The sequence below is a fragment of the Pelophylax lessonae genome (assembly GCF_965119305.1).
Source record: "Pelophylax lessonae genome assembly, chromosome: 5".
Taxonomy (NCBI): Eukaryota; Metazoa; Chordata; class Amphibia; order Anura; family Ranidae; genus Pelophylax; species Pelophylax lessonae.
Window position 1 is genome coordinate 147,939,551 of NC_138772.1, and position 72,089 is coordinate 148,011,639.

Sequence of the window (72,089 nt, forward strand, 5' to 3'; positions counted from 1 at the left end):
AGTGGTTGATGCTCGATCTAATGTCCTGAATACCGGTGAAAACGTCCCCCCACCCTGAAACCGGGTGGGGGCGCACCTTCAGGCTGTGTACTCCTTTACTTCGGGTTTGGCTGGGTTGGTCCTCTGCTTGTCCGACCAGCCCTTCTTGAACCCTCCTGGAGGAGTCTTGCCTTTCCCGCTAGTACCAGCCGGGCGCCCTTTATGGGCGGTAAAGAAAGGTCCTCGCTTGTTGCGAGGTCCCTTAGCTTTTGCAGCCTGTGGCAAAAAAGTGCTCTTGCCCCCAGTGGCATCCTTAATGATTTCATCTAGGTTGGCTCCAAATAGACGATTCCCCTGAAAAGGGAGATAGGTCAAGGTCTTTTTGGAACCTAGGTCAGCTGACCAGCATTTTAACCACAGCACACGTCTGAGGATCACTGCTAACTTAGATGCATGCCCTAATAGGGGAGTAGTGTCCAAGGCTGCGTCACAGATAAACCGTAGCCCTTGTATGATCTGTTCCATCAAATCAGATGTCTCCTGGGGAATATCTTTTCCCCCAAGATCTTGGCGTACCATTTTCGCCCATTCCGTAAGTGTCTGGGAAACTAGACCAATAACGATTACTGGTCTAAATGCTGACCCTATCAGAGAAAAGATAGTGCGGGACTCTGCTTCTATCTTTCGATCCACCGGATCCTTAAAGGACGAAGTGTCCTCCACTGGAATAACCGTGGCTTTATTCAGCCTGGAAATAGGCGGATCCACGATTGGTGGTACCGTCCATTTCTTAATGATGGATTCCTCAAACGGATAGCGTCTAGCAATACGCTTGGAAATAGTAAAGGTACGCTTAGAATGTTCCCATTCTCCTTTAATCTGATTACCAAAACATTTAGGTACAGGAAAAGCCTTCGCCGTCTTGATGGGCTTATTAGTACCAAAAGGCATCTCTGTTTCAGTTGCCTCTGCCGGTAAAGCCTCAAGTTTTAAGGTTTCTTGCACTGCCACAACTAGTGCGTCCACCAATGCTTCTTCCTGAATAATAGCAAGAGAAGAAGCGTCCTCCTCACTTTCTGAGGGGGCTTTACCTGGGATAGCAACCCTTGCAGAGGAACCTGCAACTGCCGTGACCATCTCTGAATCTGAGTCAGAGGTGTCAGATAGTATAGGGGTAGGCGGGGGTCGCTTCCTTGACCCCCGTCCCTGACAGGCCGCCTCCACCCGAGCCACCATAGACTCCAAAATTGCTGTAAATGACTCTATACTCTGTGCACCGGCGGGTCCCGAGGCCCCCTCGAGGGAAACAGGTGGGGGAATATGTGTGGCAGGGTCCATGATAACTCCAGTTACTTCCTGGATAATATAATTCAAAAGTAAAGAAAAAAAACTTTTTTTTTTTTTCTTTTCTGACCCCCAGCGCCACAAAAAAGCCCCTTAGTGTTACCTGCTAGCTATCGATCGAGAGAGAGAGAGATAGACCCCCAGGCTTACCACTTGATGCTCAGAGTTAAACTGCAACAGCTTACAGCGCTGTCTTGACAAACAGGAAGTCTTTTGGCTGGCTGCCCAGGAAGAAAGGAGGCGGCTCCGCCCCTCTGCACGCCTTCCGGCGCCTCCCCCAAGCTCCACGAGGTGTAGGATCACCTCAAACATGGCCGCCCCCATGCTGGAGACACGAGGCTACGCCAAAATGGCGGCTCGTGCGATCCTGCAAGAAAAAATGGCGGCGGCCTGCTGAATGGCGGTGTGCTGCAGGGCACACAACACTGTCTCTGCCTGGGGATATGGCTTGGTTGGCGGTATCGGCCCCTGGCGGACCGCATGGCCGTTCGGGAGGCCTGCTAATAGCTGGAGATCTGATTTGGAAGGCAGTCTACATGTCCATGGCTTCTGACTGGTAGGTAGCTTATACTTAACCCATAAGATTCCCAGAATGCCACAGATTACATCTTTAAACATGTATACAATAGATTGTTAGCTCCCAAACCAAGCCTCCTGGCTTTTTGTACACAAAAAATCACACTCAAAGTAGGAGGATCTGTGACATGTTATAGGATAGAAAGGACTCTTTCTTACCATACAGAGAGGGGCCCGCGTTCACCACAAAACCCGTCAGGGGGAAAGGGGGAACATACTACTCACCATACCGGAACCAGGCGGGCACCAACTCCTGACAGTACCCCTCTCCACCGGGGCGGGAGGGCTGTCGACCGATACGAACGCCGTGACTCATGGTCTTTGGCGTTTCAGCGAGACGTTTAACTCGCGGGTTCAGTCCTTTTAATGGGACTTTGTCGCGGCCGACCCAGCGCGGAGCTATGGCCTGCACGCGCTCGTAGGCTGAACTGGGGTGACCACCGGATCTCAACATCCAGCCCGTCGCCCAGTTCAGCTTTCTTGCTTGAAGATCTCACAGGAACACTGGAGAAAAAGCTGTCTAAAAAAAAATCCTTTAAGAAAAAATTCTTGCCAGGACCTAAGATCCCAGCAAGGTGTCTAGGTCCTTACTCCTAACTAGACAGAAAATAACTGATTTGCTGAGGCAGAGAGAGAGAGGATATACCCTCTGGGACTGCCCCTAGGGTGTGGCCAGAGCTTTTTAATTTCCTGTCTAGTCCTGCTCCTGCGGAGGTAACATAACCCGAAGGTGGTGTATCACCGAGGACTACGTCTGTCGATGAGCGCTAGAGAAAAGCAATTACAATGTAAAAAAAAAAAAGCATTTTGGGGCCACAATAAACCTTCCTGGTCTCTATGAAGGGGGGGGGGGGGGTGTACCAGCGGGGCAACCTCTGAGCACTTGCCATTCCTACTAAAAATTTCCTTGCTAAAAAGAGCTCAATTTGCACTAGGTAGGTACAGGAGCCTGGTACCGACTTAAAAAAACCCTCCCACTTTAATAAATGGTTGGGCTTTAGTCCATCTAAAACCATCCACAAAATCAAAGGAAAAAAAAACCACTAAAGTTTACTAAACAATACACAAATGCACAATTCCCAAAAAAAAAATCAAATGTTTATTTAAATACTTGGATAAGATATCATTTACAGGACATTTTCACAAAGCATAAGCAATAAAAGGTTTAAAGCAGACCTAAAATCTGAGAACAGACCTGGATATTTTAACACCTAATGCTGTCCTAACACTTCAAAGGAACACTCTCACAAAAAGATTGTATTTCGATAACTGCAAGTGGTTAACTTAATATATGCAACTATATTTTTTACTTCACATGCCAACTTTAATTTATAACTTCTATGCGGATATGCAGGTTAAGCGGTCTAGTAGAAGGAAAAGGGGCTTGTGTACACAAACTGCTTTTTTCGCCAAACAAGTCGATGGAAATGCAAAAGCAGTTTGATATAGTTTATAATGTCAAAAGCATGTTTAATGCACCCGAGAAAGAATTCGGATTCCTCTGAAACAGATTTCAAAGGCTAATGACAGAACGAGCAGCTGCAGTAACTCATTTGGTCTGAACAACTTGGCCACATGTAAAATGCAGAGGAAAAGTTATGAGCAATATAAAAAGAAACAAAAATACATGTATTCATGTTACTGCTAATAATGGCTGAAGACCTACAAATTTCATGAGCCTGGGACAGGTGTTAATAGTATGAGCACTGTTTTATTTGCAGGTGAAATGTTAGGACAGCAATGACAGTTTAATTAAACAAAAAGATATTGGAGATTTAAAAAAAAAGTGTGGAAAAGGGCCACTGGCTTTTTTTTTTTTTTTTTTTTTTTTTTACATTGTTTGTGCTCATTTATACAGCTACAAATTAAAAAAAAGCCAACTAAAAAAAATATTTTATCCCAGACAAGTATATTACAGATAAAGAGCAAAATTTGGTGGTTATTTTACAGATAAAAAAAAGTGTTTCAGCTGAGGAGTTCCATTTTTCACTGCAAAAAAATACATAATCCAGAACATTTAAATAGCTTAAAAAAAAAAAAAAAAAAAAAAAAAAAAAAAAGGTATTCCCTGCAACAGTGCCATCTGAACCTCACAGCTTTAGGCCTTGTATATACTAACTTCAGCTTGTCTAAGAACAATGTGTAACAGAAGCTTTTTGCAAATGCTTTCCAAAAGTGTTGGCCTGTTTCAAGCAGCTGTGATGCAGAATAAAAAAAAAAAAAAAAAAAAAAAAAAGCACCATTCTGCCAGTCTTTAGCACAAACTGACGTTTTTAAAAGATTGCAAGAGACTTGTTTTAAAGTGACATTCAGCACTGCTCTTAAATCCTGTTAAACATTCCTATATTAGAAAGTAATTTTGCATTAAAAAGGTTTCAGAATAGCTGCTAAAAGCTAGTTGAAAGTTTTGTAACAATTGCTTGCTGTACACACTTCTCCTGAAGATTGTAAGTACAGAGCATGAAGACCCGATAGAATGCGTTACCACTGCTAAACACTTGAAAATGCTAGTTGCCTGGATGTTCTACTAATCCAGTGGCCTCAATACTTTTAGGTAAGGACCTACCAAGTATGCAAATCAGGAGTCCTGACTCTGCTCTGGTTTTACTACCTACAGGCTTGCTATAGTATCTCCATAGTCATTAAATCCAAAGATAGTATATAGCATTTTTACAGACTCCTTAGCAATGGCAGCTTCCCTTAAAGTAAAACTAGAGGCAAAAAACTTTTTTTTTTTTTTTTTTTTTTTTTTAGATGGAGTGGTAAGGGACCAGAACCCCGTCAGGTTTTATTTTAGTATGTGTCCCCGTTAGGGAGATTCACCCTCTCCATTTGTCCTGTTTACTATTATCACTGAAGGTGAAAGTAAAAGAAAATCCCCTAATACTGGGTCATCCCCAGGGAAGAGGGGAATTTTTCTAATGGGGACCTGGGGGTCCCCAAGAGTTTCATTTAATTTTCAGGGATTTCCTCTCCCTTCCTGTTTTGGCTAAGGGACAGGCAGTAAAGATACATCTCCCTAATGGGACAAAGAGCAAAACTAAATTTTACAGGGGTTATAGCCCTCCTTTACTCAATCGAAAAATAAAAGGAAAAGGAGAAAAAAAGTTTGGCCTATAGTTTTACTTTTAAAGGGTGTGCGTTTGTTATACTAAACAAAAAACCCTAATTTTGCAGACAAAAAAAAAATGTTAAGCCACTTGAGAGCCTAAACAATTTGAGGTTGCATTACTCCAATCTCATTTTAGCAAGTAAGCGGATGTTGCTGTATAGTACATGCAAACAAATTCAATATAATGGTGCACCATCAGCATGGACTTCAGCTGATCAATGTAAACAGCAGGATGAGTCTAGGGAGAATTCTACACAGATCGTTAGGAAATGGTTTTTAATCAAGATAACTATATTTCTGGGAAACCATGAAATTCAAAGCCAATGACCACATCAATCTACCCAAAAGTGGAACTAAACCCTCCTGTCCTTTACAGCCAATGAAGCTGCCATCTTAGCTTCTGTTCCATATGCCATTGCCATGGTGCTACAATGTACTCAACTATGACAGTTAGGTTGTGAGCTAACATAAGTACACTGGTAACTGATAAACATGCCCTAAATTTTTTTGGAAACTTAATCTGTGGGTTTAGTTCAGCTTTAATGGCCAATATCACGTGACACTGGATCCTTGTGGATAACACCCCTATGATATCTAGGAACCTCTGTAACCTATTCAAGTTTTTACCTTCTCATGGTTCCTTTTTAAGAAGTGCATGGCAAAATCATATATAATAAAAAAATTGTACAAATAGACCAAATGTGGAAAGTGAGAAGAGAAAAAAACAGTAGGCCTGTAAAAAGACTCAACCTGAACATTTACATATTTACAAAATGTATATTTAAATATTTACAAAAAAAATAATCTTGTCCAAAAAGAAAATATATACAAGATCAACTTGTGCTCGTCAGTTTTCAGATCATTAGCTGTTATCTACGGCAGCCAACAAAGGCCTCATTGTATCTTGATAGAGATGTTCTGCTCAGTGATTTCCGGCTCTTAAAAATTGGAGAGCTTAAAAATTTAGTATCTGTAAAGGGATCACCTCTTCGGAGTTTCCTAAAAAAGAGAAGAAAAACAAAAACGTGTAAACCTCATATTACTTTAGGGGGATTAAATACATCACCTGAAATGCTGCCTTGGCCTCTTTATAACACCAGTTGGAATGGGATGAAAATAGCATTTTTTTTTCTTTGCTTTTTAACCACTTCCTTACCATTGGACATCATAGGGCATCCTGGACTTTGAGTGGAGAGATCTGAACAATGCCTGCAGCTACAGGCATTCCCCCTGTCCGGTGCTTCTACCGGCCCGCCGGTGTGATCAGCAAGCCGGAGAAGGAATTTGCCGCCGGCGGAAGTACACCATAGAGAATACCGAGGACCAGACAGTCCCTAGCAGTCTCTACGACTCTCGAAGTCCCAGGCGTGACGGCCTGACAGTTGTAAATACTGCCGTGATCTCGGCTAGACAGCCGAGGTTGTTTTTTTGATCTCAGGCTTTCCAGCCAGATCTCTCCATAAAGAGGTCCTGTCATGCCCTATTCCTATTAAAAGGGATGTTTACTTTTTTTTTTTTTTTTTTTAATCACTTTTATTCCTATTACAAGGAATGTAAAGTGCCCCCATCCCGGCACACAGAAGTGAACGCATATGTCACGCCCACATATGTAAACGGCGTTCAATCCACATGTGAGGTATCATCGCAATCGTTTGTGCGAAAGCAACAATTCTAGCCCAAGACCTCCTCTGTAATTCTAAGTTTTAAAGCATTGCCTATGGAGATTTTTGAAGTACCGAAGTTTTGCACCATTCCACTATTGTGCACAATTTTAAAGAGTGACGTTCGGTATCTATTTACTCAGCGTAACATCTTTCACATTCTACAAGAAAACTAGGCTAACTTCAGTGTTTTTTTTATTCATTAAACTTTTTTTTTTTGGGAAAAAAATAAAAAAACGCTTTTGAAAAAATGCTGCTCAAATACCGTGTGCAATGGCCACCATTTTATTCCCCAGGGTCTCTGCTAAAAAAAACAAAAAAAAAAAAAAACAAACAATGTTTGTGGGTTCTGAGTAATTTTCTAGCAAAACCTGGATTTTTGTCTTACCCTAAAATCATTTTCTCGGATGTTCATTGACGGACACAGCTTCATAGCTTCCTTGACCGATGGGCTATGCTGACCCCCTACAGAAGTAGAACACTAGGCGGGAAAAAAATTGACAACACCTATAGGGCAGTCCCAGGGGGTATACTCCCACTTCCTGCTATAGGATCTCAGTTTTGTAACAAGCAATGTCAGAAGAATACATTACCCAGCTCCACAGAGGGGTGGGTACTGTGTCTGTCAACGAACAGCAGAGAAAAGGATTTTACGGTAGGACAAAAATCCAGTTTTCTTTTTCGTTCATTGACAGACACAGCTTCATAGCTTCCTTGACCGATGGGACGTCCCAAAGTAGTGTCAGCATGAGGGGTGGTAAAAAACACAGCAAAAAACATAAATTCCCCACAGGGCTTAACTAAGCAAACCAGGTAACCAAAGAGCTCAACTAGGAACAACTGGAGCTCACCTACCAAGAAAATGACACCCACAAGAGGCAGAAGCCTCTGCAACAGCGGCCTGCAAAACTTTGCGGCTAAAAGCAGCATCTGCAGATGCAAAAACATCCACCTTGTAAAACTTGGTGAACGTGTGTACAGACGACCAGGTGGTCGCTTTTCAGACCTGGACCAGTGACGCCTGACGGAAGGCCCAAGAGGCACTAAGCGCCCTTGTAGAAAGTGCCTCAACAGAGAAAGGAGGAACCCGACCCTTGATGAAATAAGCCTGCACCACAGTCTGCCTTCCACCTTCTTTCCTGGGCACAGTGAACAGGTTTGAATAGAACCCCTGAAAGCATTCCCGAGAAGGTGCCGTCACAATCAGCACTGCGACAGCAGATCTTGTACCGCCTCTCATAGATCCTTTAACCGGTCTGGAGATAGGCGTAGATTGGACAGGAAGAACCTGTCTGACGATCGAGACTGGAATTCAATCTTGTAACCCAATCGGATCAGTTTGTGGACCCATTTGTCCTGAATCAAGGAAGTCCATGGTCCTGAAAAGAAGTGAAGACGCCCCCCCCACCCCAGAAACGGGTGAGGGTGTCCCTTCATGCAGACTCCGATTTGTCCACAGATCCAGATTGGCCTGTTCTCGGCTTACCCGACCATGTCTTCTTGGAACCCTTGTTAGACCTGAATGGCTTAGCTCCTTTCTTCTGCGACACAAAAGGTACGAAAGGGCCGCCTATGTGCAGTAAATGAAGGCCTCTGTATTACACGGTGCCTTGCCCTTGGGTGGATTGGGGTGAAAGAGTACTATTCCCACCCGTAAGGCCTTTGATCAACTCATCCAGGGAGGATCCAAACAACCTGTCCCCCATAAAGAGAAGGTCGGAAAGAGCCTTTTTAGAAGCCTGATCCGCAGACCAGCTTTTCAGCCACACCATGCGTCTAATAGCAATCCCCACTGCAGACACTCTGGCTACCAGTGGAGCCGCATCACATATATACAGTAGGGCTTGGACCATTTAGTCCACTAGCTCCATCAAGCCTACTCCATTTCCAAGTCACCTTTCAGCAACTTTGCCCATTCTGTGATGGTCTGTGACACCAGAGTGATCACAAAGACTGGTTTTAGTATTAAGCCCGCTAACACATGCAAATGGTGGGACAGAGGCTCAATCTGTCTATCCACGGGGTTTGTAAATACCGGGTACTCTTCCACCGGGTGCACAGTAGACTTGTTTAGCCTAGACACTGGATGCTCCCCCTTTGGTGGCACGGTCCACCTAGAGGAAACTGCATCCGTGAATGGGGTAGCACCTTTTAAAAGCACTTCGGCACCACTAACATTTGTTTGATGCACCCATTATTCATTGACAATGTTGTCAAAAAGTTCCGGACAGGAAAAAACCTTGCCTGACTCCTGGGATATGTGGGTGCCAAAAGACATCTGCGTCCCCGACGCTGTAGAATCATCCGCCATTCTTAAGGTTTCCTGCACCAACACACAATGGGTACCTCCACCAGCACGTTTTCCCCACGCGGCACCTGACAAGGATATATCCTCCTCGCCGTCAGAATGCGAAGATGCAGATCCACCAGGATGGTATGCGACCACATCTACCTCAGAATCAGAGGATAATAGGGAGAGAGACAGGGGAAGGCATAGGGCACTTTCTGCTAGTGGTATTTTTTAAAACTAAACCCACTTTTGAAACCAGGTTTTTAAAACTGCTGTAAAAGCAGACAGAGGCTGCAACCCGGAGGATCCTGCAACCGCACTGAGTGGGTCTGTAGGTGAGATTTGGTCCATAAACTCCATAAATCACTTAATACAAAAAAAAAAAAAGCAGTGTCCCTTTAAGAAAAGGTGCAAAAACGTGATCCGCACCACTGCACCAGCGGTACCACAAGTCACAGCCATAACACAGCTTGCACCAGGGTGAGTGAGGAATACCCACAGGGACCCCAGGAACATACCACCAAAACAGTCTGGAGGCTACAGGAACGTTCTATGCAGAGATGAGAAACTATTTGACACAGAAAAAAAAAACCTGGGTCATGCCTAGAGTCACCCTAGCTTCTCCCTTGCTTTCCAGCAATTGTGGACTCCAAGAAAATGGCTGCCACATGCATTCCTATGGGGAACTACCAAAACATGGCCGCCTATGCATTCCAATAAGAAACGTTTACATTGATGAAGGGCAAAAAAACTACAGCAAAATGGGGGCCCCCACAGTGCGCCATGCGGTCTCCAGAACCCCCCTGGGGGGGTCATCAGACAGTGGCATCAGGGGTCCCCACCAGGACCTAACCCCCCCCCCGCTTGTAGGGGGAGAACAGGTCTAAGGGAGGCCTGGTATCACTGAGGCGCCAGGGGAACCGAGGGTCAGACTTTTCCAGGGAGGGGGCCCACTTCCACCCCAAGACCGCCAGAGAAATGAGGGGGGGGGGGGGGGGGGACACTTACTCAACATACCACAGCATCAGGAGGGAACCACTCCGAACAGACTACCTCTTCACCCCGGGTGGGGGGTGCTGACAGCCAGGGGGTATGCAGAGACTCAGGGCATCCCAGGTCGTGTGCGTCCCGGCGTGATGTTTCACTCGTGGGCCAGCCCCCGTCCATGGGGCTCTGTCATAGCGAGGCCTAGTGCTGGACTATAACCTGCTCACACTCGCTGGCCAGGCTGGGAGACCTATAGCAGAGTGTGTGGGTGTATTCCTGCAGGGACAGCCCCATAGGCGTGGTAAAGCTTTTTTCCTGCCTAGTATCCTACTTCTGTAGCGGGCAGCATAACCCAATGGTCAAGATTATATGGAGCTGCATCTGTCAATGAACGATAGAGAAATTATGATTTTTACATGTAGGAGCGGAGTGCCAAAACTGGCTCGGTATGGAAGTGGTTAAACCACTTGCTGACCCGCTCGCAGTAGATGTACTGCGAGCGGGTGGCACAGCCATGCACTGCTACGTACCAGTACATCCAGGTTAACTTCCTGGTTTGGCGGCATGCATGTGCACACCCTCTGCTGACCCATGCCCTTATTGGACACGGCATGAGTTCTGCAGCAGACTTCAGCCAATGATTTTGGCTGAAAAATGCTGACTGGCTGTGTACAATCACAGCACAGAGTTCTGTGTTTACACAAACAGAACTTTATGTACAGAGAACAGCGATCTGGCTGTTTCTTCTCCTTGACAAGCAGGGGAAAAAAAAACACACAACCAGATCTGTAGGTAAAAGCAGCACACAACACTTGTTAGGCACAGTTAACCTCTTAATGTTAACCCCTTCCCACTCAGTGTCATTAGTAGTGTGTTCATTATTATCACTGAATTCGTGTCACCAGCGATGTCAATATCAGTGACCCTCCCAGCCAGATCGTCCGCTACACTATCACAGTCACACTATAAGCCACTGATCACCAAATTACAACGTCTAAAGCTCTGTAAATTCTGGTATATGTACCATAGTTTGTAGACGCTACAACTTTTGCACAAACCAGTATACACTTATCTGAATTTATTTTTTTTTATTAATCCAAAAACATAGCACAATGCATTTTGTATTGTGCTACAAGTCTTAAATTTAGGAAGAAATTTTACTTATTAGATGTGTTTTATAACCAGAAGTAGAAAGTTACATGATCCCAAACCTGTAATTTGGGAAGAGGCCATTTTAAGTTGGTCCGACCAAGACAGTCTAAACTAGAGATCGACCGATTATAGGCAACACGATAAATCGGGGGCTGATCTGAAATTTCCCCGATATATCAGAATCGGCCCTTGAGGTTACCGATATAGCCGATATTTCGGGAAAGTGCTGTAGAGGCATCACCCCGGTACCGGTGCCATAGCCGACGGTCGGCTGTCTTGTAATGACAACCGATGCGGCTGAGAACCCGCTCGGCTGTAATTACGAGTGGGAGGGGAGTACCCCCCCTGGCTCACCCGGGTCTCCCTACCTACCTCCAAAGAGAAGACCCGGTGTAGCATGAAGATGTGTCCTCGTGAAAGCCAGTATCCCTGCCGCAAGTACGCATGCGCCAGTCTCCATGTAAAAAAACCCGAAGTGATGTCATGACATCACTTCCGGGTACTCAGTGCCCGAATTAGAAAAACTGACAGCATTCAAAACAGCCAAACTTGACGTTTTGAATGCTTTTCAGCACCGAGGAGGGGTTTGGGGTCTTTTAGACTCCCAGATCCCTCCACAAGGAGTACCTATAGAAAAAGAAAAAAAAAAGTTTTTTACATGTCCGAAAATATCGGTATTAAAATGATATCGGTCGATCACTAGTCTAAACCGGAAAAGATTTTGTGTGTTAACCAAATAGCAGAAGAGAACTCCTCCCTTGATACAAAACAGGGAAAGGAGCTCCAGAGGTAGTGGAAAGACGAGAGAACAGAATCAGAGCCACATGGAACTAACTGACTGCCAGGGAATACAGTGCAAGGCGAGCTACGTTCAGGTTCCTCTCTACCTAAAGGAATTTGTAAACTCTGTACTGCTGAGACATGGCCTGCCAACAATAATGTGCTAATGCTAAATAGCAGTCCCAAGTCAGGTGAGATGAATGGGTGTCTTAGGAATTAAGACACCGGTGCTGGTTGCACAAAAAGGTAAAGACTGTCAATTAGGTACTGCCTTTGATCACCAATGGTCCACCCGCTCGTAGAAAAGCAGTTCTTAAGAAGAACCAATACCGCCGCAATTTTCAGAAATAACCAGCAGTGCTGGCTGCAAAAGAACGCTATTCAGTTACCAGTCTGGTTTCCATGTGGAAGCTTCCTACATGGCGGCCTTCCAGCTCCTGTGAGGTCACCAGTCTGTATTGTGCCTGTGCTCGCATTGCAAGTCCTTGTAAAGAAGCAGAGAGTAGGCACTATTCCCTGTAGTGGTGCCAAGAGCCTCCCAGAAGTTTCTCAAACTTCACCACAGCATTATGGTGATCGGGGAGGTTGTAAGAGGCAGTTTAAAACATCAAACAAAGTTGTAACCCTGAGCCACAGGGAGGGTAAAGCACAGGAGCCAAGGTAGAAACTGAGGAGCCAGGAGATATGGGAAACTCCACAGCCCTCCCCCAACTGAGTACTAGCAAAATGAGGGGCGTTGGAGGCTGCACTTTTAAAAGTAGTAACAGGTTCTAAGTATGGAGACATCAAGGGGTTCATTAGACCGATGAGCACTTCTGCGTGCACTTGTAGTCCCGACCCACCGGTGAAATCTGCAGAACCCCAGCCGAAGCTGCACAGACTGGGAAATGCCTCACTGCCTAGGATTGGCGGTGTACAGTATCCGCTTCCTTGCAGGATTGCTCAGGTGAGTTGGGATTACGATCCTGAACACGCCTGAGCCCATCACTACTCAGAACTTACTTCTACAGTGAAAGACTGATAACCTGCAAGTGTCAATTTAAATCTTCCAGCCTCCCCCCCAAAGCAATCTTGAGACAATGATGCAGCCGCATGCATATATTACTATCTTCTGAACAAGTAATTGTGCGGGTAAATATACACTACTAAATACATTTCCTACTATTAATGTACAAACTCTAAAAAACTGGCAAGTAATTGTACTGGAAAAACTAGAGACAAAAAAAAAAATCAAACTTTGATTAAAAAGCATATCATGAAAAGAAAGCAAGCAAAAAAGGAGTGTGTTTTTTTCTTAAACGATGGAAAGCATATTAATTCTGTAGGAGAGCAGAAGGTAGAAAGGTATGCCAATAGTGCAAATCTGCTAATCTTTTTTTAGCTTGTCCCTAGGAATATAGGAGTATCAGATAGATGATCACGAACTGCAAGGAAACCTCCCTCATTCAAAATAACTTAACTGGCCAATTACTGTGGTACGGTGTCTTGCTTCCAAGCCATTCGTTGGAAAACGAATTATAAAAGAAAAGAAAAAGCAAATAGGTGTTTATGTACACTTAAGACTGAGTTCACACTGATGCGAATAGGATGCAGGTTTCACCGCATCCAATTCGCATGACAGGAGGAGACTGACCGGCTCTCAAAGAAGCTGGTTCACTCATCTCGGGGGTGGCCTCGGAGTGCATTTCACAACGGTCCTGTGCATCTTTGGTTGCGTTTCAAGTCTGAATCCAGACTAAAATTTGGGCCCGATTCATCCCTGAAACGAAGAACAGGAACGCACCGGACCCCTGTGGTGAGCTGCGCCCGCACACAGTGTGATCCCAGCCTAAAAGATGGAAAGCATATACATTCTGGAAAATATACAGGCTGATCTCACAGCTTCAGTATCCAGCTCTGCAAACCTTGATAAGCGGTGCTGAAACAGTTAGGAGTCTCTACCTCAAGGTGTAATCTCCTCTAACAAAAATCAGTGGTCATCCAACAAAAGATGCAATGTCCATGGCAGGTAAATGCAGCTGGGAAATAAGACGAAGGTCTTACCTCTGGATTCCCCAAATGAACAAGAATACACAATGTAGTCAGTCTAGTGGCACTGTAAACAAACTTTAACCTTAAAGATGCCATTGCAAACATTCAAAAACGTCAAACAAAAAAAAGGTTTCACTCACTTGCTGAGATTTGGCTCTGCATAATTAACTGTAACTGTACACCGCCTTTTCCTCATGGAGGTTCCCGACAGCTTCCGGTCAGTGTCATTTGCAAATGGAAAAGAATATTTCTTGGTTTCATTCCTTCCTGAACACAAAGAGTTAGTGACATCAGAAAGGCTGATCCGGTGACCTGGTAATAATCCTTCAGGTTCATCTGAAAATATATAAAAATTAAAACAGAAACCGATAGCCATATAAAATATGCCAGGAAAATAAAATGAATTAAGGACGACGTACCTAAACTTTTGTCCGCAGGGAAAAGAAGATGATCTTGTTCCACGTTAATGTCTATGCTACGTTCCACTTCTACATCCTTATATGCACATTTTAATAAGGAGTTCTCTTTGTTTCCTTCTACTGACTCAGTGATTTTGTTAAATGGGGTTTGAGGATTCTCGCCTTGACCATTCATGCTAATTCTTCTATTTTTCTTTGCGTTACAGATATCTGTAAAGATGTAATGCAACAGTGAAAGCTGTAATTAAAACAAAAGAATTATCCACAAAAAAAAAGTCACTACATAAAGTGTGGTGCTACTTATACTAAAGTGCTAATGCAAAACTCAAGGGAGATGCATATACCTTTAACCACTTCAGTACTAGACACTTTTACCCCCTTCCTGCCCAAGTCAATTTTCAGCACTCAGCGCTGTCACACTTTAAATGGCAATTGTTTAGTCATGCAACACTGTACCCAAAATAATTTCATTTTTTTTTTCCACACAAGAGCTTTCTTTTGGTGGCATTTAATCATCATTGGGGTCTTTATTTTTTGCTAAACTAAAAAGAATTTGAAGGAAAAAAAAAAAAAAAAAAAAAAAACATTTTTGACTTACTGTAAAATCCATTTCTCTGATGTTTACTGACTGACACAGCTACTGATCTTCTTAACCATTGGTTTACACTGCTCCCTACAGTAGAAGGACAATAGGCAGAAGAAAAAAAAAAAAAAGTCTGGCTACGCCTATGGGCAGTCCCAAGGGGTATACACATCCTTTCTGCTATAGCTACTTTCTGGTTTACTTTTTTTGTTACAAGCAGTGTCAGAAGGATTATAACTCCACAGAGGCATGGGTGCTTTTACGTTTAAGTCAAAAATCCAATATTCTCTTTCGTTGACGGACACAGCTCCTGATCTTTTTAAACATTGGGACGTCCCAAAGCAGTGTTAAATATGAGGGATGGGAACAATGGGAACAACGAAAAAAAAACTCCCAAGGCTAACTATAGCCAACTAGGTAAACAGAAACTTACCCAAAACTGGAGTTCATCTGAACAAAAAAAAAAAAAAAAAAACCACACACACACACACACACACACACACACACACCCCAAATAGGACCAGGTCCTCTAAACCACAGCCTGCAAAAACCTTGCGGCCAAAGGAAGCATCTGCAGATGCCAACACATTCACTTTATAGAACTTTGTGAAAGTGTGCACCGATGACCAGGAGGGCCACCTTGCAAACCTGCGTCACTGATGCCTGATGACGGAAAGCCCAAGAGGCACTGAGCACCTGGAAATGGTCGCAGAGGAAGAAGACAACCCTTTCAGAAGGCCCATCCATGAGCACAAATAGTGAGTCTGACTTCCTAAAAAGTCTCCATAGCTGCCAGGTACACCCCAATTGCCCGAACCACAGCCAAGACATGAAAAGCAATTTCCTTTAGATGTTTTGGCCTAGGACACAGGGAAGGCAACACAATGTCTTCACTCAAATGAGAATCAGAGACAACTTGAGGAAGGGACGACGGACAGAGGCAAAAAACCACCCTCTCTCTGTGAACCACCAAGTAAAGTGAATGAGATAACGCAGCCAATACCAACACTGTGCGCAGAGGTGATAGCCATCAAAAAGGGCACCTTCTGAGATGGTGTAGGCAGGGGAATCTCCCGAAGTCTCAAAAAAGGAGGCTTCTGGAAGACAGAGCACCAAAGTGAGGTCTCAAGGCAGCAACAAAGACCAAAAGACCACGCTGGAGGGGTCAAGTGCCTAACTCCCTGATAGAAAGTATGTACCAGGGGGTGTGTGGCCAAGGGTCGTCGAAAAAAGACCACTAAGGCTGACACCTGACCCATGATGGTACTCAAGGCCAGTTTCTGCTCAACCCCCGTTGCTCTTTCAGTGGTTCGGATCTTAGCCTTCAAGGATGAGACCCAAGAGGCTCACACCGCGCAATATACATCTTACTACAAGTAGATTTCCTAGCTTTAAACAGCATTGGAATCACTGACTCAGATAAAAAACACCCTATCTGCACCTGCCATTCAACAGGCAAGCCGCCAAAGGCAGCGACTAAAGCAGGATGGAAGACTGGCCCTTGGGAGAGCAGATCCTCCCCGAGAGGAAGCTTCCAAAGAACATCTGCGACCAGCCACACCAGATCAGTCCGGGACTACCAAGATGACAGGAATCCCTTCTGCCTCGATCCTGCATAGAAGTCTTGGCAGAAGCTTAAACCAGATGATTCTGACCCCACGGGGCCACCCGCGCATCTGTGGCGTTCGCCAGAAGATCCTGTGACCGAGCCACAAACCTCTAAACCTTTGTTGAGCCGAGACGCCAACAGATCAACCTCGGGGATGCCTCTCCAGAGACACAACTGATGAAACACCTCCAGATTAAGTGACCACTCCCCTTGGTCCAACACCTGCTGACTGAGATAATCCGCCTGCCAGTTTCCACCCCTGGAATGTGTACAGCGTAGAGAGCTGGAGCGAATCGTTCTGCCCACCTTAGAATGCTGGCTACCTCCAGATCCGCCAGGATACTTCTTGAGCCCCTTGGGGATTCACATAAGCCACGGCCATGGCATTGTCGGATTGAATGCGCACAGGAAACCCCTGAAGACGATCCGTCCAATGTTTCAGGCACAGTCTAATCGCTCAGAGTTCCAAGACACTGATCGGTAGTCTGGACTCTTCCAGTGTCCAGATCCCTGCACATAATTTCTGCAGAGTATGCCTCCCCAGCTGGAAAGGCTGGCATCCGTGGTGACCACTGTCCAATACAAGGGGAGAAAGGTTTCTGCCCAGCTGAAGCGCTGGAGAACGAAGCCCCCATCCATATCAGGGACTCTTTTGTTCCCCGGCTCAGCCGGATCGGATTGTCCAGAGACTGCAGATTCTTGTCCCATTTGGCTAGAATCTCCCTTGCAGGGACCTAGTATGGAACTGTGCAAACCGAACCGCGTCGAAGGAAGACACCATCAGGCCCAGCACCCGCATGCCAGTCTGGAGGGATGACCACCCGCTGGAAAACCAGAGACGAATTGCAGCCTGCAGTTTCTGGAGTTTGTCCAGAGGAAGGAGCAATCTGGCTAAGGCTGAGTCCAGAGTAAGACCCAGATAGTCCAGCTTTGTGGACAGAACCAGAGTAAACTTCTGAAAGTTCAGAACACAGCCGAACTCCCTCAAAAGGTTGTATAGTGATTTCCAAGTTTTTCACCAGAGCAGTAGGAGACTCCGCTCGCAGAAGGTCGTCGTCCAACTAGCCCAGTATCACGATCCCCTAATGGCATAACAATGCTAGCACTGGGGCAAACACTTTCGTGAAGACCCGAGGAGGGACCAAAGGGTAACGCCACAAACTGATAATGCTCCTCTCCCACGGCAAAGCTGAGGAAGAGCTGGTGACTGACATAATGGAATGTTACGGTAAGCGTACTTGATGTCGTTGGAGGCAAGAAACTCCCCCTAATGCAGGGAAGCTACCACGGTGCGAATGGACTCCATTCTGAGCGACTGCACCCACACAAAGCAGTTCAACGCCTCAAGGTACAGAATTGGATGTACCGTGCCATCCTTCCTGGGGACTGTAAAAAGGTTTGAATAAAAACCCCTGGAAAATGTTCTGATGTCAGAACTGGGAAATCACCCATTGAAGTAAAAGGTCCTGCACTGCCCCAAAAAGAGCCTGTAAACGGACCGGGGACAGTCGCACATTGGAAGAACCTTACCGGAGGGTAAGCACGAAACTTGTAGCCGGACCGAATTACCTCACCGACCTACTCGTCTTGTATTAGGGAAATAAACGGGTCCAGAAACCAGCGAAGTAGTCCCAACCCCAGATACGGGTGAAGGCGCACTTTCCTACGGAAGGGGCCTTTGTCCCTGGGTCTGGAGAAGCTCGCTCTTGACTTTCCAGACCAAGTTTGCTTGGACCCTCCAGAGAAGGCCCCAAAGGGCTTTGATCCCTTATCAGTCGACCCCGAGGGACGAAAAAAAACTTCTTATGAGCCAAGAAGGAGGACCCATGTCTACAACGAGGGTCCTTGCCCTTTGTAGCCTGCGGATGAAAGGTACTCCCCCCCCCCCCCCCGTGAGACCTTTAATGTCATCCAGGGTAGCACCAAACAGGTGATCTCCTTGAAAGGGAAGATCAGTCAGACCTTTTTAGAAGACCAGCATTTGAGCCAAAAGACGAAGGACCACTGCCGAAAGAGCGAGCCACTAGGGGAGCCGCATCCAAAAAGGAGGCATCACAGATAACCTGCAGCCCCTGGACCATCTGGTCCACCAGCTCAGCGAAGGCGGGGGGAGCTACTTCCCTTTTAGGTCACGGCGCAAAAGCTTAGCCCATTCGGTCAGAATCTGCGACACCAGGGCAATGGTGAATATCGGCCTCAATGCCGAAGCAGCAAAGGTGTACAAATTGTGGGCCACAGCCTCCGCCTTCCTGTCTGCTGGGTCCTTAAGGGCTAGGGACTCTTCAACCGGAATCATGGTTGCCTTGTTTAACACTCCACTTCTTGAGGGACTCCTCATAGAGGTATTGCCTAGCAACTCGCTTAGGGACTCCAAGGGGACGCTTTGGTTGTCCCCACTCTGTAGTGACAATTCTGTCAAAATAGGAGGGGAAAGGGAAAACCTTTGCTGCTCTGGATGGGTTGGGAGTGCCAAAAAGAACCTGCGCCTCCGTCAACTTTAAGTCTCCAGCACAGATACAATCAGTGCGTCCACCAGGGGCTTTTCGTGCGCAGTTGCAGAAGCAGAGGAATCATCTTAACTATCTGAGGATTCAGGGCACGTGGTCGCAGACCCAGCACGGTGACCCACGTCTGCAGCAGGCAAATCAGATTCAGGATTTGAGGAGACCGATGAGGGGGAAGGCGCTTTATGAAAGCCCGTCACCCAGAAGCTACCTCCACCCGGGACTCAAAGGACTCCAGGACCGCCCTCAGTGCATCGATGGATGGGACCCGGAGGGCCCCACAGCCCCAGAGGGGATCAGGTGGGGAGATGTGCTCCAAAGACTCCATGAGTCACCAGGGGGATCCCACAAAAAAGTAACACACTGCTAAGGGACAACCCCCACCGCTCTGGCAGCACCACCTGGTTGCCAGTCAGAGCACCAATCTATCCTCAGAAGAGAGGGAAAGGACCCCACATGACTCGCCACCCCGCAGAAACAGGCACCGCAGCCACTAGGAGAATCTGCACAAGCAGCGATCAGGAAACGAAAGGATCCAGAAGTCAGCACCAGGGGATGAAGAGGGGCTGCCACCGCCGAAATCTCCGCCCAGAGGGCTCCACTGTCATGGCCACTGCTATTGTTAATGGCAAACTGCAAAATGGCTGCCGGACTACACAAACATGGCCACCGTGCATTGAGCACACAGGCTACAAGAAATTGGTGGCCCCACGCAGGACCAGGAGATATCCCTAGGCTTCAGGGCCTGGCTGGAGCCCCTCCCCCAGGTACAGCCCCCTGCACGGCAGATCATCCATTCGCCGATGGCAAACACCGCCCCATAGCGCCCTGCCCCCACACAAGGTGGTAGACTAGACCACCCACAAAGCCTCAGCATAAGAGCAGGGGGTGCAGATTAAAAGGGGTGTCTGACGGGAAGGAGGGGAACATGGGGGGGCCCCACGTCCACCTTAAAACCACTCCAGCCAGAACCCCCCTCCATCGAAATGGGGGGCTTTCGGCCAGGAGTATTAAAATCACATCAAAAAGGTATGACAGGAACATAAAAGGTAACACGTTTCGCGCTAAAGTCAGCGCTTACTCAAACCTGAGGATCCTGTCATACCGGTGATGTGATTTTAATACTTCAAGTTACCAAGGGGTGCAGCAATATTCCGGATTTTTGCAGGTCTCCAGACCGTCTAAGCTATTTAGCAAAAAGCATGGTGCATTTTTTGAACTGTCACTTTTTTTTTTTTTCAATATGGTTTTATTTCACACACACACACACACACACACACACACACACACACACACACTCCGATTGCTTATAGTAGTGAATTTCACTGCTATAAGCAAACATTTTTACTGAATGAAAAAGTGTATTCACTGTATACGGTTGTGATTAGCTGTGGCTTGCCCTGATTAGTTGTGATTGGCCCTGTCTGTACAATGTGATTACTGACCAACAGCTAGCAACACAACTGTACACAATGGATGGCATGAATCAAAACCATCCATTGTCTACAATGGTCACGTAAATCTGCTGTGATTTGTCACAACAATCACATGGTACTGACAGCAGGCCAGTACACTGATCAGTCATCCACTGTATCCGGTGGAAATAGCGGGTGACAGATGTCAAATGGCATCCACCCAGAATAGGGTTTCTGCATTACATTTTACAATGGCCCAGGAAGGAGGCAGTTAACCACTTGCCGACCGCCGCACGACTATCTACGTGGGCGGTCAGCCCCTCACAGGCAAAGTGACGTAGGTCTACGTCGCTCGCCTGTGAGGGTTTAGGGAGCGAGCGCGCGCCGCCGGAGGCGCGCTCCCGCTCCCGCGTGGTCACGGACCCCCCCGCGCGCGTGACCGGCGGACCCGTTCGCCGCCGGCCACTCTGCGATCGGCGGGGGAGAGGGAGATAGTCAGGCAGCTTGTGTAAACAAGCTGCCTGTCATTCTCCTCTCTGTATGAGAGCTGATCACATGGATCTACTATGTAGATCCATTGATCACTCTGCATACAGTTGAAGCCACAGCCAATCACAGTTAGAATCACGCCCCTAGGGACACACACAGCCCCTCCCTCTCAAATAAAGTTAACCCCTTCACTACCAGTGCATTTTTACAGTAACAGTGCATATGTATAGCACTGATTACTGTAGAAATGTCACTGGTAACCCCAAAAGTGTCAAAAATGTCAGTCAAGGGTCCGATCTGTCCGCCGCAATGTCGCAGTACCGCAAAAAAAATCGCAGATCGCCGCCATTACGCGTTAAAAAAAAAACAACAAAAATGACAAAAATCTTTCCCTTTGTTAGTAAACGCGATAACTTTTGCGCAAACCAATCAAAATACGCTTTTTGCGATTTTTTTTACCAAACATAGGTAGCATAAAACAAATTGGCCGAAAATATTAAAAAATTTTGATTTTTACATTTTTTTTTGGGGGAATTTCATATAAAAAAAAGGGAAAAATATTGCTATTTTTGCAAAATTTACGCTCTTTTTTTGTTTATAGCGCGTGATCAAAAAATCGCACAGGTGATCAAATACCACCAAAAGAAAGCTGTTTGTGGGAAAAAAAGGACGCCAAATTCGTTTCGGTACAGCGTCGCACGACCGCGCAATTGTCCGTTAAAGTCACGCAGTGCCGAATCGCAAAATGCCCTCTGGTCGTTTAGCAGCCAAATCCTCCGGGGCTTAAGTGGTTAAGGTGTTGTAAAGGTTTGTTTTTTTTTCTTAATAAAAATACCAAACATGTTACACTTACCTGCTCTGTGCAAGGGTTTTGCACAGAGCAGCCCTGTTTTTCCTCTTCTGAGGTGCCCCGCCGGCGCTCCTGGCTCCTCCCTTTCATTTGGTGCCACCACTGAAAGTCGCTTTCCATGGGGGCACCCATGCAGGCACACTCCATTGAAAAAAAAAAAAAAAAAAAAAAGACAATGGGACTAAGCCCTGTCCCCCACTCCCGTGTCTCTGGATTTGATTGACAGCAGCGGGAGCCAATGACTTCAGCTGCTATCAATCTGTCCAATGAGGAGACAGACCGCAGCTGTAGCCGTTGGGCTCGTGCACATCACTGGATCGGATTGGGCTCAGGTAAGAGAAAGGGGTTGTCTGGGGGCAGCTGCAGCAAAGAAAGTTTTTCACCTTAATATATAAGGTTTTTCATCTTAAATCATTCTAACACTTTACAATCACTTTAAACACAGATGTGCCCAAAACTACAGATGGCATGAATACATTTTAAACAAACAAATGGAGAAAAACCCTAGAAAAATTAAAACACCAATACATGAAAAACACATCAAAATGTCAAAAACTCAAAAAGGAACTTTTTTTTTTTTTTAAAGGGGGAGAGGGACTTGACAGGATGAGTCGATTCTGAGGCTTTGGATTCTGCACAGTTCGGACAAATGATCAATCATTTTGCCAAGGTGCTAAAAAGTCACTTTTTCAGCCACCATTTGTTCCAAGAGGAGTTCAGTTTTAAAGTGGAAAAGCCCAACAACCAACCATTCTAAAAAGCATTTTCTTCCCCCATCCTACCCATCATGCATGTGATGTGACATTTAAAAAAAAAAAAAAAAAGTTGTATACTTGGCCATTTGGAATCTGCTTCGGCCAGGTGATCCTGCAGCTCCAGCTTCCTTGTATCAGTGAGCAGCTGCTACAGGGAAAGGAGTGTCAAAACAGCAGATCCCAGAATGCACAGCCGTTTGAGCATCCCCGTACACAGGGGAGGTAAAGCGGACATGACCGATTAAAAGAGTTCAGATTTTTATTTTTTTAAACACAGGTTATGCAAGATGGGTAGGAGGAGGGGAGAGAATGTTAAGAAAAGTGTTAAGCTTTCCTTTCAAATCAGGTGCTTTGGCATGAAGAAACACCTTCCATATTTTAATATATCCAATTGTGGTAATTTGTGATACTTTGTTGTTGCAAAAGAACAAACCTTGTTTAAACTTATCACTGCTTCGATTTTCCTTCTCAGCCGATTGCTGTACTTTGTTTCTTTTAGATCGGGGCCTTAAAGGAAGTGAAGCTGTATTTTTCTCGATGCTTTGATTTCTTGACTTTTCCCTAGAAGGCCGATATAAACTGTCATCCAATTGTTCTTCCTCACTGGTGCTACTCTCTTCCTCTGGATCTTCGTTCTCTTCCAGATTTTTGCTCTGCCTGCCTTGACGGAATGGAGTAACGTGTATGCTCTCCTCAAAAACAAAGTCATATGCATCACCTGAATTTAAAGAACTGTTCATTGTGTCTTTAGAAGCTCCTGGCTTGCTTGCACCCCTCTCTCTACTCTTGGATCTAGCCCTTGGTTTTGGCTTTTCCCAAGGTTTTTTCAGCTGGACTGTACCTCCCCCCTCTGCTCTGCCTTTTTTAGCCCTCTCTCGTCCTGGGCGCAACTCATTTTTGCCTTTGGACACTTGCTTTGGTTTGGGCTCAGGTGTTGAACTTGATATCTGAGATAGCTTTGTAAATGGAACAATTTCATCTTTTGAGGGACTTTGGCTCATATAAGCATCCATCCATTCATCATTGCTGTTCTTATTTAAACCATCTTCCACAGGGGCAATGGGTTCTGAATCAGGAACTTCCATCATGGAATTCAAAGTAGAATTTCCTACGAGTAGATTACCCATAGAGGGCTCTTCTATGCATGTATCTAAATTGGAAGCACGGCGTCTCACAGACACATTTTTAAAACAGTCCATGTTGTCTGTAGTCTCTATGTCAGAGTTTTCATCATCTGTTCTTGGCTGACATAAGCTGGATTTTCTTCCTAATGACACAAAAATAAATATGTAAAACAAACCAAATCATTTTAAAATACTACTGTTTAGGATACCAGGTTCACAGCCATAATAAAGTCTGCTGATCATCTACACAGGATCTTGATGGCACAGGCAGACAAAGGATAAAGATGCAGTATAAAAAAAAAAAAAAACACCATGTCAGGAAAGAAAAAAAAAAAAAAAAGAAGAATCAGTTGGAAAAGGGATCACCCCCTTGTCTGTATTTGGATTAACCACATTTTGCTTTATTTACAGCCTTTATTCTGCTGTAATAGGCCTCTACTAACTTTGCAAATCTAGAGTCTCTTTGCAGAACTGCTAAAGTTCAGTTAAATTTGATGGCGACTGTTTGTGGACTACAGTCTTTCAAGTCATTCCACAGATTTTCAATGAGGTATAAGCCTGGGCTATGACTAGGTCATGCAAGGACATTCAACTTTTCCTCCTTCAACCACTGTTTGGACATGTTTGCTGTGTGCTTTGGGTCATTGTCTTGTTGGAAGGTAAACCTTTTTCTCATTGACAACTTTCTGGCAGAGAGCAACAGATTTTTCTCAAGAATTTGACAGTATTTTGCCCCATCCATTTTTCCTTCTATACCGACAAGTGACCAAGTCCCCGCTGCAGAGAACCCCCCCATTAACAGGTTACATAGTTTGTGAGGTTGAAAAAAAAAAAAGACATCAGTCCATCCAGTTCAACCTATGATGTGTGTGTTTGCTGTTTACCGTACATTGTATACCACTGTATGTTGTGGTCTTTAAGGTGCCCATCTAATAGTTTTTTGAAACTATCGAAGCTCCCTGCTGATACGACTGCTTGTGGAAGCAAATTCCACATCCTTACTGCTCTGACCGTGAAGAACCCGTTACGTATTTTAAGGTTAAACAGTTTTTCCTCTAGTTTTATTGAGTGGCCACGTGTCTGATTGTATTCCCTTTATCTAAAAAGTTTGTTCCTTATGCTAGGGTCCTCACCAGTAGAGATTGGTACATTGATATATCCCCCCTCAAGCGTCTTCTCCAGAGAGAATAAGTTCAATGCTTGTAGTCTTTCCTCATAGCCAATGCCCTCCATTCCCCTAATTATTTATGTATACTGCACAAATCTGGCCTTTATGGAAGAGTGGCAAGAAGAAAGCCATTTCTTAAAGATATCCATAAAAAGTGTTGTTTAAAGTTTGCCACAAGCCACCTGGGAGACACACCAAACATGTGGAAGAAGGTGCTCTGGTCAGATGAAACCAAAATCGAACTTTTTGGCAACAATGCAAAACGTTATGTTTGGCGTAAAAGCAACACAGCTCATCACCCTGAACACACCATCCCCACTGTCAAACATGGTGGTGGTAGCATCATGGTTTGGGCCTGCTTTTCTTCAGCAGGGACAGGGAAGATGGTTAAAATTGATGGGAAGATGGATGGAGCCAAATACAGGACCATTCTGGAAGAAACCCTGATGGAGTCTGCAAAAGACCTGAGACTGGGACGGAGATGTGTCTTCCAACAAGACAATGATCCAAAACCTAAAGCAAAATCTACAATGGAATGGTTCACAAATAAACATATCCAGGTGTTCGAATGGCCAAGTCAAAGTCCAGACCTGAATCCAATCGAGAATCTGTGGAAACAACTGAAAACTGCTGTTCACAAACGCTCTCCATCCAACCTCACTGAGCTCAAGCTGTTTTGCAAGGAGGAATGAGCAAAAATTTCAGTCTCTCGAAGTGCAAAACTGATAGAGACATACCCCAAGTGACTTACAGCTGTAATCGCAGCAAAAGGTGGCGCTAAAAAGTATTAACTTAAGGGAGCTGAATAATTTTGCATGCCCAATTTTTCAGTTTTTTGTTAAAAAAAGTTAGAAATATCCAATAAATTTCGTTCCACTTCATGATCGTGTCCCACTTGTTGATTCTTCACAAAAAAATACAGTTTTATATCTTTATGTTTGAAGCCTGAAATGTGGCAAAAGGTCGAAAAGTTCAAGGGGGCCGCATACTTTCGCAAGGCACTGTAAACTAAATAACTGCATTCAGATCGCACCTCAGTTCCCAGCACAGCTAGAGAACTGACCATGTTGTGTTCTCATGCCTAGTGATGACAGTTTTTAATAGGAATGCAAACAGGGAAGCAAGGTACAACCATAAAAAAATTAAAAAAAATAAATTCAGGTGGTCAGCAATGGCAACCTGCATACAATGCTTATCAACAATAACTTTATGACTACTGACAGAGTGATTAACATTGATTATCTCATGACAATGGAATCTCAAAGTCTGTGGGATAGGTTAGGCAGCAAGTATAACATGTCCATGAAGTTAATGTGTTGAAAGCAGGGGGGAAAAAAAAAAAAAAAAAAAAGGCCACTGCAGTTTGTTGGAAATGGGGCTGCATCGCCACAGACTAGTCAAGAGGGCCCATGCTTACCCATGGCCACACCAAAAGCGTCAATGGGCACTTGAGCATCAGAACTTGACTACAGAGAAATGGAAGATAGGGGCCTGGTGTGATAAATAACATTTTCTTTTACATCATATGGTTGGCAGCGGGGTGGTGCGTGCCACTTACCTGGGGAAGAGATGGCACCAGGATGACTATGGGAAGAAGCTTGTCGGCAGAGGCAGTATGACTATTTGAACAATGTTCTGACTGGAAACTTTGAGTACTGTCATTCATGTGGCTGTTAGTTGACACATATTACCTACCTAAACATTGTTGCTGACCAAGTACAACCCTTCATGGGAATGGTATTCCCTGATGGCAGTGCCCTTTTTCAGCAGGATAATGTGCCCTGCCGTAATGCAAAAATATGGTTTGATGACCTCCAAATTCTCCAGCTCTCAATCCAAACGAGTAACTGTGGGATGTGCTGGAAAAAAGTCCAATCCATGGAGGTCCCACCTCGCAATTTACAGGACTTAAGGATCTGCTACTGATGGTTTTGTGTCAGATACCAAAGCAAACTTTTAGAGGGACACAGTCGCTGTGTGCCAATATGACACCTGTGTCGGCGCGTGTCCCTGAATGTACACAGTGCGAGTTCGGGCACACACTGGTCAGCCACATGAATGTCATATTAGGGCACAGGCGGCTGTGCCTGTGTAGCCGCTGTGTCCCGAGAGACATCAATGGGACTGCCTGCACAGGGATGCATGAAACATCCCCATGTGAGTAAAAGGTAGCCCTGCACAGGTATCGGTTATTAACCACTTTAGCCCCAGCCCTATTTCGGACACTTTTTGTTCACAAGTTAAAACCAGTATTTTTTCCTAGAAAACTACTTAGAACCCCCAAACATTATATATATTTTTTTAGCAAAGACTCTGGAGAATAAAATGTCGGTCATTGCAAAATTTTTTGTCACGCGGTATTTGCGCAGCGGTCTTTAAAACGCCATTTTTTTGGGAAAAATTTGAAAAATCACATTTCACTGCATTTAAAAAATACTAAACAGTAAAGTTAGCCCATTTTTTTTGTATATTGTGAAAGATGATGTCACGCCGAGTAAATAGATACCAAACATGTTACGGTTTAAAATTGCGCCCCCCCGTGGGATGGCGACAAACTACGGTCAATAGAGATCTCAATCTGCGACGCTTTAAATTTATTTAACGGTTACCAGTTTAGAGTTAGAGTGTAGCTCTTTTTTTTTTAATTATTGCCCACGCTCTGGCGATCGCGGCGATACCTCACATGTGTGGTTTGAACAGCGATTTCATTTGCGGCTCGACTTGCGTATACGTTTTTTTTTGTGCGCGAGCTAACGGTGACGGCTAAATTTTTTTTTTTTTTTTTTTTCCCTATTTATTTTTTCTTTTTTTTTAAACTTTATTACAGGTTTTTAAAAAAAAAAAAATCTGATCACTTTTATTGCTGTCACAAGCAATGTAAACATCCCTGGTGACAGCAATATGTCGTGACAGGTACTCTTTATGGAGGGATCGAGGGTCTAAAAGAACCTAGACCCCTCCACTACACTTCCCTGTATGCAAAACGCCGAAAACGGCATTTTTGCATACAGCCGTTTTTCAAATCTGCCGCCTTTTGCAGCACAGTAACCCGGACGTGACGTCATGGACGCCGCCTCCGGGTTACGTCATCGGAGACCCGATCGATGCCGTTTCCGGCATTCATCGGGACTCCATCCAGCCGGCGGACGTGCCGGCTGGGTGCTCGGGGCTCCCGGTGGGACGGTAGCCCCGAGCAAAGCCGCGGAAGGCGGCGGGAGGGGGGGGACGTCCCCTCCCGCCCCCCCGGGTAACGATCGAGCGGCTCCCGAGCCGCATCGATCGTTACCGACGGAAAGCCGACCGTCGGCTTCAAACAACGGTACCGGGATGATGCCTCTAGCTAGAGGCATCATCCCGGTATAACCCCGCAAAGTCTGATCACGTAGAGGTTACGTGACTGGTAGTAAAGTGGTTAAAAGCCCTGTGTGAACAGGCCTTATTGAATATATCCAAGTCCCTTTACACTCTAATAGGAGGTAACCTATTGGTCAGTAAAAACTTCTTAGCCGTTTGTGCCCATTACTTGAGACACATTTTTGAAAGTCCAGCTCCAGGAAAATAAAAAAAAAAATCCACTTTCCAGTAGTTAAAGCGGAGTTCCAACCAAAAGTGGAACTTCCACTTTAAATAGTCCCAACCCCCTGACATGCCACATCTGGCATGTCATTTTTTGGGGGGGGGAGCGGGTACATAGTTTTGACAGGTACCCGCTCCCACTTACGCTCGGAGCGCCGCGGCGCCCTGAGCGGAAGTTCTCTCTCCCTCCCTCCCTGCAATCTTCTGGGACATGTCAGAGGTCCCAGAAGATTGCTGGCCAATCACGACGCATAGCGCAACTCGCGCATGCGCAGAGCGTACCCGGCTATGAAGCCGCAAACTGTCACAGCCGGGTGCCCACATCAGTGATGCCGGCGCCGCAGAGCAGAGAGGGAGAAGACGGCGCATCGCTGGACCGTGGGACAGGTGAGTGTGCGGTTAGGCTGGAACTCCGCTTTAACTCCTGCACACACATTGTAAGATGAATGTTCGTTTTGTCTAGGAAAAAGATGAAAAAGCTATTACTTTACACCCTACTTTCCGGCTCCAGCACTCACCTGCTCTACCTGAAGCTCTGCTATTGTGGGCAGAGTCTCCATGTCAACGCATAAAATAGAACATTAACCCTGTATGGTATGCTAAGGACGCTGTAGAGTGACCAGAGTCAGTAGCAGCTTACAGAGCAGTGCTTCACAGCACTGGAGGAAGTCTGCTGGGGACAAGGCAAGTATTTACTCAATCTGCACCTAGACTAAATGAGCAATTAACCCTTGCAGTACATGGGTGGTTGGGGAAACCCACTTCAAGGGTGTTTTTTTTTTTTTTGCTTTTTCTGAAGTTGGCCTTGAACGCTTTAGTCCACATTTTTTTTACCTAGTCTCTTGGCTGGTTTGAAATTGGCACATTGAAAGGAATGGAACTGTATTTTATATTTTTCAACTGTATTTACCACGCTTGCTTCTAGATGCAGGCCCATTACTGGTGTTTTTCAAAGAACCGTCTTTGGGATTTCTCGTCTCAGCATTTGAGCAGATATCCGGCACACTCCTAACTTTTTCAATATCTGAAGGAGGAACACATGTCTGCTCCCTATGACAAGTAAAACAGAGGAGAAAGATTGCAAAATTATAATTTTTGGGATATAATCAAGCCTATTTTCAGGAATAAAAAAAAAAAAAAAAAAAAAAAAAAAGACACCTTAAAAAAAAAAAAAAGTTGAATTTTAATTTTTTTAATTTTAGAGCACATTTTAAATACCCGAGTGTGATTAGTTCAAAAGGTAAAGTAAAGCAGAGGGCACATATTACTAACACTAATTATACAGCAAAGAGAATATAAGTAAATGGATGGTAATGTAGAAGATAATGGGGGTTGATTTACAAAAAGGCAAATAGACTGCACTTTGCAAGTGCATTTGAACTCATTCTCCCCAGAGCTTAGTGAAATGTGGGGAAGCTTCACTTTGTAAAGAATACCCAATAAGGTGCAAGCAAAATAAACAACAATTTTGCTTGCATACCATAGGATGATGGAAATCAACAGTTTCACCACATTCAATAAGCTCTGGGGAAAAGGAGTGAAACTGTGTGGTCCATTTGCCTTTGTAAAATCAACCCCAAAAGCAAAAGGATTACTGAAGCCGGTAATTCGGCTACATTTTAGAATTTTACACATTTTCTTTGTGCTGTAAAAATGATTACCACCTTCAGCTTTGTAAAATGCACAATGGGCTTGATTCATCAGGTTTCAGGATTATTTACTGCATGGTAAAAGTGGTAGATCAAACATTATTCTTGCATGTGATAAGTACAGAAAAATACATGTTGATGTGCTCCCGACTTCCTGTCTCAGTTGACACACAGCTTCTGCTGCACCGAAATCACAAGCATTGTTGTCATCCCTGGCCAGGCCAGTTAGCCCCTGATAACTACAGTACTCCTTTAATGCAGCAGAGGTCTGAGCTCCCTGGATCAGCAGATAATAGTGTATAAGCAGTACCCAAAAAAATAGATCCTCAAAAATATTCTTCCTGGTATGTGAGGGTACCTATAGCCTCAAAATGTATATCTGCAGTGAGAGGGTCCCATTTCACTTAATACAAAATTTGTTTTGGGTCAGTGACTCAAGGGATAAAAGGAAAGACACAGCTAAGCTAGAAGGGGTTTTAACATTTAATCTATAACTGTCTAGCAAAATAGAAAACATGTGGAAAAAACAAGCCTTACAGAAAATACAGACTCAAATTCACATATGATATAAATATAGATAAAAACTCACGAGCCAGTACTTGTCTGAACGGGACCTGAACATCCCTCCATGGCAGAAGGAGCACCTGTTGAATGCTAGCAATAAAAAAGGGGGGGGGGAGAAAAAAAAAAAAAAAAAAAAAGAAAATTATAATCGATTAGGAGGGAAGGGAAAAGAAAAATCCCCACTTCATGTGAACATTAGTCCATATATTTTTATAAAAGATACTTATATAAAATATTTATATCACCAATATTTTTATTAATTTTACATGATAGCCTTTTAAAATTGATAGCTCTATAGACATGATAATTTGGCTTTTTAGATATTTTAACTTTTTATATTCAATTAAACTGTTACATTCCAAAATAAATAGATATACGCCGATACATACGCCGTTCCCTGTAAGTTAATAGATTGGTACTAATTTTGTAGACACATTTTTTATGAATTAAATATTATTGTATTTATCCAAATTTGATTATATTGATCATATTACCCACTTATTTTTATGTTTATATTATTTTTTGCAATATACATTAAATATAATTGACACCTTATTTATATAAACCTAATTTCTATTTACTGATCCCTTGACCTATAAATCTAATATTGAAACTTATCTTATATCAGTTAAAGCTTTTTCCTTTGAAGTTGCATATTCATAAATTTGCCTGGTAAAATTATTTTTGGCCATATTAAATGGCAATTCAATTTTAATTATAAAGTCATCCATTTAATTTTATTAATTTAGATCCTCGATTCCTCGCTATTTAATGCGTTTGTGTATGAGAAAATTTGCATAATGTAAAAATGCACAAAATACAGCTGATATTTCGTCCATACAAACCAACTTTCTGTTTGTACAAAATTTCTGCTTATAAGTTCTACCTAGTAACAAATTACGCTAAATTTCCTCCTATCAGAATCAAAAAGCCGGTTTTCTGAAAATCTGCCCGGCAACAAATGACTTCCGATTGTAACGATTCTCATTGGCCGTCAGTTTTATTATTCTGGTTGCCAAGTAACCCACTAGTATATTAGGAAGGGGACCCGACGTGACCTTACGCTGCTCTTGATGACGTCAGTTGATGACTAAACGCATAGAGCGTAGTCACGTCAGTTCCGCTTTTGGGGTGTGAGACGCAGTTCCGGTAGGTGGAACGCACCGCGTCCCGAAAGTTACCGCTATATGAGGGATTTGCGGCTCCTAATACCTGGACGCACGCTATATATTGTTTTAAATGGTAGTACCTGTGTTTTTTACTTAAAAAATTTAAAGTGGTTTTACAGTACTTCACTATCGGAGTTTTTTTCTTCCTTGCATTGCCTGGAACCTGCCTTAAACTTATTGAATATGGTATACTTATTAGGGATGTAACGATATCGAAGATATCGCCATATAGTATCGTCGTGGTCGTCTCAATATCGTTGTGGTCGTGTCTCGATATAGTCGTGGTTGGGTTACAATATTAAAAGGACAGGTGTCCGTCAAAAAGCAAGAGGAATAAACACAGTCCCGCGGAACAAATCATTGTTAACTACATAGACCAGAGTTTAAGGATTTTTTTTACCGTTTTTTTTTTTTTCTTGCAATGTAGATATTTTGATCTGATGAAAAACGTGAACATAAGCTAAATGATAGGTCAGTGTTTTTTTTTTTTTAAAGGCTTTTTGACTGACTATTTTATTTAAGTTATGTTCCTAAATACCAGTTTTAAAAGGCTGCCTTTATTTGCCTTGCACATTTAAACCTGACTTAACTTGATCTTTGTTTGCACTTAAAGGGAATTGCCTATTTGTTTACAATTGTTCTAGCTGCTTCTTAACTTGAACATTGCACAGAAGAATCAGTTATGCAACCAAATATTACTATACAGAATATTGATGTTCCTGACTACAACTTGCACTTTAAAAGCACTATGTGATCAGTGTTTTATGTTGTCATGGATCCATAAATACAACAATAAAATTGCCTGTTGACTGGCAAAAGCAGAATAAATGTCGGTATTTTTTCGCTTTGATCATCACAAACACTATCATGAGCTAACAATACCATGAGCTTTTCCACAATATCGCAATAAATATCGTACCGTGAGGTCAATATCAAAATTGTATCGTACCGTGAGATTTTGATATCGTTACATCCCTAATACTTATGAGGACTTATTGCCTACAACTCACTTACATTGGAGAGTGGTAAATCTGTCTAATTGGACAAAAGTGGAGTACGCGATCTGGTCAGCCGTTTGAGGGACCCAGTGGATATATCTGTAACGCTGGTTACTCCTGCAGGGGTACCACCCTCTGGTGAGTGCGGGAAATAGGAGGGGGAGCACCGATTTCCTGACCCAGCACCCCCATTACTTCGGATCACCCCGTGACCCACTTTTTTCCACCCTCATTGGACTCTTATCCATTTATGGACTTCTGACTGGACGTCTTTTTATATTTGATATATTTCACCAATGTGCAATGAAGTTTTAGACACATTGCCCATATATATTTTTTTAATCTAATGTATTCACCTTGCTCACCTATCTACTATTAATTTTTTGAACACTTTAATTGATTATTTCTAGCACTTGGCTAGTCTTCATGCATTTTTTCACCATTTAACTCATTAATCGGTTACTTATTAGTCACTCTTTATATGGTCTATATTTCACCTATTTGCACTTCATATTTAATATTGTATTCATATTATTGGATACGTGTGCATTATATTCTTGGAACACTGGTTTAATATAAGAGTCACTTATTTAACCACCAAGTCACTACATTTGTGTGTATATACAGTGGGTACGGAAAGTATTCAGACCCCCTTAAATGTTTCACTCTTTGTTATATTGCAGCCATTTGCTAAAATCATTTAAGTTCATTCTTCTTCCTCATGAATGTACACATAGCACCCCATACTGACAGAAAAACACAGAATTGTTGACATTGTTGCAGATTTATTAAAAAAGAAAAACTGAAATATCACATGGTCCTAAGTATTCAGACCCTTTGCTCAGTATTTAGTAGAAGCCCCCTTTTGATCCAATACAGCCAGGAGTCTTTTTGGGAAAGATGCAACAAGTCTTTCACACCTGGATTTGGGGATCCTCTGCCATTCCTCCTTGCAGATCCTCTCCAGTTCTGTCAGGTTGGATGGTAAACATTGGTGGACAGGCATTTTTAGGTCTCTCCAGAGATGCTCAATTGGGTTTAAGTCAGGGCTCTGGCTGGGCCATTCAAGAACAGTCACGGAGTTGTTGTGAAGCCACTCCTTCGTTATTTTAGCTGTGTGCTTAGGGTCATTGTCTAGTTGGAAGGTAAACCTTCGGCCCAGTCTGAGGTCCAGAGCACTCTGGAGAAGGTTTTTGTCCAGGATATCCCTGTACTTGGCCGCATTCATCTTTCCCTCGATTGCAACCAGTCATCCTGTCCCTGCAGCTGAAAAACACCCCCACAGCATGATGCTGCCACCACCATGCTTCACTGTTGGGACTGTATTGGACAGGTGATGAGCAGTGCCTGGTTTTCTCCACACATACCGCTTAGAATCAAGGCCAAAAAGTTCTATTTTGGTCTCATCAGACCAGAGAATCTTATTTCTCACCATCTTGGGAGTCCTTCAGGTGTTTTTTAGCAAAAATGTGTCTTACACTGAGGAGTGGCTTCCGTCGGGCCACTCTGCCATAAAGCCCCGACTAGTGGAGGGCTGCAGTGATGGTTGACTTTCTACAACTTTCTCCCATCTCCTGACTGCATCTCTGGAGCTCAGCCACAGTGATCTTTGGGTTCTTTACCTCTCTCACCAAGGCTCTTCTCCCCCGATAGCTCAGTTTGGCCAGACGGCCAGCTCTAGGAAGGGTTCTGGTCACCCCAAACGTCTTCCATTTGAGGATTATGGAGGCCACTGTGCTCTTAGGAACCTTAAGTGCAGCAGACATCTTTTTGTAACCTTGGCCAGATCTGTGCCTTGCCACAATCCTGTCTCTGAGCTCTTCAGGCAGTTCCTTTGACCTCATGATTCTCATTTGCTCTGACATGCATTGTGATCTGGAAGGTCTTATATAGACAGGCGTGTGGCTTTCCTAATCAAGTCCAATCAGTATAATCAAACACAGCTGGACTCAAATGAAGGTGTAGAACCATCTCAAGGATGATCAGAAGAAATGGAAAGCACCCGAGTTAAATATATGAGTGTCACAGCAAAGGGTCTGAATACTTAGGACCATGTGATATTTCAGTTTTTCTTTTTTAATAAATCTGCAACAATGTCAACAATTCTGTGTTTTTCTGTCAGTATGGGGTGCTATGTGTACATTCATGAGGAAGAAGAATGAACTTAAATGATTTTAGCAAATGGCTGCAATATAACAAAGAGTGAAAAATTTAAGGGGGTCTGAATACTTTCCGTACCCACTGTATATATAACCTATTTATCCATTTATTAATTTTATTGGGCTTTGTATCTTGTACTACATATTACAATTAAATATGGCTTATTACATTTATACACATCCTATACCCCTCCCCTTATTTATTGTGCACATCTATTTGGCAGCGCCAATTACCTCCACACTCATCCCCACTTCGTGTGAACATAAGTGTGAAACACCAATAACCAAAACAGCAGTACTTAACCCCAAAAAGTCAAAAGGCTCACAAAGTACAGCGCACTGATAAAGATCTTGGTAACTAACTAGAAACGTCTTACCTCTGTGCTTGCCAACAAGGGTTTCTCCACCAAGTACCGTATTTTCCGGCGTATAAGACGACTGGGCGTATAAGACGACCCCCCTAATTTCCATCTACCAGTAATACTTATACTTAGATTACCTTGGAGATATACTCGGCGTATAAGACGACCCCCCATTTTTGGGGGATTTTTTTGAGGTTCAAAAGTAGTCATACGCCAGAAAATACAGTACTAAGTAATGTTTTGCTTGGGTATTAAATACTTATTTTACTAACTGAACTGCAATAATGAGGATAATAAAAAGGTAGAACAAAAACAGAAAAGGATAGACGCCCGGATCATATACAAGATGTCCTGTTAAAAACCGGGCCAGGCGCAGAAGATTTTTAGAGAAAATATAAATATGGCGATGAACCAAAATAACCACGCGAAAGGATAAAAGCATAAAATAAAAATAGTGATTAATAAATTCATTAGTGTTGGAAAATCCCAAACATAGAAGATGCAATCCACACGTGTTTGTGAAATATGAAAAATTAATACCTAATCCAAAGAAAAGATTGCGCTCAACTATACCACTAGTGCAAATTAAACAATATCTGTGCAAAATTGCCAAATAAGATAAATAAATAATAAGAACAAATACTTAAAATTCAGTGAATAAATAAATCCGTGAATAATAAATTGTCCATAGAAGAAAAAAAGTCTAAAGTGACAATGAATATCCGGATTTAAGCGGTGACAAACACTTGATCTAATGATGATAAACCTCCACCAGAAAGCGAGAACACACAGAATGTGTGCAGGCTTACCAGATGGAGTGGACCCCTTCAGTTATAGGGGGGTCAATCAAGCATGTATAGATAAGACATCAGACACCAGATCATGGAATGAACACCGACTTCCAATTACACCCAGAACAACTCCTCCAATGCCAGAATACAGACGATGAGCTCCCACACCACGTACCCGGAGGAAAAGAAGGGTCTCAATAGTCAAGTACGTTCAAGTATTAAAGAAATTCATTCAAGTCAATTGCACTTACATGTATAAAAACGATAACAGGGCAGTCAAAGGATAACCATCTCGGTCTCCGGAACAGGAGCCGGTATGTGGTGTGGGAGCCCATAGCCTGTATTCTGGCACTGAAGGAGTCGTTCTGGGTGTTATTGGAAGTCGGTGCTCATTCCATGATCTGGTGTCTGATGTGTTATCTATACATGCTTGATTGACCCCCCAATAACTGAAGGGGTCCACTCCATCTGGTAAGCTTGCACACATTCTGGGTGTTCTCGCTATCTGGTGGAGGTTTATCATCATTACATCGAGTGTTTGTCACCGTATTAAATCCGGATATTCGCAGAAGATTTTTAGCCAATGTAAACAGATGAAACGTTGGAGATATGAACAGGTTGGATGAAAGACAATTAAAAGTACCTGAAATCTATAGCCAGCGTGGCGTCCCGTAGCCAATTGCGGCATGTCACGGGAAGCCGGTCCTTATAAAGCTGGCGCTCCCTCTCACGTGAGGCGCGCGTCAACATTAGACGCAGCGGGGATCGATATCTGAATGCGCATGCGTCTTTATTATCATTATTCACTATTTATTCTAATCACTCCATACTAGCTGCTCTGCCTGTTTTCTTTACTACCTTGCTTTATTCAACAACTGCATATTACGTCACTTATTCAGTATTTTCTAACTCCCTCCTGATGTAGATTATAACTACACCACTTTTTCAGATACTTTCTGGTTTTCAGTCTTTTGGGTCCTTTTGAGGAACATCCATATCTCCCAGTTTCTGAGTTTGATAACGCCCCTTGTAGGCGGGTGAAACGCGTCGATGCACTTCTGGCAAACTGCTACCATACTGCGTCACTTCCTGGATCCCGTGGAACGAATGTCGGCTGCGTTGTGGGAAAGGAGCTGCAATTGCGTTTTGATATATTATATGCCAATTACCTTACATTTTGTTGAGTATTTTTAACTTTACAATTACTAAACTTTTATTGCGGGCTTCACTATGTTGGCTTATTCCTTCTTTGAGTGACACCGGAGAGGAATTTACTGTGTTTCCTGGTTGGAGGAGTACTGGTCCATATAATTCCAAGGCTCATTTATCCTTAGGCTCTGGTGAGTGGATTCCCTTAGGGGGGGGACTTGCAGCACCTTCACTGCGTGAAGAACCACAGCACCTTTGGAAATAGGACCTTTGGCATTTAGCACCTTATTTGAGCACAATTGCACTTGCAAAAAGAGACCAATCATTTGGGTCATATTATTAAGGACATTGAGTACCATTTGCACTTTTATTTGAGCACCTTTTTGAAATTATTGCATTTAGCACAATAGCACTTTATGCACATATTTATGATTTAGGTTGTATTTAGCACCATTGCACTTTATGGTTAACATTGTATACGAATTGAGGTTATTTATTTATATCATTATTTATACCTTTCAACAGCATTGGAATCACCGACTCAGACAAACCTCCATCCTTCAGCACCTGGCGTTCAACAGCCAAGCCGTCAAAGCCCGCGAATGTAAAGTGAGATGGAAGATCGGTCCTTGGGACAGCAGATCCTCCCTGAGAGAAGTCTCCAAGAAGCATCTGTGACCAGCTATACTTGATCGGTGTACCAAGACTGGCGAGGTCAGTCTGGGTGGAATCCCTTCTGCTATGATCCTGCACAGGATTCGTGGAAGAAATTGAGAGGGCTGGAACGAAAAATCGGTCAGCCCACCTTAGAATGCCAGCTACTTACCGAGTCGCCAGGACACTACTTGTGCCCCCTTGGTAATTGACAGACCACGGCGGTGGCACTGTCCAAATGAATTTGTACCGAACACCCCTGAAGACGAATTGTCCAATGAGCCAGACAAAGGCTGATGGCTCAGATTTCCAGAACATTAAATCAGCAGTCTTGACTGTGCCAGAGTCTAGACCCCCTGAGCACATCTGTGCTGAGGATGCCTCCACACACAGACAAGCTGGCATCCATGGCGACAACCGTCCAGTATAGGGGGAGAAAGGATTTTCCCTGTCAAAGTACCAGAGAACAAAGCCACCTCTAGAGACCATAGATCCTTGTCCCATTTCACCAGAATCTCTTCAGCAGATATCTTGTGTGGAACTGTGCAAACAGACCGCCTCAAAAGTGGACACCATCAGGCCCAGTACCCGCATGCAAGCCAGCAGGGATGACCATCTGCTGAACAACAGAAGTTGAATTGCTTCCTGCAATGTCTGGATTTTTTGCAGAGGAAGGAACACGCTGGCTGAGGCCGAGTCCAGAGTCAGACCCAGATAGTCCAGTTTTTTTTTTTTTTTTAGGACAGAACCAAAAAGCAGATTCCCGAAGGTTCAGAATCCAACCAAACTCCCTCAGAGTTCGCAGAGCAATCTCCAGTTGTCCCATCAGAGCAGTTTGAAACTCCGCTCGCAGAAGATGATCATCCAGGTACCCCAGAACCGGGATCCCCCGCTGACTCAAACAATGCCAGCACCAGGGCCAACACTTTTGTGAAAAACTGAGGAGCGAAGGCGAGACCAAAAGGTCCACGCCACAAACCGATAATGCTCCTTGCTCACAACAAAAACAAAGGAAGCGTTGGTGACCAAACAGATATTAGAGAATGTGTAGGTAGGCATCCTTGATGTGGATTGAAGCAAAAAGAAATCCCCCTGATGTAGGGACGCCACCACCGTGTGAATAGACTCCACGCGGAAATTCTGTACTCGCACAAGCAGTTTAGCGCCTTGAGGTCCTGAGTTGGACGTACCTTGCCTTCCGTGCTGGGAACTGTAAAGGGGTTAGAGTAAAAACCCCTGAAAAACGTTCCGAAATCGGAAAAAAACACCCCTTGAAGGAACAAGTCTTGCACTACCCAAAAGAGACCTGTAAGTGATCTGGGGACTTGTGCAGGTCGGAAGGGAAGAACCTTTCCGGAGGATAAGACCAAACATCTTTGTGGACCCACGTGTCCTATACTAGGGAGGTCAATGGATCCGGAAACCAGCAAGATACGGGTGAGGGCACAATTTCATGCACAGGCAGCCTTGTCCGCAGGTCTGGAAGAGCCCACTTGTGGCTTGCCAGACCAAGTCCTCTTAGAACCTCCGCCGGAGGCCCTGACTTTTTATCCCCTGACTTGAGACCCTGAGGGACGAAAAAAAAAAAAAAAACCTCTGAGCCGAGGAGAATGGCACACATCTATGACGGGGCTCCTTGCTCTTGGTGACCTGCAGAGGAAGAGTATCCTTCCCCCCTGTGAGACCCTTAATGATGTCATCCAAGGAAGCTCCAAACAGGCAATCCCCTACAAGGGGGAGATAAGATAAGGCCTTCTTAGAAGTCTGGTCCGCAGACCAGTATTTCAGCCAAATACATCGAAGGACCATTGCTGATACAGACAGCCTAGAAATCAAAGGAGCCGCATTTAAAGAGGCATCACAGAAACTGTATCCCCTGGACCAACTATTCAGCCAACTCTGCAAGACAGGGGAAGCCGTATCTCCTCCAGGTCCCGGCGTAAAAGTTTAGCCCACTTGGTTAGACCCTGCTACACCAGGGAAATAGTAAAATACTGGCCCAAGTGCCGAACCAGCCACAGCAAACATATGACGGCCAGAGCCTCTGCCCTACTATCAGCTGGATATTTAAAGGCTGGGGGCTCCTTAACCGGAATGAAGGTAGCTTTATTCAACCTGGAAACTGATATGTCCACTACAGGTGGGACAGTCCACCTTTAAAAAACGCAGTTAATCCTCATAAGGACACCGCAAGTAAAAAGCGTTAAGGACAATCCCACTGTTTTGTGACATTGTTGTGAAGTAAGTGGAAAGGGAACACCCTGGCCGCTTTGGAGGGCTTGTGGGTGCCAAAATGGACCTGCGCCTCCGACGCAGCATCAGCCACAACCTCCATTTTTAAAGTGTCACGCAATGACACAAACAATGCATCCACCAGCGCATTTTCATGCGCGGCTAGGAGGAGCAGAGGGATTATCCTCACTACCTGAGCACTCAGGGTGCGTGGACCCGGACCCGGACCCAGAACCAGTGGGGGGGGGGGGGGGGGGGGGTCGCTATACTAAGCTCACCTGGAAAACATATCAGGGGAGATCGCCAACTGCAATCCCGCAAAGGGGTCGCCAACCAATGGCCCACAAATGCACCAACTACTGAACCCAGCAAAAAAAAAAAAAAAAAAAAAAAAAAAAAAAAAAAAAAGGGGGTCGCCCACCATAGAGGGGATAATAGGAAATAGCCCCCTTAAAAAGGGGGGCGCCTGCTGTGACGCGGACACGCAGGCAGGGTACCCTGATGGTCCCGCAGCGCTTAAAAGTGCAGGTGCCCCACACAATGGTGGCTGAGCTGTCAAAAAATGAAGCGCCCTCACAGCGCCACCCCTTCCAAGGGAGGCCCCAAGCTGACCACATGGCCTAGCAGGCCGAAAGCCACAGCCTAGATTTTTGTGGAGGCCCAGTCGCAAGTGCAGGGATCCCAGCCCGGCAGATGCCGAAAGGGAGAGTGGGTGCTTCAGCTAAACACACTGGGGCTGTCCTTCGACGGAGGCGCCCGACTCAGCTGTACGGTCTAGTAGGCCCCAAGCTGCGGCCTAAATTTTAACGCTTTCCCCCACAGGCCAAGGCCAGATCGTATGCGTCCTCGCGAGACGTTTAACTCGCAGGCCAGCCCCTGTCCAGTGGAGCTATGTCGCGGCCGACCTAGTACACAGCTGCGGTCTGCATGTGCTCGCCGGCCAGAGTGCCTTCTATAACAGAGTGGGTGTATACCCTCCTTGGACTGCCCATAGGCATAGTCCAGATTTTTCCTCACTAGTGTCCTACTGTTGTAGAAGGCAGTATAACCCAATTGTTAAGAAGAATCAGGAGCTGTGTCCATCAATGAACGAAAGAGAAACAAATTTTACTTAGTGAACTGCAACTCAATTTATTTCTTTTCTCAATTTAAATATTTTCTAGATTTTTGGTTGACATTTTGTCTCTAGCTTTTTAAAATACACCTATGATAAAAACTATAGACCCTTAATTTGTTTGCAAGTGGGCAAACTTACAAAATCAGCAGGGGATTGAATAATTATTTTCCCCACTGTTTATATCACTGTGCTGTACTATGAGGCATTAGACTTCATTTTAAAATGATAATCTATCATCTTCACTAGAAAAATAATTACAAAGCGAATACCTTTAACCACTTAAGCCCCGGAAGATTTTACCCCCATTCCGACCAGGGGGTATTTTGCGATTCGGCACTGCGTGAATTTAACGCACAATTGCGCGGTCGTGCGACGCTGTACCTAAACGAATTTGACGTCCTTTTTTTCCCACAAACAGAGCTTTCTTTTGGTGGTATTTGATCACCTGTGCGATTTTTTGATCACGCGCTATAAACAAAAAAAGAGCGTCAATTTTGCAAAAATAGCAATATTTTTCACATTTTTTTTATATGAAATTCCCCCCAAAAAAAATGTAAAAATCAAAATTTTTAAAAATTTTCGGCCAATTTGTTTTATGCTACCTATGTTTGGTAAAAAAAATCGCAAAAAGCGTATTTTGATTGGTTTGCGCAAAAGTTATCGCGTTTACTAACAAAGGGAAAGATTTTTGTCATTTTTGTTGTTTTTTTTTTTAACGCGTAATGGCGGCGATCTGCGATTTTTTTTACGGTACTGCGACATTGCGGCGGACAGATCGGACCCTTGACTGACATTTGACACTTTTGGGGTTACCAGTGACATTTCTACAGTAATCAGTGCTATACATATGCACTGTTACTGTAAAAATACACTGGTAGTGAAGGGGTTAACTTTATTTGGAAGGGAGGGGCTGTGTGTGTCCCTAGGGGCGTGGTTTCTACTGTGATTGGCTGTGGCTCTAGCTGTAAGGACACTGATCAACGGATCTACATACCAGATCCGTTTTATCAGTGTCTTTGCAGCGAGGAGAATGACAGGCAGTTTGTTTACACAAGCTGCCTGACATTCTCCCTCTCCCCCGCCGATCGCCGAGTGACCGGCGGACATCGGGTCCGCTGGTCACACGCGCGGGGGGGGGTCCGTGAGCGCGCCCCCGGGGGCGCGCGCTCGCTCCCTAGACCCTCACAAGCAAGCAACGTAGCCCTACGTTAGTTTGCCTGTGAGGGGCTGACCGCCGACGTAGATAGTCGTGCGGCGGTCGGCAAGTGGTTAAGGGCTCTTTCAGACGGCCGCTCCGCTGCGGGACTTTTTTTTTTTCACGGAGCGGATGACATTTGTGTCATCCGCTCCGTGTGCCCGCATATCATCCCATCCGTTTGCGGATGATATGCGGACATAATTTAAGTATATGGCATTGTGGATGTCAGCGGATGACACCGCTGACATCCAATTTTCCTTCCTTTCCGTTTTTTACACGGATGAAAAAATAGGGTTCTGTTCCGTTCCAAAAAAACGGAACAGAACTGAAAGGAGGAAAATCGGATGTCAGCGGATGGTATTCCGCTGACATCAGCAATGCCAATAGGATGATTTGCGGACAAGCGGAGCGGCCGTGTGAAAGAGCCCTAAATCTATTTATTGCATAACAGAAAGTAACCACCTAAAATATAAAGAGCATCATTTTTCAAAGGGGTTGATCAATGGCCCACCCACACGATCAGAAAATTGTATGAAAAATACTCCTTTTGAAGCGGTTGTGCGATACACAGACTTTGAGAGCTGAAAACAGTTCATTCGATATTATCCAACAAGACATGCACAAACATTTCTCATATACCAGATCGTACGATTTTCATTTAAACGGTACAGTTTTCGTCCGAAAAAACAATACAAATACAGTACATAACTTCCAAATTATTGTTCCGACATACAAGAATTTTCGTAACCTCTTTGTTTGATATAAGATTAGCATGCAGAATTTTTTTTTTTTTTTTTTTTTTTTTTAATTTAGTAGATTTTAATAGGAATAGTCCATACCATGTATAGTGCCTTAAAATAGTATTCATACCCCATGAAATTTTCCACATTTTGTCATGTTACAACTAAATACGTAAAATGTATTTTTATAATGCGATAGACCAAACAATTGTGTAGTGAAAGGAAAATGATAAATGGTTTTCAAAAATAAATATCTGAAAAGTGTAGCATGCATTTAGCCCCCTTTACTGATACCCCCAACTAAAAACTAGTGGAACCAATTGCCTTCAGGAGGTTACCAATTAGTAAGTAGAGTCCATTTTGCGCAGTCAGGCCGCCCTGTCGCAGTATATGTGCGGCAGGCAGTACGCATATATTTATTTATGGTTAATCTCAGTATAAATACAGCTGTTCTGTGAAGCTCTCAGAGTTTTGTTAGGGAACCTTTGTGAACAAACAGCATCATGAAGGTCAAGGAACACACCAGCCAGGTCAGGAATAAAGGTATGCAGAAGTGTAAAGCAGGATTAGTTTATTATAAAAAAAAAAAAAAAATCATCAAGCTTTGAACATCCCACGGAGCATTGTTCAATCCATCATCCGAAAATGAAGAGTATGGCGCAAACCTACCAAGACATGGCCGTTCACCTAAACTGACAGGCCAGGCAAGAAGAGCATTAATCAGAGAAGCAGCCAAGAGGTCCATGGTAACTGGAGAGGAGCTGCAGAGATCCACACCTCAGGTGGGAGAATCTGTCCACAGGACAGCCATTAGTCGTGCACTCCACAAATCCAGCCTTCATGGAAGAGTGGGAAGAAGAAAGCCATTGTTGAAAGAAAGCAATAAGAAGTCCTGTTTGCAAGAAGCCATGTGGGGGACACAGCAAACATGTGGAAGAAGGTGCTCTGGTGAAATGAGATCTAAATTTTAAACTTTGGCCTAAAAGCAAAATGCTATGCTTGGCGGAAAACTAACACTGCACATCATCCTGAACACACACACACCCCCATAGCCACCGTGAAACATGGTGGTGGCAGCAACATGGGGGGATGCTTTTCTTCAGCAGGGAAAGGGAAGCTGGTCAGAGTTGATGGGAAGATGGATAAAAGCAAATACAGGGCAATCTTAGAAGAAAACCTGTTGAGTCTGCAAAAGACTTGAGAATGGGGTGGAGGTTCACCTTCCAGCAGGCCAATGACCCTAAACGTAGTCAGAGCTACAATGAAATGTTTTAGATCCAAGCATATTCATGTGTTGGAATGCCCCAGTCAAATTTTAAACCTAAATCTAATTGAGAATCTGTGGCAAGACTTTAAAACTGCTGTTCACAGATGCTCTCCATCCATTCTGACAGAGCCTGAGCTATTTTGCAAAGACAAATGGGCAAAATTTTCGATCAAGATGTACAAAACTGGTAAAGACATACCCAAAAAAAAAAAAAAAAAAATGGTTCTACATAATCCCAATAAAATACATATGTTTTTGGTAGTAACATGACAAAATGTGGAAAATTCCAAGGGTTATGAATACTTTTTCAAGGCTCTAGACATCAGGGGAAATAGGTTAGCAAGAATACGGATATATAAAGGTCTATACTCATTGTGCCAAGCAGTGTTAAAATATACATTTGAAAGAGCTAAATACTGTATATTGCGATGCACTAAAAAAGGAAGGAAAAACGCCATTCACCAAGCCGCTGGCAAGGACAGCATTAGTACAATTGCAAAACATTTTTCTAGTGTTCCTATAGGAAGATTCCCCCTTCTATTCTTTTTCTGGTTACAACACAAAGTCAGGGGATTGGTTTTCATTTTCTATGCTCTTCGGTTCTTTTAACCCATATCATGTTTGAATAGATCTTTTCTCCCTTAAAAATTCTATACCACAGAAAAGACAACTACCTGAATCCTGAATTTAAGACTAAAATTACTTTACAGTATTAGGGGCCACTGAGATATAAGAGGTGACATACAGTGAGGGGAAAAAAGTATTTGATCCCCTGCTGCTTTTGTACGTTTACTCATTGACAAAGAAATTCTATAAATTTTAAATGGTAGGTTTATTTTAACAGTGAGAAACAGAACAAAAAATGAATAAAAATCCAGAAGAATGCATTTTAAAAAAGTTAAACGGATTTGCATTTTATTGAGTAAAATAAGTATTTGATCCCCTATCAATCAGCAAGATTTCTGGTTCCCAGGTGTCTTCTATACAGGTAATGAGCTGAAATAAGGAGCACTCTTAAAAGGGAGTACTCCTAATCTCAGTTGGTTACCTGTATAAAAGACACCTGTCCACAGCAGCAATCAGATTCCAATCTCTCCACCATGGCCAGGACCAAAGAGCTGTCCAAGAAAGTCAGGTAAAGATTGTAGACCTACATAAGGCTGGAATGGGCTACAAGACCAAATCGCCATGCAGCTTGGTGAGAGGGTGACAGTTATTTTTGGTTTATTCCATTTGTGAATAATCGCAATCTCCCTCGATCTGGGGCTCCTTCAGGATCTCACCTTGTTGAGTGTCAATGATCATAAGAACGGTGAGGAATCCGCCCAGAACTACACGGGAGAATCTTGTTAATGCTCAAGCTGGGACCATAGTCACCAAGAAAACAATTGGTAACACTACCCTGTGAAGGACTGAAATCCTGCAGCAGCCGCAAGGTCCCTCTGCTCAAGAAAGTACATTTACAGGCCCATCTGAAAATTGCTAAGAACACCTGAATGAGTCAGAGGAGAACTAGGTGAAAGAGTTGTAGTCAGATGAGACCAAAAATCGAGCTCTTTGGCATCAACTCAACTTGCCATATTTTTGGGAGGAGAAGGAGGAATGCTGCCTATGACCCCAAGAACACCATCCCCATCGTCAAACATGAAGATGGAAACGTTATTGCTTTGGGTGTGTTTCTGCTAAGGGGACAGGACAACTTCACTACACCAAAAGGGACGATGGATGGGGCCCTTGTACAGTCAAAACTTGGGTCGAGAACCTACTTCCCTCAGCCAGGGAAAATGGGTCGTGGATGGGTATTATAGCATTACAATGACCCAAAACACATGGCTGAGGCAACAAAGGAGTGGCTTAAGAAGCAGCACATTAATGTCCCGAGGGTGGCCTAGCCAGTCTCCAGATCTTAATTCCATTGAAAATATGTGAAGGGAGCTGAAGGTTTAAGTTACCAATTGTCAGCCTCAAAACCTTAAATGACTTTGAGAGGCTGTGCAAAGATGAGTGGGACAAAATCCCACCTGAGGTGTGCAAATCTGGTGGCCAACTACAAGAACCGTGTGACCTCTGTGCTTGCCAACAAGAGTTTTGTCATGTTTTGCGAAGGGGTCACATACTTATTTTACTCATTAAAATGCAAATTGATTTATAACTTTTTTGAAATGTGTTTTTCCTGGATATTTGTTATTCTGCCTCTCACTGTTAAAAGCAGCTTTTCAGTCATTTTTTCATCTTTCCATCTATTAAATCCTCTGCCCTTGTTTTAACTTTGGCTAATAAAACATTGTTTTTTTTCTACCAGTAAATACCTTATACAGCACATTTCATCTTTCTTGTCTGGTAAAAAGACTAGGCTAAAGACATCATGCACAGCTCTCTAACTCTCGTGAGAGTTTGCCAGCAAGGGAGGGAGGCATGAGTCATAGGAGAGCCAATGAGGGGGGTAGATGAGGGCAGAGATAACACGAGACTGCAGAGATCTATGAGTATTCATTGAGAGGAAAAATGTGCAGCGGTGTGTGTATACATATACACATACACACCTGTGTAAATCCAGGAAGTGAACAGGCAGCAGCTTCGGCTGCCCACAGATAAAATGGATGCAGCCAGACTTTGTGAAGGGAGATATCTTCAGCATATTTGGCAAGTACAGAATCCCAGTACATGAAAAATATGCAAAGTGATTAGAGCGAAGCTTCAGAATGGCAAATTTTTTTTTTTTTTTAAATTCAAAATTATGTGAACAGACGGCAGTTCCTCGTTAAAATTATAGACTGATAATTGCTTTGCCAGTGGGCAAATATACAAAATCAGCAGGGAATTACTTTTTGCCCCGCTCACTGCAGCCCACTATGGGGAGGAATTGTAATGGCACATAAACCTAAACCTAGTTTAAGATTTAAAAGCACAGTGTCAGAGTCTGAATTACCAAAAAATACTCACATTACTTGAACACAATGCATGTGCAGGGCCAAGAAGGTTGGCAGTCTCTAGCAAATTGTGCGTGACTTTGGCAATTATTTCTTTCAAGGATGCCAACTTCGCCTGTAACATAATACAAATTGTGATTTTGTAATTACAAACATGGCATGAACCAAGACTGCCTAATCATTCATCATCCGTATATACAATTTTTATTTTTTTGGACTTACCGTACAATCCATTTCTCTGATGTTCATTGACGGACACAGCTCCTGTTTTTTCCTAACCACTGGATTATACTGCCCGCTACAGGAGTAGGACACTAGGCAGTAAAAAGCTTCTCTATGCCTATGAGCAATCCCAATGGGTATACACCCACTCAGCTATAGGCACAGTTTTGTTACAAGCAGTGTCAGAAGAAAACCAAGTCCACAGACGGGTGGGTGCTGTGTCCGTCAATGAATATCAGAGAAATGGATTTTACGGTAAGTCAAAAATCCCATTTTGTCTTTCGTTCATTGACGGACACAGCTCCTGATTCTTCTTAACCATTGGGATGTCCCAAAGCAGTGAAACATGAGGGTTAGGAAAATCAGAAAAAATTCCCCAGGCTAACTATAGCCAATCAGGTAACACAGCTCTACCATAAACAACTGGAGCTTACCTGAAAATAAAAATACACCCTCAAAGAGGATCAGGTCCTCTAAACAAGCAGCCTGCAAAACCTTGCAGCCAAAAGAAGCATCTGCAGATGCCAACACATCCACTTTGTAAAAGTGTGCATCGACAACCAAGTGGCCGCCTTGCAAACCTGCATCACTGACGCATGATGACAAAGCCCAGGGAGGCACTAGGCGCCCTAATAGAGTGCGCCTTGACAGAGAAAGGAGGAACCTGACCCTTAATGGAATAGGCCTGAACCACCGTCTGTCTGATCCTCCTGGTCGCAGAGGAAGTGGACAACCCTTCGTGAGGTCCGTCCATAAACACAAAAGAGTCTGACTTCCTAAAATGGAAGTCAGTCTGACTCCATAGCTGCCAGGTACACCTTAATTGCCCAGACCACATCCAAGGCATGCAAGCCAATTTCCTTCAGCTGTTTAGGCCTGGGACACAGGGAAGGCAACACAATGTCTTCAGTCAAATGAAAGTCAGAGACCACCTTAGGAAGGAATGACGGACAGGGGCAAAGCACCACCTTATCCTTGTGAATCACCGTAAGGTGAACAACAGGATAATGCCGCCAGTTCTGACAACCTGCATGTAGAGGTGAAAGCCACCAAAAAAGGCCACCTTCTGGGACATCGAAAGCAGGACAGGCTTCGAATATTTTCAAGGGGAGGCTTCTATAGAGTTGAAAGCACCAAAGATTCAAGGGCAGCAACGGAGCCCGCACTGAAGAAAACAAAATGTCAAGACACCCTGAAGAAAGGTACGCACCAGGGAGTGTGTGGCCAAAGGTCACCGGGGGAAAAAAAATAAAAAATACCTGGCCCTTGATGGTACTCAAGGCCAATTGCTGTTCAACCACCCGTTGAAGGAAGGTTAAGATTCAATCCATGAAAGAGCGAGGATGAACCCCAAGAGACTCACCAAGCAATGTACGTCTTCCACGTATAACAGTAGATTATCCTAGAAGTACATCTCCTAGCTTTCAACAGCATAGGAATCACAGACTCAGACAAACCTCCATCCTTCAGCACCTGGCGTTCAACAGCCAAGCTGTCAAAGCCCGCACGACTGTAAAGCGAGATGGAAGATCGGTCCTTGGGACAGCAGATCCTACCTGAGAGAAGTCCCCAAGGAGCATCAGTGACCAGCTGCACCAGATCGGCATACCAAGCCCTAACGGGAAGGAGTGGAACCCAGGGGTCCGACTGTCCCATGGAGGGGCCCACGTCCACCCCAAAACCCTCCAGGGGGATGAGAGGAGAATTACTTACCATACAAGGAACTAGGCGGGCACCCCTCCAGACAGAACCACCTCTCCATCGAAATGGGGGGGGGGGGGGGGGTTTGCGGGAGGGGGCTGTCGGCCAGGAGGAACACTGCGACTCGGGCCGAGACTCGGTCAAATGTGACCTCGCGAGGAGTTCAACTCGCAGGCCAGCCCTCGTCCGGTGGGGTTAGGTAGCAGCCGACCTAGTGCAGAGCTGAGGTCTGTGTGCGCTCCCTGGCCAGACTGGGGTGGACTACTGGATCTAGATTATCCAGCCCGTTACCCAGTCCAGCAGTTGATTGTAGATCTCACAGGAAGAAAATCCAGGAGGAATAAAATAAATAGAGAAAATTCTATCTAAAAAGAAAATAATTACCAGAAAATTGAGTACCTAGAGCAGAGATAGGGAGTATACCACCCCCCCCCCCAGGACTGCCCTTAGTGTCCTACTCCTGTAGAGGGGCAGTATAACCCAACGGTTTAGAAGATCAGGAGCTGTGTCCAATGAACAAAGGAGAAAAGAAAAATTACAAATGCAAGATTCAGAGATGGCCTTTACCCGCTTTAAAAGGCAATAAAAAGGCAGTGGAACATATAAGCCCATCTTAAAAATCTGAGTTTATCCAAAATACCCCCAAATAAGGCAAAGCCAAAATACCCCCAAATAAGGCAAGGTCACACACACACATATCCCTACTTTTACAAACCGCCTAGTTCATATTGAAATAGAGCCACCCAATAAGGTTAGCCTGTTCTCTGAACCTAAAGGTTTATATAGAGGTCAAAAATATTTACCCTGCGAAAGGCCAGTAATGAACAAGCAAGGAGAGAAGTACAGTAACAAAAAAAACTGATTTCTTGCAAAATCACGCATGTTACATATATTGTGGAGTGCTCCTGTCGGCACCAATATGTGGAGAAGACTACGAGACCCCTTCACGTGAGGATCAGGGAGCATGTTAACATTAAAAGAGGCTTCCCCAAACATAGCCTATCAAGGCACTTTATAAAAAGAGGACCGCCATCGAGATTCCTCAGGACTGATTTTTTTTTTCTTTTTCTTTTTATTTATAGGATAGATCAGATCAAAAGGAAATTGGAGGGAGCAACAAAAAGATCAAGGTGTCGCAAAACAAAACCAAATGGATATACCAGTTGGGATCTTTATATCCTGGAGGCCTCAAAAATGGAGATCGACCCTAATTGCTTGATTTCCAATTTTTAGTTTGTATTTAAATAGGATATACATAATCTCACCATACTCTGGAGGCCATTAATTAGGTTACATGTAGGTCACCGATAGGTTTGATGTGTTCTCCCTTATTTACTATATATTTTGTAGGTTATCGGTGGGTCATAGGTACACCAATAATGTGTCCATTTACATATATTTTACTTAAATTTCTAAAGGTTAGTGTCACTTTATATATAACTTCACAATTTTTGTTTTTTAACTTTCCATCGGTGGGATCAGTCAATTAGACCGGATGATGTATAGCCGCTTGTTTTATAATGAAGGCAGATTGATGTCTAAACATGGCCGTCAGTTTTTATTTATATCAATGGTTGCCAGGTAACCGCAGCATAAAAAGACTGAGAGGTGCAGTAAGATGGCGCTGCTCCTGACGACATCGACTAAACGCATAGGGTGGGACTAAACGTCATCACGTCACTCCTGGCTTCTCGTCCCGTGGAACCCAAGGCTTCCCGGGTACACTTTCCATTGCTTGCATTCCCCCCTCTACATCCATGTGAGTTTCTGACTTTTACAAAAACTGGATTTTTGACTTACCGTAAAAACCTTTTCTCTTAAGCTCATTGGCAGACACAGATTCCATATCTTGATATCCGTAGGGTTATACTGCCCCCTACAGGAGTAGGACACTAGGCAGAAAAGTTCTGGCTACACCTATGGGCAGTCCCAGGGGTATACCCTCTCTCTCCCTGCTATAGGATGTCAGTTATGTAACAAAGCAGTTAGAGAAATCACACCAACCCAACTCAAAATAGAGGGGCGGGTACTGCGTCTGTCAATGAGCTTAAGAGAAAAGGATTTTACGGTAAGTCAAAAATCCAGTTCTCTGTCTCTCATTGACAGACGCAGATTCCATATCTTGATATCCGTAGGGACGTCCCAAAGCAGTGCCATAAATGAGGGGTGGGATAACAGAAAAACCCAATCCAACCCAATCCAGAAGGCCAAAACAGAGCCAACCAGAAGAACAGAGGACTCATCAAAACAAGAAGATGAGACCCACCTGAAAAAAACAGAACCCCTGAGGTAGACCAAAGGTCCCCTCAAACAGCAGGCAGCAAAACCTTGCGGCCAAAGGAGGCATCCGCCGATGCCAGCACATCAACCTTATAAAATTTAGTAAAAGGTATGAACAGACGACCAGATCGCCGCCTTGCAAACCTGAAGTACCTACACCTGATGGCGGAAAGCCCAGGAAGCACTAAGGGCCCCGAGTAGAGTGCGCCTTAACAGGGAACGGAGGAATCTGACCCTTAATAGGATAAGCCTGCACCACCATCTGCCTGATCCATCTGGAGATAGTCGAGGCAGACGCAGGCAACCCTTTTCTAGGGCCATCTGTGAGCACAAAAAAGAGAATCAGACTAACGAAAGGAGTCAGTAGTAGCCAAGTACACCCCGATTGCCGAACCACATCCAAGGAGTGCAATGCAAACTCTCGAGGATGACTGGGCTTAGGACACAGGGAAGGCAACACAATATCCTCATTTAAGTGAAAACCGGAACGGAAACCACCTTAGGAAGGAAGGACGGATTCGGACGAAGAACCACCTTATCCCTATGAACCACCAGATAGGGGGAACGACAGGACAACGCAGCGAAAGGACAACGCAGCCAGTTCCGACACCCTGCGCGCAGAAGTGATAGCCACAAAAAAGGCCACATTCTGGGATAAGGTAAGCAGGGGAATCTCCCTAATATTTTCAAAGCGAGGTTTCTGGAGAACCGAAAACACCAAATTAAGGTCCCAGGGCGGCAAGGGCGAGCGCACCGGAGGAACCAGGTGCCGCACCCCCTGGATGAAATTCCGCACCAGGGAATGAATGGCCAGTGGCCTTTGGAAGAAAATCGTCAAGGCCGAAACCTGACCCTTGATAGTGCTCAAGGCCAGCTTCTGCTCAACCCCCTGTTGCAGGAAGGCCAAGATCCGAGCCACCGAATAAGAGCGTGGAGGAACCCCGAGGGACTCACACCACGCGATATAAGACTTCCACGCGCGATGATAGATCTTTCTAGAACTCGCTTTAAGCAAAGTAGGAATAACTGAAGCAGACAATCCTCTGTCCTTCAGCACCTGGCTCTCAACAGCCAAGCCATCAAAGCCAGCGACCGTAAAGCAGGATGGAAGATCGGCCCCCCGAGACAGCAGATCCTCCCTGAGAGTAGGCCGCCAAGGAGCGTCCGCGACCAGCCTGACCAAGTCAGCGTACCAGGCCCGACGAGGCCTGTCCGTAGCCACAAGAATGACCGGAATTCCTTCCGCCTCGAAGTTTCGGCAGCAACTTGAGAGGAGGAAAGGCATACAGCAGCTGATACTGCCCCCACGGGGCAACCAGCGCGTCTGTGGCGTCGGCCAGAGGATCGCGGGAGCAGGCTACAAACCTCTGCACTTTCCTGTTGAGCCGAGACGCCAACAGAACCACATCCGGGGTGCCCCAATGAAGGCACAACTGGTGAAACACCTCTGGAAGAGGAGACCATTGCCCTTGATCCAAGGTCTGACGGCTGAGAAAATCCGCCTGCCAATTTTCCACGCCTGGAATGTGAACCGCGGAGAGAGCCGGAACAAAAACGTTCCACCCAATGAAGGATGCCAGCCACTTCCACGGCCGCCAGAACACTCTTGTTGCTCCCCTGGCGATTGACATAAGCCACGGCCATGGCATTGTCCGACTGAATCCGAACCGGGCAGCCCCGAAGACGCTCGGTCCAGTGAACCAGGCAAAGCCTGATCGCTCTCAGTTCCAACACATTTATCGGCAACCTGGATTCTTCCAGGGACCAGAGCCCCTGAGCAGAAAGTCTGCCGAGAACCCCTCCCCATCCGGATAGACCGGCATCCGTGGTGACAATCGACCAATAGATCGGAAGAAATGACTTCCCCTGGCTGAGCATCGGAGACCGAAGCCACCAAACCAGGGACTCCCTGGTCCGCTCGCTCAGCCGGATCCAATTGTCCAGGGAATCGGGATTCTGGTTCCATTTGAGAAGAATCTCCTTTTGGAGAGTCCTCGTATGAAACTGAGCAAAAAAGGTACTGCCTCGAAAGACGCCACCATCAGTCCCAGAACCCTCATGCAGGTCCGAAGGGACGGCCAGTTGGCGGACAGTAATAGCTGAGTCGCCGACTATCTATTGGAGTTTCTCCGCAGGGAGAAACACCTTGGCCAAGGACGCATCCAAAGTCAGGCCCAGATAGTCCAGTCTCCTGGAGGGAACCAGGGATGACTTCTGCAGGTTCACAAGCCACCCGAACTCTTCCAAAGAGGTCATGGTGATCTCCAAGTTTGACAACAGAGCCTTCAGAGACTCTGCACGGAGGAGGTCATCCAGGTAGCCCAGAACCGATATGCCCCGCTGCCACAACAGCGCCAGAACTGGGGCCAAAACCTTTGTGAAGACCCGGGGAGCAGAGGCGAGACCAAAACTGATAATGGTCCTCTCCCACAGCAAAGCGCAGAAAACATTGGTGTCCTGCGTAAATGGGAATGTGAAGATAGGCATCCTTGATATCTATGGAGGCCAGAAAGTCCCCCTGATGCAGGGAAGCACCTTGCCCTCTTTCCTGGGCACCGTGAACAGATTTTAGTAAAAGCCACGAAAAACGTTCCCCACAGGGTACCGGAACTACCACTCCCTGTTGTAGCAAGTCCTGCACTGCCCCCAACAGAGCCCTAGGTGATCCGGGACAGTCGCACATTGGAAGGGAAGAACCTCACCGGTGGAACTAACCGAAACTCGATCTTGTATCCCGACCGCATGACCTCGTGAACCCATTTGTCTTGAATCCTGGAGAGCCACAGGTCCGGGAACCGGCAAAGACGCCCCCCACCCCTGACATGGGTGGGGGCGCACCTTCAGGCCAAAGCGGACTTGTCCTCAGGTCTGGAAGAACCGCATGTCTGTTTACCTGACCAGGGTCTCTTGAAACCCCCCGAGGGGGCCTTGGAGGGCTTCGCCTTGTCACCCGCCCCGGAGGAACGAAAAAAAAAAACTTCTTGTGGGCTGAAAAGGAGGGTCCCCGTCTGCGACGAGGTTCCTTACCCTTGGCAGCCTGCGGGAGAAAGGTGCTCTTGCCCCCAGTGAGACCTTTGATATCATCCAAGGTAGCACCAAACAGGCAATCCCCCTGAAAAGGGAGATCAGTCAAGGCTTTTTTGGAAGCCTGATCCGCTGACTAGCACTTCAACCATAGCATGCGCCGGAGGACCACCGCCAAGAACGACAAACGCCCCAGCAGTGGAGCAGCATCCAGCACGGCGTCACAAATTGCAGCCCCTGCACCATCTGGTCCAGCAACTCTGCCACGGCAGGGGGGAGGCTTCTCCCCTCCAGGTCACAGCGTAACAACTTGGCCCATTCCGTCAAGGTTTACGAAACCAGAGCAAATGGTAAACACTGGTCTGAAAGCTAACCCCACCAGGGAGAACAAAGCGGAACACAGATTACGTCCTACGATCAACCGAATCCCTAAAGGACAGGGAATCCTCCACCGGGATAACAGTAGCCTTATTTAGCCTGGAGACCGGTGGATCCACCGTCCATTTCTTAAGGAGGGACTCTTCAAATGGGTAGCGCCTAGCAATCAGTTTGGGCATCCCAGGGGGTCATTTCGGATGGACCCACTCCTTCTTAAGGATATTGTCAAAGCATTTGGGAAAAGGAAAAACCTTCGTCACCCTGGAGGGCTTGCGAGTGCCAAAGGCAACCTCCGTATCAGTCGCATCCGCAGCTGCATCCTCCAGCTTTAGGGTCTCCCAGACAGACACAATCAGCGCGTCCACCAGCGCCTTGTCTTGTGCTACAGCGGAGGCAGAAAGGTCATCCTCACTATCAGAGGACACGGGGCGCAAGACAGCAGCCCCAGAGGAGAGACACGCGTCAGCAGCGACTGGCTCAGAATCAGAATCTGAGGCATCAGACGAGACAGGGGTAGGTGGGGGTCACTTTTTAGCCCCCCACCCCCGACAGGCCACCCTCCACCCGGGACACAAATTAATCCAGGACAGCCGAAAGCGCATCAATGGTGAGCTGGGGACCGGAGGGCCCTGCGGCCACCTCGAGGGGATCAGGTGGGGACACAAGTGCAGCAGGGTCCATGGTACACCAGGGGAACCCGTCAGCAAATTATGACAAAACGAGAAAAAAAAAAGAAAAAAAGCGTGCCTAGAGACCCTTGCAGAGAGAGAAGAGAGACCCCCAAAAGGCTCACCACCCAGATGCACCAGAAGTGTAGAGGACCGCTCAGCAGCGCTGTCCGCATGGAAAAAAAGGCCTGTGGAACGATGTGCCCGGGTCTAGGGAGGGGCTCCACCCCCTCACACGCCTCCAGGAACTCCCACTGCAGCCCACAGCTTACCCGAGTATTGTTGCTGACCATGTCCATTCCTTTTATATGACTAGTGTACCCATCTTCTGATGGCTACTTCCAGCATGATAATGCCCTAGGTTACAAAGCTCAAATCATCTCAAAACTGATTTCTTGAACAGGACAATGAGTTCACTGTACTCCACAGTCACCAGATCCCAATCCAATAGAGCACCTTTGGGATGTGGTGGAACAGGATATTTGCAGTCGACAAATCTACAGCAACCGCGTGATGCTTTCATGTCGATATGGACCAAAATCTGAGGAATGTTTCCAACACCTTGTTGACTAAGCCACAAAGAATTGAGGCAGTTCTGAAGGCAAAAGGGGTCCAACTCGGTACTAGCAACATGTACCCAATAGTGGCCAGTGAGTATATACACACACAAATTAGATACATCTGGGATATCCCAAAGCAATGGTCTAGAGGTGGGACGACCACAATAAGGCCAACACCACAAAAACAAAAACACGATGGAAGTCCGCTATAAAAAGGTCACCTGCAAGATCTTTCCCCTAAAACTGGCTTCCAGAGGAATAAACTTCTACCTGTAGAATTTCACAGACATGTGAAGAGAAGACCCGGTAGCAGCCTTACAATAGACAGAAGCTTGATGCCGAAGAGCCCAGGAAATACTAACACTCCTAGTGGAATGGGCCTTGACCAGGAAAAGGAGGTACCCTGCCCCTGATAACATAGGCCTAAGAAACAAGTGACAAACCCACCTAGGAGATAGTGGATCAGAAAGTCACCCGAGTCCTGCAATAACCCTCACGTTAGAAAAAAAAAAAAAAAAAACCCCACACAAAAAGCAAGAGGACTGAGCTCTCAACACCACCTTATCCTGGTGAAGAAGGAGATAGGGTGGGTTCCTTGCAGAAAAGCACAGCCAACCCAGTGACTTCAAACCAAGGAATAGTGACCAAAACCAAGGAATAGTGACCAAAAGGACCACCCTGTGCATAGGAAACGGCAAGGCAATCTGTCAGAGATCTTCAAAAAAAAAAAAAAAAGGGGAAGACTACAAAACAGATAGCACCAAGTCAGAGTCCTACAGGGACAAAACTAACCAAGGAATAAAACCCGATAGATCTCTGAAATAAAATGGCTAAGGCAAAGATCTGTCCCTTGATAGTACTTTAAGCCAGAGACATCTTCACACCAGACTGGAGAAGAGTCAAAATGCAGCCCCCGACATTGTTATGGATGAAACAAACAAGCCTTATACAAGGCAAAGCAAGCCTTCCACGTACAATGTAAACCCTCCCAAAGGTCTGCTTTTCTGCCTTAAGTGGGGTAATGTTGGCCATACACAATTAAAAAATTGTTTGAAAAAGTGAGTATTGAACGACTTCCAAAACATTAGTGGGCCAATTTTCATTATCGAAATGCAAAGTTTTATGGCAAAAAAACAAAAAACAAGCAGGTCAGATTTTTTTGAAGGGTGTGCAATTTAGGCATATGCATTATTGACAAGTCAAATGACTTTTACTCACCTCAGATTGAGTGCTTCCCTGTTGAAGGTTGAGCTTTCTTCTCAAAAGAAAGATTTCAAACATCAACCTCTGCTGCTCTCTTTTCAAATGGAGGATGAGATCCTGAGCTTGTCTGGTCTTAAACTTTTCAGCTTCCAGAGCAAGAGCTAAAGCTTGATTATTGGACTGATAGCTCTTTACAGTTATAGAATTATTGCCTGAAAAAAGTAACCCACATTAACAGCATGTACACCAAGTGTTAATGCAAAAATTGTGAAAAGAATAAAATAAAAAATATATATCTTACCGATGATTTTGACTTTTGAAGATAACACCTTACTGACTGCCGTCACCTTTGCCAGTTTTTTAGTTCTCTTTTCTTTCATGCGCTCCTTTATGTCTTCAAGGCTGTCCTGAAAGGATTTTTTTAAACACCTTTCTTTTGCCATAGTTTTCTCTGTGCACTGCAAAAGGAAAGGGACATTATGGCAAAAGTATTTAGAGCATAATACAAACAAATGGCCACTGCCCCAACCTAAAACTGGCCTTTGCAGCAAGGAGCACTTGGTAGGGCAAGGCATGCAAAACCAAAAGAAATTCCTGGCCCTACTTACTGACCAGCCTGCAACCAGCTGAATTATCCTAACACAATATACATTAAAAACAGGTTTTTAGTTTGCACACATTTGTAAATACATGTGTAAGCTACAGAGCCCCATCAAGGCACCCCAGTATTATCTGTAGTCCTAACTCTAAACTTTGAGAGCCTCCACGTGGAATCCCTTACATTATAATGGATAGGCAGAGGGCAGGTGAGCCAGGAAGGAGCCTACTTTAAAACAACCCTAACTTTTTAATTGTTAACTAAACGGCATGAGAGTGTCGTTTAGAAGTGGTACTAGAGAAATAAGGCTAAGTTCACTCCTTTCTGTTTCCATGTTTAACACGGCTTTTCGATGCATGTTAAATCAGTCATGTGTTTTCATGTTGACCAATAAAAATTTTAGGTTACCAGGTATGGAAAATGCATGCAAAATACATAACAGGTTTCTATGAAAAAAAAAAAAAAAAAAAAAAAAAAACAGAACTAGTTGCAAATGTGGTGCAGCTGACAGATGTAAAGAGTCTATCTTTAACCACTTGCCGACCAGTCACTGGGACTGTACTGCGGCAAAGTGGCTCGATTCCGTCCAGCAACGTAGACCTACGTCACTAGACTCCTCCCCTTGTGGGCGGCGCTCGCGTGCCTTCGGAGGCTCGCTCCCGCTGTTTTCAGTCACAGCAGGAGTCGGGCCAGGGGAGAAACAGCAGCGATCGCCGCCGCTCTTCCCCGGTCGTCGGGGAATCGAGTTTGGAGATCCGCCCGCTTGTGTAAACAGAGCGGGCGGACCTCCTAGGTGACAAACAGTGACAGATTGCAGGGTTCAGCATAGCTGAACATGTGATCTGTCCCTGTGTCACTCAGTCACCTCCCCCCACACACGTCAGTAAGGACCAGGCATACATTAACCCCTCCCTCTTCAATAAAATTAACCCCTTCCCTGCCAGTGTCATTTTGACAGTAACAGTGCATATTTATAGCACTGATTACTGTAGTAATGTCACTGGTACCCCCGAAAGTGTCAAATGTCAGTCAAGGGTCCAATCTGTCCGCCGCAATGTTGCAGTCCCGAAAAAAAAAAAAAAAAAAAAAAAAAAAAAAAATCGCACAGGTGATCAAATACCACCAAAAGAAAGCTCTATTTGTGGGAAAAAAGGACGTAAAATTTGTTTGGGTACAGCGTCGCAAGACCATGCAATTGTCAGTTAAAGTCGCACAGTGCTGAATCGCAAAAAGTGGCCTGGATGCAAGACAGCAAAATCCTCCGGTGGTAAAGTGGTTAACAATGTCTGACAACATTTACTGATCACAGGTGCAATGCTTTCCAGGCTCCTGTGGGAATGTGTGCATTTATTATAATTTTTTTCCCCCAAAAGGTCAACTTAGCTTTACACCTTTTGCCGACCACACCACGTACAAGTACTATGGCAGAGCAGCTCTCCTGTGCTGGATCCCGTACCTAGTATACAACACAGCACTTCTGGGTAAGGTGTGCACCAGCTGTGTTGTGATTAGTCACAGCAAAGGCTAATCCATGGGTGCCAGCCAATGACTGGCCGCTGGCATCCACCGATTGGCGAGGAAGACAGGACAGAGCTTTTTCAATGTGAATACAGAGCTCTGTCCTGTAAGCGGGGATGTTCTGGTTTTTGTTTCCCTGCAAAGCAGGGAATAAAAACCAGCACATACCTTAATAAAAGCACCTCACAATAAACGCACCAAACACTGTTAGGCACACATATACCATCTGTCTGCCATAGATGTTAATCCCTTCCCTGCCAGTGTCATTAGTACAGCGCATATATTTTTAGCACTGATCACTGTATTAAGTGTCAGTGGTTCACACAGTGTCAGTCAGTGCTAGACTGCCCGCCATGCTACCACCTTCCCGCAATAAGTTGCTGATCACAGCCTATGTACGTACATACACTCCATAGTTTGTAGACACTAGAACATTCGCTAAAACCAATCGAAATACACTTACTGTATTGGGATTTTTTTTTTTTTTAGCAAAAAATACCGTATGTGCAGGCGTATAAGACGACTTTTTACCCTTAAAAAAAATCCCCCAAAAATGGGGGGGGTCGTCATATACGCCAAGTATAACATGTGGGGACTACTTTATATGGCCCAAAAGGAATCTCTCAACCCGCTGGATGTGTGGTAATTATGAATGTACCGTAGTAAAAAATGTGAGGACTACCGTACTAAACAAGGCCCAAAACGGACGTCCTTATTAATCTCCTTACATGCTGGAAGTTGCGGTAATACTGTATGTAGCGTAGCTTCGGCTACATACAGTATACCGCGCTGAGTCAAGCGTGAGTCAGAGATAGTAACATCAGCCCGCCTTTCCAACTCCGCCAATCCGAGCAGGCTTTGGCTCAGTGCGGTATACTGTAAGCAGCCAAAGCTACGGTACATACAGTATTACCACACATCAGCGGGTTGAGAGATTATTAGGGACGATTTTTTTGGGCCATGTAAAGTAGTCCTCACATTTTATACTCCGCTATGGTGCATACATAATTTTTTGGGCTGCCTCGGAAGAGGGGGGGAGGGTAGTCTTATATGGTGAGTATAGCCCAAAACCTATGTTTTAACTTGAATGTTAAGGGATCGTCTTAAACGCCGGCAAATACGGTATGTAGCAAAATACATATTGGCCTGCTTTTATAAAGAAATTTGATTTTTTAATATTTTATTGGATACATTTTTTAGCAAAAGAAAAAAATTGGGGTTGTCGTCAGGCATGCAGTCTAACCCTGTAAGACAACAAGAGAAAGGCACACTGACCTTGTGCACAGTGCATTACCACTAAAAAGTTTCTTAAAGTCAAAAAGTATGGATGCACCGAATATTTGGCGGCCGAACATTATTCGGCCGAAAATAGAGAAAATAGCACTTTCGGCGTTCGGCCGAATAAGTCAAAAGGCCGAATAATTTTGAGCCGAACAATGTCAGCTTCCGCCCTGACCGTTCACCTTCCTCATTGCGGCTCCCTTCTCACACGCCGCCGATGTCCTGTCGGGCCGTGAGTAGGGGGTGCGATGTCCCGCCCCCTGCTCCTGACTGCGGCTCCTTCACACTAGGTCTACGCCCCGCCCCCCTGTTCGCGGCTTTTGGCTCTGGCTGCAGTTCAGGTATGTGATGTGGAGCTGAGCACATTTGGGGGAGAATACGGTAGCTGGCAGCTGCACAAGCATTAGTGTGCAGACTGCCATATGTTGTTGCCACTTGCCATGCTCATTACATTAGAGTGCCCAATAAAGTGCCCCTTAAAAAAAAAAAAAAAAAAATGTGCCCAACAGAGTGCTCCCTTGACATAAAATGTGGCCATCAGCATGCCCCTTATTTTATGCTAAGGGACATGCTGATGAGCATATTTTATGTTAAGGGGCACTCTGATGAGAATATTTTATGTTAAGGGGCACTCTGATGGGCATATTTTATGTTAAGAGCAACGCTGATTTAAATGTTTTGTTTTGCCCATCAGAGTGCCCCCTAACATAAAATGTGCCCATCAGCGTGCCCCCTAACATAAAATGTGCCCATCAGCGTGCCCCCTAAAAATTGTCAAAATAAATGGAAAAAATGCAAAACACCGCGTTTGGTATTCGGCCTTCGGCCAAGCATTTCATTATTATTCGGCTTCGGCCAAGAATTTCATTTCGGTGCATCCCTATCAAAAAGGGTAGCATACATTATACTCACAAACATAGGATGTGTACATGCACATAGGAAATGGGAACCACTCGCCTCCAGGACACTTCTCTACTGCTGGATGGTATGATGGCGTCCACAAAGACCTGGTTTAGCTTACGCGTTTCGAGGGAGAACCCTCTTCCTCAGAGCCAAAATCACCACTGGAGTATCCTATGTTTGTGAGTATAACGTATGCTACTTAATTCGATTTTAATAAACTTTTTAGTGGTAATGCACAAGTTCGGTGCACCCTTCTCTTGTCTTACAGTGTTTTTAGATACCCTTGGTCTTGAGGGGGCAGCAAGACCAACTTATCTGTGCTAAAAAGACCATTCGCCTTCCCGCATACCACTTGAGAGCAGGACAGATACTGTTCATGCAATCTAACTCTTTGGGACCATACAAACTACTGAGGACCATTTTGAGTTTCTGCATTGAAATGTCAGCAAAACGGAGTAGCCTGCCGCATCATTTTTTTTTTTTTTTAACTTTCATTTTTTGGGGGGGGGGGGGGGGTGTCTTTGAATTCAGCACACTGTAGGTTGATAATTTTTAATTCCATCCAACTATGTGGTATCCTTTCATTCCTAACATATTACCCAGTCCATATCAGAATATCCAGCGTTATATTTTCCCCATTGAGATCCGATGTTTTCAAAGTGTCCCTTTAATTTTATTTGAGCAGAAATATTATATATATATATATATATATATATATATATATATATATACACACACACACACACACACACACACACACTACATATACACACACACACACACACACACACACACACACACACACACACACACACTACATATATACACACACACACACACACTACATATATACACACACACACACACTACATATATACACACACACACACTACATATATACACACACACACACTACATATATACACACACACACACACACACACACACACACTACATATATACACACACACACACACACACACACACACACACACACTCTACATATATACACACACACACACTACATATATACACACACACACTACATACACACACACACACACACACACACACACACACACACACACTACATATATACACACACAACATATATACACACACACACACTACATATATACACACACACTACATATATACACACACACTACATATATACACACACACACACACACACTTGGGGTTTCCAAGTAATTTTTAGCCAAAAGAAAATGCAGATTTCTACATGTATGAGAGAAGTGTCAGAATTGGGCCAGACTGGAACTAGTTAATAAGTGAGCTCCAATATCTTCAGCACATCTGTAGAACTACAAGTCCCAGGATGCTGAGACAATGGTGACAAGACCAGATAGCTGAGGCCGGCAGCCATAATACTTTATCCCCCGCCTGACAGGACAACCCCCGGAATCGTCCCAGTGTGTAGAACTTAGTGCTCCGTAGCTGTGCTGGAAGCAGAAGCCCGGTGTGAGGTCACTCTATCGGCATTCTGAGAGCACAGTACAGCCAAGGTGTTGCAGTATACTCGTCTCTGGTAGTATCGGGGCCTGTGCAGCCTCCGCCCTCTCCTACAACATGCCCCCGGTGTACACAGCACGGCTCCCCCGCACTCCACTTACCTTCACCTCCCCCCCTCGCTCTCCGTAACACCACAATCCCGAAACCCGAATCTCACACAGATAACACGCAACCAGTACAAATGGGCGTAAGTTTAAACGTATGGCGCCGTACACCGCGATTGGCTAGGTTAGCTATGCCATGTGACCGGAATTTCCGAATATCTTGAGCCGGATGTTATTGTGAGAATGGGGGAATGAAGCGGACATGTTTGATTTGGGAATAGTGAGGGCGGAAGAATATATGATTTAGGTTGCCTTTTCAAGCACTTTACCACCGGAGGATTTTGCTGTCTTCCGTCCAGGCCACTTTTTGCGATTCGGCGCTGTGCGAATTTAACTGACAATTGCGCGGTCGTGCTACGCCGTACCCAAACGAAATTTACGTCCTTTTTTTCCCACAAACAGAGCTTTCTTTTGGTGGTATTTGATCACCTGAGCGATTTTTACTTTTTGCGCTATAAACAAAAAAAGAGCATTTATTTTGAAAAAATAATATTTTTCACATCTTTTTATATGAAATTTCCCCCCAAAAAAATGTAAAAATCAAAATTTTTTTTAATTTTTGGCCAATTTGTTTTTTGCTACATATTTTTGGTAAAAAAAAATCACAATAAGCGTATTTTTATTGGTTTGCGCAAAAGTTATTGCGTTTACTAACAAAGGGAAAGATTTCTGTCATTTTTGGTGTTTTTTTTTTAACGCGTAATGGCGGTGATCTGCGATTTTTTTGCGGGACTGCGACATTGCGGCGGACAGATCGGACCCTTGACTGACATTTTTGACACTTTTGGGGGTACCAGTGACATTACTGCAGTAATCAGTGCTATACATATGCACTGTTACTGTAAAAATGACACTGGCAGGGAAGGGGTTCATTTTATTGGAGAGGGAGGGGTTAATGTATGCCTGGTGCTTACTGACGTGTGGGGGGGGAGGTGACAGAGTGACACAAGGACAGATCCAGGGTTCAGCTATGCTAAACCCTGCAATCTGACCCTGCCTGTCACTTCAGAGATCCGCCCGCTGTGTGTAAACAGACTCTCCAGACTCGATCCCCGACGATCGGGTAAGAGCAGCGGCGATCGCTGCTGTTTCTCCCCTGGCCGGACTCCTGCTGTGACTGAAAACAGCGGGAGCGAGCCTCCGGCGGCACGCGCGCGCCGCCCACAAGGGGCGGAGTCCAGCGACGTAGGTCTACGTCGCTGGACGGGAACGAGCCACTTTGCTGCAGTAGCAGCAAAGTGAGCGGGGGTAAAGTGGTTAAAGAGGTTGTAAACTCATTAAAATTTTTTTATTTTTTTTTCAACCTGAAAGAGAAACACACAATGAGCTAGTATGCATCACCTACTAGCTCATTATGAAATACACACCTTAGAACGACCCCCTGCCGTGCCACCCGCTTACCTGTATGATGGGCGACATGTTCAGTCGCCCGTCTTCCTGGATCGCGGCATCCGGCCATCTGAATGGCTGGACCCGCGATTACGTCATGCGCGGGGGAGTCGACGTTCACAGCACGGGGCTCTGAAGGAACGGCAATAGCGGCCGTTCGTTCAGAGCGCATGCGCCAGTGACGTCACTGGCTGCATGTAAGGTAAATATCTCCTAAACGGTACATGTTTATATTTACAGTACCTATAGGTAAGCCTTATCATAGGCTTACCTATAGGTAAAAGTTGCAGAGGAGGGTTTACTTCCTCTTTAAACTTTTGGGTGCTGGCCCAATTATTGCAGCTTTCATAAATGGCATTTTTTTTTGTCTTTACCACTTCCCTACTAAGCCAATTCTGACACTTCTCTCCTACATGTAGAAAAAAAATATATTGTAATATATATATATATATATATTGGGTAGTATGTACAGGAGATGGGTGTGGAGTGTATGCTTGCCGATAGTATGTGCAGGAGAGTGGTGTGGCGTTTATGGAGTACGGAGGTGGGTTGCTTGTGCAAGTAGAGGGGTATGGAGTGTATGGTGGTGGTTGGTACGTGTAGGAGAGGGGTGCAGAGTGTATGGCGGTGGTACATGTATATGGGTGGTACAGTATGTGCAGGAAAGAAGTGCGGAGTGTATGGTGGTGGGTGGTACGTACATACCTTCCTACTTTTGAACTTCAGAATGAGGGACACCGGAGAAGTGAAAAGACCTGCAGCACGCCTCGTCGCGGTAAATTGTGGGCGTGATCAAGCACCTAGCAGTGGGAGGGGCTTAAGGGATATGTTTAAACAAAACCCCCGGCTTCCTTGTACCTATAAAATATGCTTTAATTGCTACCTAAAGAAGAACTTCATTAAAATAATCAGGGACTGCAGAGCAAACAGCAACTGTTGAGACAATGAAGACTTTGGTGAGAAGTATATAATGTACAGTATTGTGTATATAGTGCAGGAGTGTGTAAAGCACAGGGGTTGGGGAGTGTTGCAGTCAGTGACGGGTTTAGCATATATAATGCTGGCTGCAGGGGTCCAAGAGTACATAATGCACAGAATGCAGAGTCCAGGATTACATAATGCAGGGTCCAGGATTACATAATGCAGGGTGGGTCCAGGAGTACATAATGCACAAAATACAGGGTCCAGGATTACATAATTCACAGAATGCAGGGTCCAGGATTACTTAATTCACAGAATGCAGGGTCCAGGAATGCAGGGTACAGGAGTACATAATGCACAGTATGCAGGGAACAGGTGGGTGTAATGCATAAAAAAGAGTGCAGGAGACAGGGGTGTGCAACTCAAAGTGTAGGGGTAAGGAAAGGGCAAAATTCTTCTTCATGCTACAAGAGATGGTCAGAGACTGCAAACATGATACATGAGATGGTCAGAGACTGCATATATGATACAAGAGACTGTCAGAGACTGTGGACATGGTACAAGAGATGGTCAGAGACTAAAGATATCATACAAGAGATGGTCAGAGACTGCAGACATGATACAAGAGATGGTCAGAGACTGCGGACATGATACAAGAGACGGTCAGAGACTGCAGACATGATACAAGAGATGGTCAGAGACTGCAGACACAATACAGGAGACTGTCAGAGACTGCAGACATGATACAAGAGACTGCGGACATGATACAAGAGACTGTCAGAGACTGCGGACATGATACAAGAGACTGTCAGAGACTTCGAACATGATACAGTGGTTGTTGGAGACTGTGGACATTCTTCAGTAGTATACAAGGGACTGCCGCTCTTCCCCGATCGTCGGGGATCGAGTGAGGAAATCCGCCCGCTTGTGTAAACAAAGCGGGCGGATCTCCTATGTGACAGGCAGGGACAGATTACAGGATTCAGCATAGCTGAACCTGCGATCTGTGCCTGTGTCACACAGTCCCCTCCCCCCACACACGCCAGTAAGCACCAGGCATACATTTAACCCCTTGATCACCAATAAAGTTAACCCCTTCCCTGCCAGTGTCATTATTACAGTAACAGTGCATATTTATAGCACTGATTACTGTAGTAATGTCACTGGTCCCCCAAAAGTGTCAAAAATGTCAGTCAAGGGTCCGATCTGTTCGCCGCAATGTCACAGTCCCGCAAAAAAAAAAATCGCAGCTCGCCGCTATTACTCGTTAAAAACTAAAAATGACATAAATCTTTCCCGTAGTTAGTAGCTGCGATAAATTTTGCGCAAACCAATCAAAATACACTTATTGCAATTTTTTTTACCAAACATATGTAGCAAAAAACAAATTGGCCTAAAATGTTAAAAAATTTTAATTTTTACATTTTTTGGGGGGGAATTTCATATAAAAAAATGTCAAAAATATTGTTATTTTTTCAGAATTGTCGCTCTTTTTTTGTTTATAGCGCAAAAAGTAAAAAATTGCACAGGTGATCAAATACCACCAAAAGAAAGCTCTATTTGTGGGGAAAAAAAGGACATAAATTTAATTTGGGTACAGCGTTGCACGACCGCGCAATTGTCCGTTAAAGTAATGCAGTGCCGAATCGCAAAATATGGCCCGGTCAGGAATGGGGTAAAATATTCCGGTCTTAAAACGGTTAAAAATACGCTCATTGAGAATTTTTTTGTCAAAGACATGTAGCTAAATACATTTTGGCCAAAATATATGACAAAAATTTAATATATTGGATATTTTTTAACTGTCAAAGTAGAAAAATATTGTTATTTTTTCAAAATTGTCGCTCTTTTTTTATTAATATCGCAAAAAATGAAAAGTGCAGAGGTGATCAAATACCACCAAAAGAAAGCTCTGTGGGAAAAAAAGGACGTAAATTTTGTTTGGGTACAGCGTTGCAAGACCGCGCAATTGTCAGTTAAAGTCGCACAGTGCCAAGTTGCAAAAAGTGGCCTGGACGTAAAGCAGGAAAATCCTCCGGTCCTAAAGTGGTTAAAGTACAATTTTATTGATGTTAAAAAGAACATGAATGATTCCTTCCCGTGGTGATGTGCTGGCAGTGTAAGGGTTACCTGCAATGTACCTTCTCCAATCTTCTAACAGACGATCCCCATTCAGGCAGAGTGATGTGTGGGGTATGTATGGTGGTGGGTGGTACCTGTAGGATAAGAATGCGGAGTGTATGACGGTGGGTGGTACCTGTAGGAGAAGAGTGCGGAGTGTATGACGGTGGTTGGTACGTGTAGGAGAGGGGTGCAGAGTGTATGACGGTTGGTGGTACATGTAGGAGAGGGGTGCAGAGTGTACAGCGGTGGGGGCTACCTGGAGGAGAAGAGTGCGGAGTGTATGACGGTGGGTGGTACCTGTAGGAGAAGAGTGCGGAGTGTATGACGGTGGGTGGTATAAGTAGGAGAGGGGTGTGGTGGGTGGTATAAGTAGGAGAGGAGTGCATATATTGCGGTGGGTGGTACATGTAGGAGAGGAGTGCAGAGTGTACAGCCGTGGGTGTTACCTGTAGGAAAAGAGTGCAGAGTGTATAACGGTGGGTGCTACAAGTAGGAGAGGGGTGCGGAGTGTATTGTGGTGGGTGGTACGTGTAGGAGAGGAGTGCGTACTGTATTGCGGTGGGTGGTACATGTAGGAGAGGGGCGTGGAGTGTATTGCAGTGGGCAGTAGGTGTAGGAGAGGGGTGCGTAGTGTATGGCAATGGGTGGTATGTGTAGGAGAGGGGTGTGCCATGTAGGGCGGTGGGTAGTATGTGCAGAAGAGCAGTGCAGATGATATAAAAGTATATGGTGTGAATGAGTCCTAATTCATTGCTTCAGAACTGCAGAGGCCATTTGGCAGTAGCATGCATGGAGCAGTTGAAGTTAGCTTTAAAGCACCAGAACTGGCCTCCTACCCTGCTGCATACACTGCTGTCACTGCCCCACTCCCCCATCTCAAGCCCTACCTCAAGCCCCTGCACACAAGTCTTAACATCTTGCAAAACCCGCCAACTCATCTTCCTCCACACATCCCACAGAACAAACTCCTGCAGGCATCTTTCAAGCGGGATCATAAGGAACCAGGAGCTCCACCTCTATAGTCTTTCTCTAAGCAGCACTGGAGGACACCGAGCAGGGGCGCTGGGGAGTGCCGAGAGAGGCGGAGGGAGGAGACTTTAGGTCGGCTCTGTAGTCACATAGCAGCGCTGTATTCATATGGCAGTGCCCTACATTTACATAGCAGCATTGGCGCAGCTGCAGAGGGAAAAGGTCAAGGCTGGACTGGGAATAAAAACCAGCCTTGGAAATAATTTCATACTAGCCCCATAGCATTATTACACTAGCCCAAGAGAATACCATCATTATTTTCTTGTTCATAAAAGGGAGAACCATGCATTTTAAAGCACATTTAAAGAGTGTATTATACTCACCAGTGCCCATCAGCCCAGTCTCATCAGTGCCTATCAGGGCAGCCTCATCAGTGCCCATCAATGCAGCCTCATCAGGGCCAAACAGCTCAGCCTCATCAGTGCCCATCAGCTCAGCCTCATCAGTGCCCATTAATGCAGCTTCACCAGTGTCCATCAATGCAGCCTGATCAGTGCCCATTATGCAGCCTCACCAGTGTCTATCAGTGCAGCCTGATCAGTGCCCATCAATGCAGCCTCACAAGTGCCCATCAGCTCAGTCTGATAAGTGCCCGTCAATGCAGCCTCACCAGTGCCAATCAATGTAGCCTCATCAGTGCCCATCAATGCAGCCTCACCAGTTCCCATCAGTGCAGCCCCACCAGTTCCCTATCAGTGCAGCCCCACCAGTGCCCTATCAATGCAGCCTCACCAGTGCCCCATCAATGCAACCTCACCAGTGCCTCATCAATGCAGCATGATCAGTGCCCCATCAATGCAGCCTCACCAGTGCCCCATCAATGTAGCCTCACCAGTGCCCCATCAGTGCAGCCTCACCAGTTCCAATCAATGCAGCCTCACCAGTGCCAGATCAAGGCAGCCTCACCATTGCTAGATCAATGCAGCCTCACCATTGCGCCATCAATACAGCCTCACTAGTGCCCCATCAATGCAGCCTCACCAGTTCCCATCAATGCAGCCTCACCAGTGCCCCATCAATGCAGCCTCACCAGTGCCCCTTCAGTGCAGCCTCACAAGTTCCAATCAATGCAGCCTCACCAGTGACAGATCAATGCAGCCTCACTAATGCCACATCAGTGCAGTCTCACCAGTTCCCATCAATGAAGCTTTGCCAGTGCCCCATCAATGCAGCCTCACTAGTGCCCCATCAATGCAGCCTCAGCAGCACCCCTTCAATGCAACGTGATTAGTGCCCCATCAATACAGTGTGATCAGTGCCCCATAAATGCAATCTCACAAGTGCCCCATCAATACAGCGTAATCAGTGCATGGGGATTAGAGAACCGCTGAATTACACAGAGCAGGGATCTTGCTCTTACTAGGCGTGGCCCTTGTCATTGGAAGTCCTGCCTCCTGGACCGGCTCCTATGAAAGACGTCACACTGTGCTGTCTATCATATGAGTCAGTGCAGGAGGCAGAACTTCATATGACAGCGGCTGCTGTGTAAGCACAAGATCCCTGCTCTGCGTAAACCAGCGGCGCTCGCCCCCCCCCTCCCCTCTGAGGCAGCCGAATAGGCCCAGCGGGACCCAAGGTAGGGCCAACCCTGGTTCCCCCCGCCCCAGCTTGCAGTGCACTCACCCAGGATTAGCCCTGGATGGCAGGGACAAAACCGGAGACAGATTTGATCCAGGGACAGTGCCCTCAGTCCAGGGACTGTCTCCAGAAACCGGGGACGTCTGGTCACCCTATGTAAAAATAATCATTTTGTTTTTGATAGAAAATTTCTCAGGACCCCCAAACATTATAAATATTTTTTAGCAGCGACCCTAGGGAATAAAATGGCGGTTTTTGCAACTTTTAACACGGTAATTGCGCAGAAATTTTTCAAATGCAATTTTTTGGGGAAAATACACTTTCATGAATTAAAAAAAAAATAAACACTTGGCCGAGTAAATTGATACCTAAGATGTTACACTTTAAAACTGCGCACACTCGTGGAATGGCGCCAGACTTCGGTACCTATAAATCTCCATAGGCTACGCTTAAAAGCAATTGTAAAGTCTTGTTTTTTTTTTCCTATAAAAATAACAAACATGTTATACTTACCTGCTCTATTGCAGTGGATTTGCACAAAGCTGCCCAGATCCTCCTCGGATCCCTCTTTGGCTCTCCTGGCCCCTCCCTCCTGTTCAGCGCCCCCACAGCAAGCAGCTTGCTATGGGGGCATCCGAGCTGAGTCACAGCTCCCTGCGTCCATTCAGACACAGAGCCCTGACCCGACCCCGCCCCTCGCCTGATTGATTAGCTGACTTTGATTGAGAGCAGCGGCAATGGCACCGCTGCTGTGTCTCAGCCAATCAGGAGGAAGAATCTCTGATGGCTAAGAAACTAGTGGACATCGCTGGACAGAAAGGGACCTCAGGTAAGTATTGGGGGGGCAAGGGGGACTGCTGCACACAGAAGGTTTTTTATCTGAATGCATTGAATGCATTCAGATAAAAAACCTCCTGACTTTACAATTCCTTTAACATTTTTTCATAGGTTACCAATTTAGAGTTTCAGAGGAGATCTAGTGTTAGAAATATTGCTCCTATTCTAACGTTCGTGGCGATACCTCACATGTGTGGTTTGAATGTCGTTTACATATCTGGGCATGACCTACATATGCATTCTCTTCTGTGTGCAAGCACAGATGGGGCACTTTCAATTTTTTTATTTTTTTATTGTTTATTTTATTTCAATTCTATTATTTTTACACTTTCCCTTTAATATTTTACTTTTTGATCACTTTTATTCCTATTACAAGGAATGTAAACATCCCTTGTAAATAAATAGTTCATGACAGGCCTTCTTAATGGAGAGATTTGGCATCTATTAATCCCCACATCTCTCCTCTAGTTTGGTGAGCCTGAGATAAAAAAAAAAGAATTGATCTTAGGCTTTCTAACAAAAAAAAGTGTTTACATTTGCCAGTGCCTGAAGTGAAATCATGACGTTACTTCTGGCCTCCTCGGTCAGCTCTATCGTAAACTTCTGCCGCCGGCGGATTCATTCTCCGGTTTGCCGGTCTGTCTGTCTGTCTGTCTGTCTATCTATCTATCTATCTATCTATGTTATGTACATACAGGGGTCAGGTGTATGTAATAACAGAGTGCAGGGGTCAGCTGTATGTACAGTAAGTAAAGAGTGCATGGCGGGTTACGAGTGGATAAAGCTGGATACACACTATACTGTACAGCTTTTGTTGGTAGATTTCCTTTAGATTAATGCCCCATACACACGTGC

At 44.9% G+C, this 72,089-nt stretch overlaps 1 protein-coding gene across 1 annotated transcript; it reads right to left on the minus strand.

Moving 5' to 3' along the window:
- Window positions 1-5,862: 5,862 nt before the first annotated feature.
- SGO1 (shugoshin 1) lies at window positions 5,863-57,876 on the minus strand. Its single transcript, XM_082259850.1, has 9 exons — window positions 57,721-57,876; window positions 57,435-57,631; window positions 47,397-47,498; window positions 30,643-30,707; window positions 29,315-29,454; window positions 22,970-23,803; window positions 14,332-14,541; window positions 14,053-14,248; window positions 5,863-6,010 (listed from the first exon to the last, which is right to left on the minus strand). Exons 1-9 carry the CDS (start codon window positions 57,860-57,862, stop codon window positions 5,881-5,883), a joined length of 2,016 nt encoding a protein of 671 aa, XP_082115976.1. The 5' UTR covers window positions 57,863-57,876; the 3' UTR covers window positions 5,863-5,880.
- Window positions 57,877-72,089: the final 14,213 nt, after the last annotated feature.

What these genes read in the sequence shown, in the direction of transcription:
- SGO1 (XM_082259850.1), bottom strand. Translation starts at nt 57,862, where the DNA reads ATGGCAAAAGAAAGGTGTTTAAAAAAATCCTTTCAGGACAGCCTTGAA. An exon ending in GTTCAGACAAGTACTGGCTC is followed by an intron (nt 29,455 to 30,642) that starts GTGAGTTTTTAT and finishes TACTTGTCATAG; the next exon opens with GGAGCAGACATGTGTTCCTC. An exon ending in GCAGAGCCAAATCTCAGCAA is followed by an intron (nt 6,011 to 14,052) that starts GTGAGTGAAACC and finishes TCTCTTTTTTAG; the next exon opens with GAAACTCCGAAGAGGTGATC.